Genomic DNA, 72,089 nt, shown 5'->3' on the forward strand with positions numbered 1-72,089 from the left:
AGACAAGAATGATGAAGGAAAATGAATGTGATTCACATTTCAGCTATATTGCAGAAAAAAAGTTAGATTTTCATTGATATAGAAGAAGCACAGAAATCTAATTCAAAAAGAGATGTAAGTTATATATGTTTTATATAATTCCAGGATAGCAATACAAGATAGATATTGATTTGGACTCACTTGCCACGGATGCTAGTGACGTTGGATATCAAGTCCTACTTACCTCTGTTAATTAAGCTAACCAAGTTTTCATGACATCACACCACATTTGTTTGCCTCATGAATAATGAACGTGTTTTTTTTATCATCTTGATTGTGCAAAAGTAGGGTGTCATTTCACTTTTTGCCTCAACACTCAAGTTTCTCGCATAATGTGCAGTTTAGCACAAGAACACAGAAGCAGCTACTGATAAAAGGCACAAAAGTTTTGGCATTAAAAAAAATAAATAAGTAAAGCCTTTGGATTTTAGAATTTTTTCAATAAAGGTCACGGCCAACGACAACGGGGCGGCCCACCGTTCCGTTATAGAGGCAGGAAAAACCTTGCTCTTCTGTAGAGCCTCAATACTTTAAACCGTGAAAGGCCTCTTGCGATTATCTTCACACAAATACTGAATAAAATATTAAAGAAACATATCAAGAAAATCAGTAAAGGTGTCTCACTATACACTGACAACATACTTTAACCCTGGCAGTTAGTACAATTCAACAGGAAAGTACAGCGTGGACATCTGTTGTGAATTGAGCCGCATCTCCCAAAATTTCCAAATTTTACGCAAACGTAAAGATACATGTTGCTTTAGCTTCGTACATCTGGGAAGAAACATTATAATGCAAGATTTCATTTTTCATATCAACACACATAGAAAATGTTCAATGCCAGACAGTCTCACCGCCTGACAGGTACAGTAGCTTCGCGTTGTTCTTTTTCAGGCTCTTGAGGTGAAGTTACACCATAAGCGCTTCCCTAACAATGTTATGAAAGATTAACATGATCTTAGTATGTAAGCCCTTTATTTGCAAAGCATTACTTCACATTAGCACCACAGGGCACGCCACTGCTCCGAGCCTCTAACAATGCCATATTTCATAGCTGAATGAGACATTTTCAGCCTTATAAATACTCCTTTTAATGTCCCACCTGAGACTGTTGTCTCTGCCTCCCCCCAGGCTGTGTTTCCACACGTGCTGCCGGATAAAATGATAAATTGATACGCGCCGTTTATTAGTCCTGTGTTGACTCATTAATACCGCAGGCCTATATACCGGATCGTCCCTTTCATGTACAGCTGCGTCCTTCCTCACACTCGTGTGCGGTTGTAAAACGGGGAAAACTTTCCTGAATATACTATCAAGCTGTCAAAAAACACCATAGTTCTTCTAAAAATTTCTCATGGGTCATGTCCATTATTGATTTAGCTGCCACTCCGCTCACAACTGTGGTAGCCTGTGTTCTGGGACCTGTCAGACAGAACATACAGTACATGCATAGGAGCTTCTAGACACATGCATTAAAGGTGGAGGCAAATGTGCAGTAGCTCTACAGTTCTAGTTAACAAAATCATTCCAGCCATTAAGGTTTGTCCATTTACATTTTTACGAGATCTCTCGTCAAATATTTATGATGAATGGCATGACCGGCAAGGTCTGTGAGTTTTCTGACACAGCTCAGTTCTCTGGCAATGTGTGGCTGTGAGATTTGGAGCACGGATGCCTCCACCACAATTTTTTGGGAGAAGAGTGTGCTAAGAAGACAGCGTGACACAAAAAAAAAATGTTGTACACAGGGAAAGAAATACTCTCACGGAGCATCTCACCGAAAATATCAAACTCCGATCTACAGTACGTGCTTGCAGTATCAACTGCCGACTCAAACATACATGCATACACATCGTTCTGTCAGAGATTATATACGGAAAATCTGAAGCAATGTAAAACTTCTGTGCAGAATCTGTCACATTTGTCTTTATTTGACTCTGCTGAATTCTGTTTTTGTGCCATATTTCATTGAAAAATTGTCTTTTTTTAAAAATCAGAATTCACATCCATTCATTTTTCCACTACTGAAGACGCCTCGCCCGAACATATTTAACGCACATTCTCCTCCAATTAATACCCAGCAAAGCTGCAGTCTTTTTCATATCTGATGAAAACTTGGGGTGGTTACCAATTAGTCTGCTGTTAATTATCTCCTTCTCCTTTGATCCTGACTATGACTACTCTGTCAGATGCACTCATTTATTCATCTCCTTTGCTTGCTGAGATGGACTTTTTGGAGATTGCACAGATTGATGCACATTAAAAAAAAAAAAAGAAAAAAATTCTTCAAGAGGCAAGCTGGAGTCTTGAGAGAGTGCACACATGGCTGTTGCATTTTCTTTGTATGTCTGTAAGTCTTGCATCTCCAGCACCCCCGCTGTGTTAAGCCCAAAGTATTTGGGTATCATGTACACTCTTTTTTTTTCGATCTTTGGATGTCTTTGAAGCAAAAAAAACAAAAAAAACCAAACCAAAAAAAAAAAAACAGTATGCGTACAGTGTCTTTTAAACTGCCATCAATATGCTCATAATCAATACTGCCTATTATTACGCTCTACCTACAGCCTACCTTTCCTCTGATACTCCACTCATGACATGAAATCTCTCCTGTAAACATCAAACGATCCTCACCGTGTGCCGGGAAGGAACTGAATATTTAAGCAGGGGCTCACACTGATGAACGCCGTGGCACCTCCGTTTGTGTCGAGAGATAATGTTCTTAGTTCTCCCTCTGTACAGTGGACGGTAAGTTGAATTTGTTTGACGCCCAGGATTAGCATTAGCGTCAGCACAGGAGACAACCTCGACAACCACCGTCAGGCGACGAGAACTGTGAACGCGGAGTGAAGAAGGCGCGATGCTTTGTAGTATGGCGTGGCATTACTAAGACACTGTGGCGGTTTTTAACTTGCCAGTAGTTTGAGGGCTTATTTTGAAAAGCTGAAGCATATCTCGCTGCTCATATTGTTACCCTTGCTTTCACTCACACCTTTATTCTCAGTAAAACAGATTTCCGCTCGCTGTGATTTGGCAGACGGCCTGGATTTCTCAATGGCACTGACCCAAACGAGTATGTTAATCAGGCACGCATTAAGAGCTGATTTAAGCAAGATTCTATACATACAGTACAATTCTATCCTGTGCTGTTTTTCAATGAGCTGTTGATGTGCATTTTTGTATTTATTTTTTCTTAAGAAGTACCTGTTTAAGCATTCACACGCTGGGGACTGAGTGAGCAAGATCCGTGTTTTACAGTCAACATTAGGAGGGAGTGAGACGGAATTGAGAGAAGGCAGGGGAGAGAAGGCGCCGAAGTGAGCTGGAAACGAGATGGAAATCTGTGTCCCTCAAGCCTCGTCTTTGAATCCCTCCAGTGAAGAATCCCACTCAAGGGTAAAGGATAATCTCCAACTGAGAGATGCTTCCCTAGCTTGGCCAAAGCCTCAGCTGTAAGAAAGAAACAGTCGTCTGATCACAGTACAACAGGTTAAAGAGATTACAGAATAGCTAAGTGAGCACTGAGACACACTCGCAAATTAAAATAACTCTTCTCCATGACTACTTTGAAAATGGACTCACTTTGGAAAACGCATAACATACAATTCAATAAACAAGATTGTTTTTTTGTGTATTTTTTTTTATTTTTTTTTTAGAAAGGCTGATTGGCAAAGAAAGCCAGTTGTATTAATTAAGCAGATAGTTTTATGAAAGAAAATTAATGAAAACGTAATCATTGTTGCTGCCACGCTAATCTGCACTCCCTTTTTTTTTTGCTATGTGTTCATGGAGTGGAACAATTAAGGATTGATTGCTTTTAGAATGAGCCATATCTCTGAGGTAAGCTTGCTGTCAAACCTGTGGCAATGATTTAATTTCACTCAGTTAATCAATCTGTTATGCTCTTCACATTTTTTGGGGGGGTATGTGCAGACACCATTTTCCACTTGACGACGGAGCGCCACGGAAAGGAGAAATCAAACAAAGCCATTCGTATCAACTTTGCTCAGTTTCATGGCTCTAAGAACTGAATTTCATGCTAATGTGTGCTAATTATTTTATATTTTCTTCACCCTTCTGTTAAAGGAATGTTCATTTTTGCCCTGTCTGCTCGGAGAAGGATGTCATTGCTAATGTATGGTCTGGAATAAGCAGACTCACCGCACATCCTCCTGGGACGGGGCTAATTACGTGTTCGGAATCTGCAGCATGGCTCTCTGGGCTTTTATGCCTCTGTCACTTCTCATCCACTCAATTGGATTGGATATATCCCAAGAACAACCTACAGCCTTGATTCCCACTGCAAAAACAGGTCACCGTGAGTTCGCCGGGTGTGGAATGAGTCTAATTATCGGGGTACAGATGGGCGCAGAATACCTAATGGCAGAACAAGCTTTGACCCCGACCAGACCCCGAACAAGTGAGGCACTGGTTTTTCCCACAAGGCAGCTCTGTTTCAGCCCCGGATGTAGGCTAGACTACTTCCGAGAAGATTGGGGGTGTTAGAAACCGAGCATTCTCGGGCTTTGGGATTAGGATTTCTGGATCAACTTGGATCAGCTGCATAATGTAATCTTATTGACATGAGGAATTATTATGACAGCCTAAACCAGAAATACAATAATCTGCATTAGAAGAAGAGAGGGAAGTACCGTAGTTTCACTCTGTGAGATCGCGTCATGGCTTATCTTGTTAAAGCAGTCTCACCCCGCACGAGAGAAACTGATCATTGCTTCAACTTCCCAGTTAAGCTGTGGCACACCGGAGTTATGATAGTTATCATCAGCCCCTCGTCAGGGTTCAAAGTCAAAAACAAGGATTCTCTCGGTTTTATTTTTGGAAAAAAGAAAGGGAGAATCAAACTGTGAGAAACTGCAGTCAGCGCCTTAGAAAACCCGACTCAAAAAAATACAACTTTCTTTCTCCGTGCACACCATTTTATTCCCCTCTAATCTTGAAAAGTAAACTGAAGTCCTGAAGGGTGGAAAACAAGCCCATTGACAACCTCCAAGCCCAAGGGATGCAGTTGAACGCATGCTTGGTTTGTTGTATTCGCATGTAGACCCTCCCAATTCCCTTGTCTGCGTGTGTCTCTGTCTTCTGTCTGAGGGGCAGTGGATCAGAACCCCCTATACATGCAGTACACAGTTAGCAGGTCATTCTTCTGGAGCCCCACATAGCTGTCAGCGAGCCGGGCCTGCCAGATTTATCATAGTCTCTGAATTTTGTATTTCAGGCTTGTGAGGGCAAAAGTTGATGCTGACGTTCTGAGTGACAAGCTGCTTTACCGTACGGAAATTCCAACTGGACCGTTCCATATTCATGAACTGATTTAAATTCTGGCACTGTACATGGGTTCCTACAAGATATCGAGGAAGACAGTCAGTGTACCCTATTCAAATCTCACACAGCTGTCTTTGTGGAACATCGCAAGCTGCAGAAGCAAGGGCGTAGTGCGCTGAGCGGCGGGGATGTTAGTTTGCTTAAGTTGAAAAGGTTGTTTCTCGAGTAATAGCAAATGGGTTTCTTTGTTTGGAGGCGCATACATGTGCTGCAGGCGGTGATAGAAAAATTCAACTGTTTTGACATGTTGCTTTGATAAAAATGCCTTCTTAGATAGTCAGTATGCCCTCATGCCTCTTCGACAGAAACCTGGTGCCGTTAAGAGTTTGAATTTAAAAGATATTATAGCCTTGAACATACTACAGTATATGTTCTACAAAGCACTATGATAATATATTTTCATTATCTCATCTTTGATAATAAATATCTAGGTTGGTCAAGTTGAGGGCGGTCCTTTGACTAGTGGCCTTGGTCTCTGGACTCCTCAGCTATCTGTCCACATGACTGGGGGATCCCCCTAACTAAATCCCCAACCATGCCCCATCTCTATACCCTAACACAAACCAGACCCCTACCCCCTGTGCCTCACCCCAACCTCACCCTTACTCCACCCATACATTCCTGTCCCTTGGGACCAGTACCTCACAGTCACTGAAACATGGCTTGTTTGAAAATCTGATCACCGTCCAGATTGGAGCCATACCCCAAGGCTTAACCAGTATCTTTTAAATATTTTCACCCAATCCCAATACAGCCCTTGCCCCTATCACGCAGCCATACCTCTGATTTGCACATTCACAAGTTGTTGTAGAGTGTCCCCATTTTTGTTGGGAAAGGTGTGTTAGGGCTACATGGCCCTCCAAACTGAGGTATTTCAGAGGCAGTCTGAGGGTTAATCTCTTTCATTTCAATGTGTTATGGTCCTTTATGCCTCTATTTTTTGAGAAATGTCTGGTTGTGTCTATATTACCAGACTTTTCAAAGGCAAAGATATCAACTACCAACCCTTTTACATTCTGAGTGGCAAGGGTTCACTGGAAAATCAGGGGTTCTGGGCAGTTCTTTTCAAAACATGGAGTTGCATATCATTTTATTTTCATCACTAATACTCTGAGCACTCTGATGTATTTGGTATTTGGTGTTTGTTATTTTCAGCCTGACAGCAGTCAAATTTAAATGCACAGAATCAAATGATACCCACATGATACCTGGTTGATATATTTGGCCTTGTATAAAAACACTCAACAATCCATGCCCTGGTAGCCATGGTCAAATTCACGTAACACATTTGATCCTACTGCTAAACTCCATTTTCAAGTAGAAAATTAAAAAAAAAAAAATGTTGGTGTAGTTCTTTACAAAAAGCTGTGACCCCAGTTTTGACATTTGGGCCTTGGATGTTTACCAAAACATTTGTCCAGCATCTTGTACTGTATGCCACTAAAGCCATGGGGGGTGATAACCAGAGCAGAGACCTGTTGTTTGTATGTGTTATTGACTTGCTCCAAGGTCTTCAGCTGGGTCTCACATTCCTGCGTCCACAAGACTAAATGCAGGTTGGTCCCGGGCTTGTGAGGCTAGGAGCACAGGAGGCAACATAATAAACAAGTTCAAAGCACAACTCTCGCTGAAAGACATGCATGAGTCACTTCCTTCGGATATGATGTGTGTGCTGCCACAAGTATTACATTACGGAAATCTATGGGAAAGTGTGACTGCCTGAGTGCTGGGTAAACTTCTACATTATGTTCCCAGGGACAGTGAGATTTTTATTGAGCAGCCGTACCTGGGAGCTCTCTATTCTCAGACGACACAGCTAATCAAAACCAGTCAGTTCAGGCCAGGTTGGATTTTAGAATTTCTCTCCAGAACGAAGCAAAGCAACCCATGTCCGCACAGCGAGAGGATATGTTATTTCAAATCTAATATTTCCAGGTCACTGCGTGAGCACACTGCCAATGACCAGGTGGGATTTGCAAGTTTCAGCTGTTCTATATTTGATGCATTTACTGTACACGGGCTGCCTGAGCAATGATGCAAGAACACAGATTATTAAGACAGGTTTAATGTGCACCTCTAGGTGCTACAGCAAGTAGAACCTTTTGGATTCCTGGCTCTTATCAGCTCAAGTACTGATGCGGCTTACATTCGGCACGCTACCCAACAGCAACAAAGGAGGAGGCTGAGAGCACCTGTTTGGTTTTTTTTATTGATGCTGTCACTGCAACGCTATGCTGTTGTTTATGCTGTATACGGCACCAAACAAGCACCATGCGCCAGGGAAAAAAACCTCACTATGAATCCAATCACAGTGAGAATGGGTAACATAAATGACATTTGTATACCATTTCCCAGTCAGGTGTGGACGGGGCTCACATCTGATTTGGAGAAATTGATTCGAGTATAAAAAGGCCATACACAAATGTAGAAACATGCAACAGTTCGGAAGATAACAAGTACCAAGATAGTCCACACTGGGAACCCCTCAAAAACACTGTTTACCCACTGATCATCAATGTCCCTTATCACAATTCGACTTAACTTACTTTAAGTAAATAAATTAATTGCCTTCCTGAAGGAGGATACATTTTTCACCTGTGTCGGTTTGTTTGTTGGCTGGTTGGCTCATTGGTTTGTCAGGAGGATTCCATTAAAGCTGCTGAATGGATTTCCATGAAACCTGAATGGAGGATGGGTCTCAGAATAAAGCCCAAAAACTTTTGATGTAGGGGACGGATCCTTGCAGTCTTTAACATTTTGGAGATTGGGATTCTCAGGTTATAATGAAATAATTCTTGACAAAAAAACAAATAAACAAAGAAAAGAAAAGAAAAATCAGGTGTATGTAGGCGGCTGGTATCTATGAGTGAGTACAATATACTGCAGATCCAAATAATACGTTGGATATAGCAGATCTTGATATGTTTTATTTGATATTGAATTGCAGGGGACTGTTTGGCCTTGGTGGCGGTAGAGTGCTATTCAAGATTAACATGCTTTGGATTGACTTTCAAAGCAACCCACTTGGTTGAGGAACTGATAAGAAATGCAGGATGGTTGCAGTATTCTGAGTTTACATGCGGTAAAGTGTTGATTTAAAGGGAACAATATAAAACTGTGCTTCTCAGTGAAACCAAGGTTTCTCGGCATCAACCTTTGGGCAGTGGTGTTTGGCTCCATGGACAATGATGGTTGTACATGGTTCGAGTTTGGGGACTTCATGAAAAAACGAATGTTTTCAGTTTCTTACTTTTGCGCTCATGGATGTTTAAAGAGATACAGGGTTGAGAGAGGCAAACAGAGGACAGGATGAAGTGAGCAGTTTGGCCACAATCGCACGAAATGTGCAGGGTTGCATAGAGGTGTGGGGCCGTGTTCATTTACGATTTAGAACATAACTGCCCCAAAACTATCATAAAATAACGTTTGATTCCTCTGAGCCACGGGGCCTACCTGAAATCCTGTATAGAATGCCTTTAAAGCAAATCAGCATGATCACCTGAGGTGTGAATGTACATCCTACTTTAATGCTGACGAGCAGGAGAGGAATGTTTGTCAGGAAGTAAACAGTTACGATGGATAATCTCAGCTCCTGTCAGAAAACAATTGGTAATTCTCCTTTTGTATAAAAAACTGAATTTAAGGTATCAAGTGCAGAATGAGCATGACATCTCTGAGAGAATATAAAATGGAATCAGTATTCCTGGTGTCAAACTGACTTATATTGAATCCACTGTATACTAACTGAGCATGCCACTCTCAGACACCAAGGCAATTTACAACATGTTTTGTACACGTTTTGCACGTATGTGTTACTACATGCAGGTGTAAGGTTTCACTCATTTGTTTAATATTCACGTGTAAAATTCCCCTCGAACTTTCTAATGGTTTGACAAAGATAATCCTATTATAATAAACTACAGGTCCTTTTGGTTTGAATTTCTCCAAAAATAATTGTTTTAGGGTCACTTGGGATTGGTGATTAATTCCTTGAAGCCTTCCCCAATTTACAGAGAGATTATTTAATTTCCTCTCATGAATAAAAAGCACAAAACGAGATGATGCACCGTCCCTCTTACGGGGCACCCTTTATGTGTCGCGTTTTGTAGCTCTCGGCCCGTTAGATGTTGTCTCCAGTCAGACTAATCATTGACACACTCAGGGACAAACAGGTTAGAGCGTGGTTGGACAGCGTTACTAAATCATTCCCTTTAACATATGTGTGTGAGCTTGCATAATATCTCTCCCACGGACCATTTACAATCTGACAAGCAATAATGAATGCCAGTAGACTTATTGCCCCAAAAGATAAACTTTAATCAGGCTCCTTTGCCTTCCTTGTGTTTGAGCATGCCTCGGCATATTCTGTGTTGTGTGCTCCGCAGTGAAGGCAAATAGCAAATGGGAAGTTATTTGAGATTTTTCATTTAAATGTGAAGGCCCCCGATAATATAATCACCTACGAAATTGCCAGGAGTGACCCTCCAATCAGTCTCTGTTTGATTCATTTTAACCACAGACTGTTGTTCCATTAACTGAAGCGCACAGGCTGCACTTTTAAACTAGTAGAATATCTGGGGATTTTTTTTTTTCTATTTTTTCTTTTTTTTTTTTTTTTTTATCTGTGAATGTCAAGATTCATTCAAGGTCCTATCTCAGCTGCACAATGTAATTTGTGCACAGAAGTTTCTAAATCCAAGGAAGAATATGTCATTCTTATCAGGTTTATAGTTTTATATATATTATTGTGTTGATTTTATTTTATTTTCTTTGTTAAATTACCACATAAACATAGCATAATATCAAATCAAGTTAACAAATGTATAACAAATGAGGTAACCTTTGCAGAAAAAATGAGGTGTGGCCTGACGCACTGTTATCTTGAGGCAGCAGGAAGCGACGGTGATGTAGGCTGTCAAAAACCTTGTTTAAAGTTAATAGTAGAGTATAGAGTAAATAGAGTAAATGGAGCATTTTTTATAGAGAGTTCACAAAGCATGCACGCTCTGCTTTAACGATCAGAGAGGTTACTCTCTGTCAGTCAAATTGTTTCCACGCGCACAGTGATGTCACTGCATCAAATATTGGGGCACATTTTGGCAGCAAAGAGTATGAGCTGCTGTTATTAACTCAATAGGAAAGAGGAAACTCTCCAATGCAGAATTAAAGTTTTAGTATCTACTGAGTAAACAAAAATAAAGAGATCAATAGATCTTGCTGAGGAACACAGTCCAAGAGTCTGGCAAAGTCTGAGTTTTTGAGATGAGAAGGGAGTCTGGTTTGAGGAGAAAAAGTTTTGTTTTTTTTCCCAAAGTTTTTGTTCCTTTTGGGAACAGAACTGATGGTAAACATCGGTTGGAGCTTTCGTACGCGGTAATGTGAGGGCGGTAAAAAGGATGAAATTAATGATGAAATCTTTGAAGTTTGGATTTCTGTGAGAGGTATTTTTGTAGGTTTCATGATTTACACGGGTTTTAGTGTTAACTGTGAAATTTGCTGCAAGAATGCTGCACCTGCGAGACCTTCAGTCTCGGTTTGGACCTATCACAATCCTAAACTCCTAAATCTCCTCAGGAACTATGCACACGTTAATTTATGTCAGTTAAATCCACTTGCATTGAGAAAACACACAGGCTTTGTCATAACAAACATGGGCAATGTGTTGATTTTTTTTTTTTTTTAAATGAATTGCTGTAATTTACCACAGTAAATAATAAACAGTGGGGATTATCTTCTATTTCAAGCTCTTAGATTGCTAATCATTCTGTCAGTCTGCAGGAAGATGATATATGCATCTGCATGTTGATGATTACTTTTTTTTTTCCAAATTGATTTCACAAATTCTTTTGAGAACTCAATTCATTTGTCTTTTTAATAATGTGAAATTTAATAATGAATCCAATTTGCTCCTCCTCAGTGGCCTCCTGGATTATCCTAGGATGCAGAATACCGTCCTGGCATCTAAATGTCTTCAATACAAGATTAACAATTGACAAAGGGTTGCGGGTTGCAGGGTGATTATTGGCTGCAGGCGGAGATTAAAGCAAAGCAGCAGCACAGCTGACAGTTTGGTTATCTCTTTTGGACTAAATGAAAATCATGGCCTGAATCCATCAAAGGAGATTAGGAAAATGTGAGCCCATTACTGATGTCCTCTCACAGGTTGGTGTGTCTGTGTGTACGCCCGTCTTTTTTTCAGTCTTCGATTAGGAGCCAAATCTGTTGATTCACCTCTGCCGCTCAGTGAAGTAGACATCCCCCTTCAACCGATGTCAGCAACCTCATTTGTGTATGCACTCGAGAGCTGTTGCTTTAATTTTTCTTCGGCACGCAGCTGTTTGTAGCTAAAAAAGAGAAAACTCACTGTAGCGCAGAAAAAAAAAAAAAGAAGAAAATAATGAGCCGGTTAAGATTCAGCGTAACACTCTGTGTAGCCTGTAACAGGTAATATAATGAGAGCTGGATGTACAGAAGACATTTTTCCACCTCAGATACTGTGGGGGTTTCTTTGTTAAAGTTGTTAAAGGGCTGCTAACTCTCACTAGACTCTGGAGTTATATCAGGAGGGTGGACTGCCCCCCCCTCTAGTTATTAGCATCCAAGAGGTTCCACGGCACCACAATGTATTTCGCCCACTGAGTGACAAAATCACAGCTGACGTTAGGACTGTCAAGGGCACATTTCCCTCAACTAGAGGGGAGATCCGCAGGGAGAGGCGAGCGAGTGTATGTGTCAGGGAAAACGACAGTGTTTTATGAATTTCTTGGCCACTCACATCTTTCAGGAATAGTTAGCCCCCCCCCCCCCATCACCCCGCTCGCCCCCACCCGCCCACCCCTCCTCCACTCCTACCAGGGGGAGAGGAGCTTGTGTGATGTGTGTTATATGTTAAATCTGTGGTCTTAGGGGCAGTGTGAATGGAAAAAAAAGCTAGCCTGTTGTCAGAAGCAATTTGGTACATCACAGAGGGGTGCCATGCATTATCATAACACCAGCTCAGCAGCCGAGGCTTTGAATTTATAATCAAACAAAGGTGGGCAGGACAAAGTGTTTCGGAGGGATGTGTTATATGAATGAATGGAAAGTGACACTTGAAAGTTAGACTTCATTATTGTGCAAAGAAAAAAAGAATTGGTCAAAAACTAAAAAAGCACGTCTCTGACTTTCGACAGAATATCCTGCTGTGTAATAAACAGTGTTCGACCTTACCGCATGAATAAAGTTTATTATCAATTAGAATTCTCTGTTGATAGAAACTACATTTTGTTGATTGATTAATCAAGTAATTTAACAAAATGCGTAAGCTGTTTGCCGCTCATTCGAGTTTATATTGTCGCATAATTATAAAAAAGAAAACTAAAAAACAATGTGATTATGTTTTGGCTGTGCGCTGCTGATTGCACCAAAAGGACATTTTGTGACATTGTCTTTTCGCTGTGAAATTATTGCTGACCCTTTTTCATTATTTTGTGATTTCATTTCATGGACCACATAATTAATTGAATCGGTAGTGAAAGGAAAGGAACCGTCAGTTGCAGCCCAAATATTTAACATTTTGTCACCTCATAGTCGGAATAAAGGGATTTTGTGACTGAGGCAGAACCGTGTTCTTAAAATGCCAGAACATAAACTTCGGGCTCACAAGAGGACAATTTGTACTTTTAATTTATGATTTTGTAATAACAGTTAATTACATGCATTTGCAACATTTTTTTTTTCATCCCTATCAGACATAGATTAGTTTGTGTGCACATTAATACAGAGCAGTAACGAATAAAAAACAAAACATAGGAGATCATGAGGTCCTCTTTGGTCCTCTATCACGGACACAAGTGTGCTTAAGATGGATTTCAAACTAAAAGCCAGCTTTAGTCGTTGCTCTTTTTCTCATGGTCATGAATTAAACACAGTATAATATCCCTGCATAACGCTTTAAATATAAGAAAATAAACATGGTGTTTTACTTGCATACACGAATGCAACTCCAAACCTCTACTGAAAACAGATCAAGTTGCATTTTTATGACGTTAATGTCTGATGTTTTCCGCACAAAACATTTTCATTCCGTCTGAACGGCGAGTTAATCGCATCAGAACCCCACATGAGACCAGACAAAACATGCACCTGCAAAGTGGTTTTGACAATGATGAGTCAGACATGGTTTCAGGAAGCATATGGGCTTGTAGAAGCACTTACTGGCGTCTCAGTAGCGTGCTGAGATTCTCCATCAACCTCCACCAGGAAGTTGTATCTTCCCAACCTGCAATGGTGACACTTCCACCCAACCTCAGATCCGACTAATTAACAACAGCGAGAATTGGTTTGTTATAATTATTCTCCGCCTTGGAGCCTGCATTTTAGAGACATGCGTGTCTAATGATAAAACAGTGCCAAATGCCAGTTGTTGGTTAAGTATCCTCTCTTAGGCCAGGCATGTCATTAGTAACATGAAGAAGTCGCTGGTGTGAGACAAGGTGAGGTGGGAATCATGTACTGCGCTGGGGTAAACAAAGACTGGGTCAAAGCTTCTGTAGCAGCAAACGAGATCGTACCATTTGCTGCAGCTTAGGCTGTGCTCATTAGCACACCCACTCTTCATAATGTGTTTGACGTCAGGTCGACAAAATATATTTGCAATTAACTTGGAAAGTTGCCCTCATAATGAATACTGGGAACAATCTCAGGTTGAATCGATGTTCAAGGAGGCATTACGACTTGTCAAGATTATATCTAGAGCTGTCATTACTGTCATACCACCACTACAGTGAATCCATGAGCAGTTGACAAAGATTTTTCAACCCTTACTAGGAGCAGAGTATGATAGAAAGAAGAGACCAAAAATAGATGAGATTTTGAGTTTTATTCTGAAACCCAGCAGATACACAGACAGTGATTTTTGATATCAGCCCCACTGTTGATATCAGTGGGGCTTCACTCACATACTACATTAATTTAAGTTTTACACCCTGACACTCTTTTTTTTGCACATTGCAATATCAATATCTACTGCGACCTTGGACAATTAGGTCAAACTTTGTGCACTACTGGACAAATCAGGACACCCACTTTAAATTCTGTATTAATAGTCACACTCTATTTATATTTCTATAATGTCTTATGAAGTACTTTTAGTATCGTTGCTGTTTTTCACCTACAGACCACAGCAAGTTCCTTGTATGTGTAAACTTGCTTGGCATTAAAAGCGATTCTGATGGAACATTTTGCCATCATGTATTTGTTGTGGCGTATGATGATGTGCTATGAATTATTGACTTTCCATTCTCTGTATAATACATTCAAGATATTGCTTCCCCTTATAAAAACCATAAGTCAGTGATGATGATTTACATACACAAGTTACCTTACTTAATGTATTTTACTTGCTTCATAAGGTGACTTATGGATTCACATTGACGTGTTTGTTTTAACCCAAACTAAGAACTTTTCCTAAACCTAGTTGTTCAAAGCAGTATCCAAACCGCAACACATTTCACAACATTAACCACATGTTTGTTGGCCACATCTGTTGCTCTCCAGTTGTCATAAATCACCATGAGAGTCATTTACAACCAGCCTATTCTGCCATTTAGGTATAAGGACTCGCTGCATTATACAGCTACGTGTTGCATAATACAGCTTGTGCTGGAGACCTGGGCAAAGAGGTTTAAATGTCAGAAAGAAGTGGGCACTTCGAGTAGATCTGCAAAGTGTTCAAAATGTTCCCAAAGACACGAACGGGAGAGAAGACAGCTCAAATGTCTTGTTTAGGTTTGCACTCCAAAGATGATTTCCAGCGAGGGTGAATTGGTAACACTGAGAACAAACCGAGTTTTTAAGGACTCCGCATCAGAGCATTTGTTGTCATGAGAGAGAGCTCCAGCACCAGCCAATACAGTATACTAAATAATGGATGTACTATATCGGCACACGTAAATGGAGATGTTCGCTGAAAAATATAGATATTTTTTTTTAAATAAGGAATTCACACATCAAATGATAAATACATGAAAGGCTATGCTGGGAAAGGAATGGTACCACATATCATTGAGCATGTTTACATACGTGAAATCTCGTCAGATGGCGTGCGAGTACAAATGGGTTAAAGCACACATTTTATGATAATGCGGCCGACGACAATGTGCTGAGGTATGTGGAGAGGCACCTTCGCAATTCCCTGAAACCGTGGGGGTCTGAAATAATGGCTCCTTGGCGGCGCCTGCACTCCATCTCTGCACTCCAGCAGATCGACACATAAATGCCATTGGACAGCTCATACTTATTATGCTCAGATGGTTCTGGAAATGAGACCCTGGCTGTTTTCTCAATTTGGAGCCTTAAGGTAGTGATTTAAGGAGATAAAGGGGCTAAGTTCAGGTGCAAGAGCACCGTCCGATCTGTCATTGACACGACCTTGACTCACAAAGAAAACTCAGACGTGAGTCTAAAGAAGTCAACCGTGCTGACGACCCAAAGAGCGGAGCGCGCGGTCCTACATCCCTTACGAGGCAATCCTTCTGATAACTAGCGAAAGCTGCGCCGCTAATGAGGTCACTGGAGTATACTTGTCAATGTTAAACCATAACCAGATACATAGATAAATAGATATCCATATAGACACATACTCAATCCTTTTTTTCTTTTTTTTTTTTTTCTTTAGTCAGTGACAAAGTAGCTACAGGCCAAAGCAAGCAAAAAAAAAAAAAAGATCCTTTGAACTGCTCTGATAGATAGAATTAAGATCAGCCCTTTCCCAGGGTTAATATCTAATAAACCCCATCCATGATATGACCAACTTGGGCTCCACAGACCCACACACACCAACACACACACACACACACCCGTGCAGAGGAAAAGAGAGAGAGAGAGAGAGAGAGAGAGAGAGAGAGAGAGAGAGAGAGAGTATACGGAGAGTTTAACCTCCACAAGAAAGAACCTTGGACAGAGAGGCATGCTGAATATTATGCACCATTAATTTGGCTTAATGATTCAGATGATAGTAATACGGTCTGCTGATGTGATAGAACCGCAGGATTTCAGGTGAGAGGCGGCCTCAAGTTCAGACTGCGAAATGTTCAACACGCCGTCACCTTTTCATCGTCGAATGTTAAAAAAAAAGAGAGAGAGAGAAAAAAACAGAATGTCCATTTGCACACGTGCTACTGCTGGCATTCAGGATGCACGTTGAAAGCCCTCGACACAGACGCAGGGAAAAACGCTGAGAGCTGTAAATAATCAAATCAGAGTGTTTAAAGAGTACAGCGTCGTTACATCTCATCTAATAATCACACTGAGGAACTATTAAAACCAAGACGTAATGTGTTTCTTTATTGGTTGAGCATCTACAGAGCATAACGACGATCCCACAAATGACTAACAGAATTACAGCGATGAACTAACTCGCACGGAAGTATTCAGCTCTATATAACCTCCAGACTGCATCGTGTGATTGTTGGCGATTGATTTTCCTTTTGCACAGTTATTGCTCAAAAGCCTCCGATATTCACTCACTACCTGCGATTGTCTGTCAACCTCCGCGTCCCCGTCAGCCGTCCTTTCCTCTGACATCAGCGACAGCCATCTTCCCACACGGTGATCTGATTAGACAGTCTGTGCCAAATTAAAGAGCAACAACCTTGGGCAGGCTGTCAGGCAGGCGTGTTACAGGACATTTTCGATAAATATTATAATGTGCCACAAAGCGGGTCAAGACAGAAGGAAATGCTCCCGCTCCGGCTTAGCTTGTGTCGAGGGTGCGAACGTAACCCACGGAGGAGAATTCAGATTATTAATGTGTAACATAAAAAAATACATATATGAGGAAATAAAAACAACAATGTATAATCATGCATGTGGATGAAAAAAAAATAAAAATAAAGGTGAGTGCTTTGAGTGTTTGAGTGAGTGGTTAAACTACAGTATTGTACTTATAGGCTGGAAAACTTGCACTGCCCCTTTATGCTCTGCAACATTACCATGAAATTAACATTATGTGGTGATTTCAGCGCAAATAAATACACATTACAAGTCTAATTTTAATATTGTCTCAACCTGGTTTAACAGTGTGTGACAAAAGAGGGAAACTACGCACATTCTGTAAATAGTGCAAAAGGTCTTAATCAAGCTAAATAAAATGAGGAGTATAATTATGCCAGTCGATCAGTTTGCACGCAACGTCGGTGTGGGTGTATGTAGGTGAAACCCAAACTCAAAAGGCCGACAGAGTGAGTGGATCCGGCGGGTCTGATTTATTAGCCGCCTGAGCCCAGTCTGCTCAGGTATGTTGCACCGCCGGTGAGGACCCAGCTTCACCCATCAGCTTCGCCAAACCCAAAGGAAAGACCCAGTCAACAAAGGACATAGTAGGACCATCACAATAAGACATTCTGGAGGGGCCCTGATATAAATAACACGTTTTCATTATGCAAAGCCAACTTGCCAGATTAAAGAAATACATACGAGAAAAGTTGCAATATTCGTCTGGTCAGTCCGCCAAAAAAAAAAAAAAAGGAATCTGTGAAATAAAGTTAACAAGAGCCTGTGCAGGTTTCTGATGAGACGTCTAATCTTGTGCGTACTGTATGAAGAATAAGAGTCACTTGAGCCAGTGAATGGCTTTTTCTCATTAATATGCAAATGTCTTCGGTGAGATGCTTCAAAAAAATCAGATCTCAACCATTCTATAGAAGATGTGCTCGTGTTCTCCCAAGATCAATCAGCTCTCCTACACATCCATTACAATGCATGCGTGTTAACGACACAAACATTTGATGAGGACGTACATTACAGGCAGGAACCGACTGACACATGTCAATTGAGTTGTTATGTTCGCAAAATAAAAATAAAATACGATCCACGCAGAGGCAGACGCGTAGAATCCTCCACAGTGATATAATGTGCTGCAAACCCTGTATCATGCTGACAGGATATAAAAGATGACAGTATGTCATGTGTCTGGCTGCCGCACACGAGGAAAACAGACATCACACTGAAGAACACAGAACTTCAAAATAAATCTCTTGTTAGTGTCAGTTAACCTCGTGACCTGTGAGACGTCTCCCACTCTCGGGTGACCCGGCGCTCCGAACTGTACGCACAGAGGCTTTCATTTTTTTTTTTCTTTTTAAAGCTGGAGCAACGGCTTGTTCATGTATATCCCCAGAAGAGCTGTCGAAAAATAAACAAAAACCACTTGATTTTTTTTTCTGATTTCTTTTGCTATAACACACTTGACAGAATCCCCAAAATCGGAAAGATAGAAGAGGAGGCTCAAGCCAGCTGCCGCCTTGTACCCAAATGTGGCCTCTCCGTATCTGGTACAAAACGTCATTTGTTTTTTTCGACGCCATATCAGCTCTCAAAATAGTGATTATCATTCTACCATTCCTTTGCACCCTCCATGCTGTCATTTAAATGCTGAACAGTTATGGTGACAGTGAATGAACGTGTAGGGGTGTAAAAATGTGCGATCAAGCGCTCTCCTTTTAAAGACATGAGCTGAAAAAGGCTGAGAAAATTGGCGCAAATGTTGAAGTTAAGCAATCATAAATATTAACAAACCCGGTCGTTATCTATGCTAAAACTGTAGAAAACCAATGACCTCAGGAATCACCTGGAAATCTAACACGCATAGTCTGAGCCTCGCAGGTGCTGAGTTTTTCATGGGGAGACGTGCTTCTCTCCAGGTAACCTCACATCGACTAGATCACTATAAATCATCTCTGAGGTTGTTTGATTGTTTTGTTTGTTTTGGTTTACCACAAATTTGAATCGTGACTACAGCGAACATTTCGACGGGGTCACTGGCAAAATGCATGGGGGGAGCTGTGCATGCTGAATCCCAATCAGATCGTGCATAATGAGATGGGAACATGTGCACAGGAATCTGCAAATGTCTATTTCTAACTCGTCACGATGCTGTGCTCATGCTCTGGTTGAGTTTACACACAAAAAAAAACACTTAACAAAAAAAAAAAAATCACTGTTGAAGACGATGAAGCAAAGCAAAGCAAAAGTTAGCAAAATAAGTTGAAGTTAGTAGGAATTGCCTTTATCAGACAATAACATGAGCAGGTGAATAAAAAGCGCAGACTATAAAAAAAAAAGGGTCAACACAGTGTCTCACTTATTGGAAAGACGCGGGCAACTATGACGTTTTTTAGCCCCAGTTTGAGCGAGCAGACCGCTGCAGCAGACCTCAGGTGTTCAGCATGTTTTAGCGTAGCAACTGAAAAGCTGATTCGATTTCCCGCGGTTAGTGCATTAAGCGATAAACACTCAATATATACTTCCACAAAGGTCGTGTTTTGATGCAGGGGCTGATTAAAAAAAACACAAGAAATGTAAATGTGAGGTAAATGCTAATTGCTTCTATGACGTCTACAGAGGACGCTGAAAAAGCAGCTGGGGTACGCTGGTGTAGTATCGCAGTGTCTTTCGTCTCCGTCTTAAGTTATTGTTCTTTTTTTTTTTAAAAATACATGTACAGTTACATTCCTAACTACCAGAATTGTCTCCACATTGACACATTTTAATACACTTGCAAGTCAGAAAACAGGTTATGCCAACAGGAACTGTGCAACACATTATTCTCTGTACATATTTGCACATAGTTTTGCTATGATAATAACTCCATCCCTGTCCCCATTAGTATTTAATAGCACGTGCACCTCATACAGTAGTATGCTATATGAGGTGCACCCCATGTACAAGAGTAGCATTCTGCCTGGCACTCATCTCCTCGGCTGTAATTCTTCAGACCTGAGCAGTTCACAGTCTGTATTCCTAACTTGAAAATGCAATCTGTTGCCATTCCCCCTTCTTTAACATCTGGCTGAGGACAGGTGGCTCCCACACTTGCCTTCTCCATAAAAAAATAAATAAATAAATAAACACGACACTGACAAATGGTTATGGTGACCGAAGCTGTCGGAGGTTATTCAAACTGTGATAACTAATCATTCGGACAGTAAAAGCCATCAAGAACGAGGTCCAGAGATTCTGCAACAGCACTCTGAAGGAGTCCGGAGAGGACGTTGAAGAGAGAGAGAGCTACACGGGAGGCGTCTGCCTTTTTTGCCGCCGCTGCAGATATGTGCTCCGGTGTAAACATAACTCCCGACATGAGTCTGTCCACTACATTACAAGGAACTGGTCCCTGAAGTGCCGGTGTTTGAAAAACTTCCTGCATGCAGGATATCCGCACAGCAGCTCACTTGGCTGAAAGCCTGCACTCATTGTTGTCTGACTGGGACATGGGCGAAGGAGAACTGGTCTGCTGCACGGCAGATAACGGTACAAATATTGTGGCTGCAGAGAGGGGACTGGGATGGCCTTGGCTCAGCTGTTTTGGCCATAATATTCACCTCTCCATTACATTACAAGCGGCCCATGACATGGGGAAATGTAAAAAGTTTAGCAGACATGCTCTCATGCAGCTGGTGCAAGACGGCGGTTTTGGTGGGAAACCTTACTCTCCACAGATGTTAGTAATAACTTGAGAAGCGAAAGAACAAAAGAAAAGCAGGGTCGTTTGTAAGATATTAGAAATGAGAACAGATCTGGTCAGAGGACATTATATAAAGCTGCTGCAATACGATAATGCGGTTGAATTGTTGGATCAGAGCATCGTGTCGAAGCAAAATGAAATGCTGTAACCCTAGCAACAAAAAAACAACCACACGGGTATCAGTGAACCGACAGAGGGTTGTTATGGCACACCAAGCACCCATAGGAGCCGGTTTGAGCGCTCCAACATAAAACATGAACGCTCCACTTCCACTTGCCACTGAGGCAGAATGGCCCAGAAACCATTACGTCATCCTTTATTCAAAATCTTTTTTTTTTTTTTTTTTTTTTTTTTTCCTCCAGCCCACAATTCCGACATTAAAAAAGCAACTATGGTTACCTGGAATCGCTTTCAAATGGAGGATTTATTCATGCTAGACCGGCCGCACGTAGGTGCACTCTCTCTCTCCCTCTGAAATCACTTTGCCCTGCTTTGCATGAAGGTGGAATAAGCTGCTTTTATTTATTTTTCTATTTTTTTTTTTTCTGCGTGTGAATGAGAGCAGAAGAGCAGCAGAATGAAAGTTGAGCACAGCTGTGCAAATATGTTTTTGATGAATAGCATTATTGACAACCTCTCTGTGGTGAGGTTTCTTTTCAGTACATTTTTCAAGTAATGTGATTTTCAAGAACATATGTTAGATGGCACGATGCCGCTTGGAAGAGGGGCTGAGATCTGCACCGTTCAACGCTGTATTTCTTTAAATACTGTGACTGGATTGACACAAAGGCACACATCTGAGTGCCAGAGGGCACAAACGAAACCAGATATTTAGTGAAGATTGGTCACAGTAATGAAAAACACTGAATAAAAAGCAGAGAACAAGTTGTCCACAGGTGTTGTGTTTTTCAATAGACCACCTGTATTCTATTGAATCACATTGTTTTTGAATGTACCCGCTGCTATGATCGATCTATCTATCTATCTATCTATCTATCTATCTATCTATCTATCTATCTATCTATCTATCTATCTATCTATCTATCGTGAGCCAGTCATATGACAGCACCTGTATCAGGTGGTATTTGTGTTTTGTCAAGCGATTGAGAGTCTTGGTATCATTGGAAAGAGTTGGAAAGAGTTGTACTGTCCTAACATTAGCTAGCGAGCTTTAGCAATACTACGTTAGCTGGCGTTAACAACCTTAACTGGGATCTTTTTTTTTTTTTTTTTTTTACCACATTCTTTATGTTTGCCTTATTTTTCCAAATAGTTTTCGCAGCGGCACGGAGAACAGTTCAGAATTCATCATGCAGATTGCGATCACATGCATGCACAGTGGTCACATATTAACTACTTTTCAATATAGATTAATTGCCTTCAGGGAGGCTGTAGGAAAGCTCTCAGCTCTAACTCTTTATTGGATACGCGATTCAAAAATGCCTCGTAGGTCACACGAGCAAGCACCCCGAATGTTAAATATGACATGAAGCTATGCAAATAAAGTACGGAGATACCTAGAAATAATAAAATCAGTGATCTGCAGGTTTCTTTGGGTGTAATAGTCCATCACTTGGCCGCAACTTGCAAAGCAGTGACAGCGAATCTGTCACATCTGCATGGTCAGACAGTTAAGCGACCTCGTCGGCAACAAGCTTTATTAAAACCGCCGCTAATTTCCCCCGAAATGAACTTCAGACCACGTGTGCTGATGCGAGCCGATGGCTTGAGACTCCAGCGTACAAAGGGTTGCGAACTGCAAGCTGCACCCCGCCGTCACACTTTAAATCACCATGGTAATGTTCTGAGACTGAAGCTAATGTGAAAGATGTGTAAGTCAGTTAATTTTTAATGCCAGTTTTAGCTCAGTTCTGAAGTTATCATCATCATCATCAAGCACTGGCACTTTGCTCCATTAGGCTCTTTGCACTCAGGGTCATTTGAGATTTGCTGACATTAATAATGATCTCTTACAACAGGCTAGTATTTCCATTTGATAGTCCCTCTAATTTTTGTCTGGATCCGAAACGTGACATCTGAGAGCACATTCTATCCGACACATATGGTACAGTCATTTTTCATCACATGATACATTATGAATATACAGTATAAACAGCATGTTTGGGCGGGGGAGAAAAAGAAAACAAACTTTTTTTGTTATTTAAATGACTTTGCTGTCAGAATGACAATCCTCATTAAAATAACTAGCAGTCGACATGTCAGCTCATGACAGTAAACAAGCTGCGGCCCCACAGCAAACAGGAAGACATGAGTGACAACGCAACATGTCCTTTTGTCCACATGAGAGCCACTCAACAAGTTTAATGCTTTTTTTCTTTCTTTTTTTTTTTTTCTACCTCCCCTCAGATAAATATCGTGGCATTTGAGACGTCAGCATGGAATAATACACGCGCCGCAAGCAGTTTGCATTGGATGTTTCTTTAGGCTTTAAAGACTTATCCCTCCATCTCCATGTTGCTGTCTCCCTCCATCACTCTCTCCGTCTTCGTACTGTTTTTTTTTCTTGTCAAATCCCTATTTGAGGACCACAAGCTGGATGTCGCAAGCCTTTTGTTGCTGCCGCTGTTCCAGGCATTTGATATGTGTGACTGAAACCATAGCTTATCCTCGCCTACTGGAGCATTCAAAGCAAAGGCATGCTTTATTTTTATTTTTCTTTCCTTTTTTTTATGCGTGTGCGAGCGTGTTGTGTGCGTGTTTGCATGAAGGAAAGCGGCGAGAGATAAGGAAGTGTTAAGCCAATGCCACAAGGGGCGGCGATGTGACCGTCAAAACCAGTAATCACCTCCACAAACACTGCAGAATTTGCTTTGCAGGAATACAGTAATTTCCATTTAATCATCTAATGGATGCTTTCAGAAATTCGATGATCACATGAGTGAGACGCTTTTTTTTTTTTTTTCCCAGTGTCAACTTTCTCACTTTGTGTCTCACTTTATCCATAGACCCTCCTGTGAGGTCTGAGGGGAACAACCCTTGGGCCGCTTCCATACCGAGCACACTGTATACTGTGCCGCTTTGATTCATATGCTCAATAACCAGAGAAGAACAGAGGACATACCATGTGCTCGATGCACTGTTTCACGAACGGGCACAGATGGCGTCGGGGATCATTTGCCCGATTTCTCCCCGATTCAAGTGCAGCGGTTTGCGCGTTCGCAGATTAAATGATTTTTTGGGAAATGAATATGCAAACGCGCCGCATTCATTTTCCATTCACTGTTTGTTGTGCTATTAATTTACAGCGTAAGTGATTTGTGATGCCCAAAGAAGGAAAAAAAAAAAAAAAAAAAGAAACATTTACAATCATCCCTAAGGTGATAACTGTGCAAGCGCGAGCGTGCGGGAGAATTAGGCAAAACTCCAAGTCAGCTCTCTGGGGCAGGACTAATCATGTTTCTTTATTACTCCCCAAAAAGCAGTGGTGTAATATAAGTTAGAATACAGCGTGATGCCTCTCTGCATGCATCCACTTAACATTCAGAAATAATAATAATACAATTTTATGAATTACTGCTGACTTATTTTCCGGTCCTTAATGGTCTCCCTAATGTCAGCAGGACTGTGTTGCACGGGCATTTTTCCCTCAAATGCAGAAAACATACACATGAGATACTGTGCCATAAATGTTTAAGATAGTGTGATGAAGCCGACGCCGATCCAAACGCTCGGCGCCTTTATTTCAATTAATGAATAATTCAGCCAGATGAATTTGCACAATGTTGCATCAGAAATATATTTTTTTTTCTTCTTCTTCTTTTTTTTTTTTTTTTTTTTTAAAAAAAGGAAAGAATTCCTTGAAGTAGAAATAACCCACCATAAATGTTTCAGTGCATTCTGGGCGCTGGTTCTGCAGGGCCACCACTGACATATTGAGGGGAGGGGGGGTGGTTTGGTGGGGGAGGGGGGTGTCCGGGTCTCACTCTAATATCAAACTCTGAAATGTTTGAATAATGGAAGAAACAGAGTCTTCCTTTCAAATCGTCAAAGTGAGTTTCTGCCAAGAGGGAGACGGAGAGAGGCAGCCAGTGAGAGACGGAGGGAGAACTTTTGGTCAGCATCCACTCTGACAGGAGTGACATTTCTATTCTGGTACGCCTGACAGAAACCTATTGTTAGCGGCCTTTCACACTGGTTAATGCACATCACTCCTCTCAAATAACATAAGCTTGATATTTATAACAGTCAAAACGGTAGCTGTGCTGAAGGCAAGCGTCCATTGTTACGCTCGCTGGATGTACAAAAAAAAAGATAAAATGGCAGCAGTGTCTTTTAAAGGACTGACTAATTCTCTTTGAAAACTGCCTTATTACGCTGATACCGATCAAAGCACTTCCAACAGCAAACAGTGATTCATAGCTGAAAGTTGAAAAAAGTCTTTTCATTCTTTGACTTCCTGAACTCCTCCGAAGATCCACACACACTCCCACAGATTTCTGCATGCGGCACTTTTTTTTTTTTTTTTTTCCCCGATTGCACCCAACACTTAGCTTGAGTGCACGGGGCTGGAGAACAAGGTGCGATGGGAGCTGCAAAAGCATGGCTAATGGCACCCCCCCTGTTCTTTAACATATTCAATTTTTAAAGAGATAGATTGCCAGTGCAGCTGCAGGATCACAGCCAGGGCCCACCTGAAAGCCATTACAATAAGGCTACATTTTCACAGATTATTTATTAATTCCCACAATGCGAGGTGCGAGAAGCCACCTTGGGGGGGGAGACAACACACCTTCAGTCTGTCTTGCTGGGAGGAAGATGGAGTGAAGGTATAAACCTGCAAAGACTCTTTTCACCCCGCACCCATTCCCGTGTTGGATTTCATTGTTGCCGCTGTCAAAACTTGACAGGCCTGAAACGCTCGAGACAACAGTATCCTCTAGATGTGCGCCCTTTCTGGTCTTCAGCGAGGGCTTGGAGGGACTATTAGAGAAGCGAAATAAAGTTGTGTGTCCTTGAAGGGTGACTTTAATTGAACACCCTTCGGTCTCCAGGAGGCTTTGTTTCAAGGGGGGGGCGAGTGAGTGACTGAGCAGGTACAGTCCATGAGTTATCACTGAGCTTAGTCAAACTAACAGTCTGAAGCATAATCACTTGCGCTGAGAGACACCCTCATTCCCCACAACAAGCTCGGCAACAAACAACATTTTACAAGAAAAAGAGCACTCGCGGGGCAGGAAATACTGTACATACAATACATGCATCATCATGAGAAAAAAATGTCTCCAAATGGTCCTCAGTCAACAGCATCTACTAGAAAAAGTATGATCTTTTTCCTTTGTTATTCCAGTCTGGTGCATATCCATCAGGAGAAAATGACACGCAGTGAATCAATACACTCAGTGAACTGCCGCAAAAGAGGGGACTGAAATAAATACCATAACAACTAAACAAATTAGCAGTAGTTTGTAAGTCAGGAAATGTCAACGCATGAGCCGTATTTTTCTAAGACTGTATTCAGAGGACGGGAGGAGGATTGGAGCTTTATTTAAAGGGAAAATTTAAACCTGCAAAGTGTGGTTTGGAGATTGGCTTACTTTTTACTGGCCATTCACTGACTTGACCCAACGCCTGACCACGTCTAATTGGTTAAGATGCCTTTGTATGGTGTAATGAATAAATGTGTCATTTGGAGTGCAGGCTGTTAGATAGCATAGCAACGGAAAGAGCAAACTTCCAATTCAGTACATCCCCCTTATCCTTGTTTCCTGCATAGACAACATGTACATATACATATATGTTTCAGATGCAGGAGTTGTTGAAAAGGTGTGACATTTATCTGGTAATCCAGGAAATGGCACATGAAGGCACCCTTAGAAATAAAAGTACCAACTTGACCCATACAGGGTTCTTTGGCTTGTTCCCATTGGAGAAAGTTTGGAATCTTCTATGTGAAAAATGGGTAAACATTTGAATATTTGAGAGTGACGATGTTTGAACATCCGTGCTTCCAACCATCATCGAGAAGCTCTTTCCCAAAAGGGTTCTTAGGTTGAAAACGGTTCTTAGTGGAACCCTTGGATCCCTGGAACCCCCTCAGGGTTAAAGGTTCATTTTTGAGTCTCATCCCAACTCGTCTTCCAAATATTGATACTACCAACCCCAATGTATGAGTATGAGATTCTCTTCAGAGAGAACCTTTTTGGAACCCTTCAATGTTTTTTTTTATTTTTATTTTTTTTATTTTATTTTTGACAGATATTTACAATCCTCATGCATTTTGTTTTGTTGTGTTTTTTGACAACAAGAAACACAAGTCAGGTGATGAGTTCACATAACAAGGCAATAATTTGGACCCTTGACCAATATAAAATATCTGAAATCAACCACGGTGATTCGTACAAGTACCGAAAATAGATCACAAGCAACAACTTTCGAGCAATAAAAAAAAAGAAATGAAGATAGAAAAGGGAGGCATACAATAACCAATAAGACATAAGATATCCTTATGACATAATCAGAATGTAGGATAGATAGATAGATAGATAGATAGATAGATAGATAGATAGATAGATAGATAGATAGATAGATAGATAGATAGATAGATAGTTTCCTTTATTAATCCCTGTGGGGAAATTAGGTTATTGCATAGGTTTAGAGATCCCGGTCACATGTGTGGCTCAGGTAGAACCCTTGTTTCTGAGAGTATCCTGCTTCATAAAGACATTATTAAAGATACTGTTGGTCAATGCAGAGTTATTAGTTCTCCGTACACAAGTGGACCTTTGCTGCTGAGTGAAATCAAATCACATGGCGAGCACAAAACACACACACACACACACACACACACACACACACACACACACACACACACACACACACACACACACACAGTACAGTATAGATAAAGAGGCTGCTGCCATGGGGGAAAGCATCTCTAATCCTTGATATTCTGAAACACATTCCACACAATTTACATCCCCCCCCCCCCCCCCCCACCTCTAAGCTAAGACAAATATTACACAGGACGAGCAGCTACGGCGGTTGAGGAATTAATCGAGTTCTGCTGTTGTCAGTCCCGTTGCATTTTTACCGGCCCTTGCCGCCGCGGCTCGCGAGGGAAGCTGAGACTGATTGAATTTGATAGAGGGTGAAGGAAAGGGAAAGGAAAAAAAAAATGTACACAGAGGCACACGGGGAAATTATCTGCAGGGGGAGTTGTCAGCATAGAGAATCACTGTAGGCTGCTCGGAGTGATTTCGTATAAAGTAATCTGAGAAATGCAAAAAAAGGCTTGGCCCGGCTCTGACATGTTTGGATATATTCACAGGGAGAGGGGAGGAGCGGGGTGGGGGGATACGAAAGCAACAGTGGACGCGATGAATTTTTATCCGATTGCGTTGTGTAGGATGTGAACCCGAACCTGACCCATCACCTTGCTTTCACCACATTATGTGTTTTGTCTATGTACACTGAATGCTTGATCTCCTCCCCCCCTCACCATTCGTCATCGGAGCCAGATTCTCGGTGCCATCCAATAAATAACGCCGGTCCGCCATTGAGCAGATTAGGTGTCAGCTAACTTCCGCTCCGCCCCCCCCACGTGCCGTGTAGAAAAGCCCCGGGGGGGGCCTGTGTCCCGGGAATGATGGGTAATAAAAATGAATCATAGATGAAGGCCAGAGACAGGGTGCTACAGGAGGAGTCTTGATGCATTAAACAGGAACAGTCGATATGTCCTCTTGTGATAATAGAGCATATAGGAGCTGCCGCCAAGCTATTTAACGCTTGTCAATCTAGACCACAGAGGGGTATCAGGGCCGCAACAGCAGCGCCTGAAAGTGTTCTGTGCCGAAGGTTGGGAAAGATGAACTTTGGCACAGTTTAAGTCAGCATTTTATGTTTTGTTTTTGTTTGTTTTTTTTGGTTCCAGAGTTACTTTCCCACCTCTGCAAAAAAAACGAAATCAGAAGAAGAAGAGAAAAAAAAAAAACAACAGCGTCGCCTCTTCTCCCACGTAAAGCGCACCGGCCCTGACAAACAAACAACAACAACAACAAAAAAAACAATTCAGTGAGAGGAACGCTGATTTTCTCTCGTTTGTCTGGGCTACTTTAGTAATTAACAACAACACAAACCCTAAGTGCTGCGTAGCAATAAGATTTAGAGCCCTGTGACTTTCCTCCCTCAGTAGTTAATTGCTTCTGATCTCACTTCCTCCGGTCATCATTCTGAGGGAATGCCTTTCTGCGAGCGTAAAAAGCCACTTCCTTGTTCCACCTCTCAGTAATAATTACGTCCCCTGCACACTGATGGATATATTAAGAAAAGAGGCAGAGGAAAGAAAACCCCACTAATCCTGTGCTTTCTCTGAACCACGCTGGCTTTAGCTTGTGTGTGTGTGTGTGTGTGTGTGTATATTCTTTGCAGCGTGTCAGTCTCTGCATACATGCTCTCTCTCGCCGCTGCAAAAATTGGAAGTGTATCAAATTGGCCCACAGCGATGGAATCTGTCGTCGAGAAACGAGTGTCACTTCCTGGGAAGTAAGTACATCGGTTACATCAGCGCACCCTCTAATTGAATGGGACGTGTCAACTCGGTCCAGCTTTTTTTTTTTGCACCCGATGTTTTTTTCTTTTGCATAATTACATTAATATGGTGCATATTTACACGACCTTATGCAAAAAGAATCCGAGGCTGCCACGGCGAGGAGACAGGCCGCGCTAATCACTGTCAAATGCAGTCAGCTGACCTATAAACCAGGCGGTGACGTGTGACGCGTGAACTCGAGGTGCCCTCTCGCCGCGGCCGCGTGTGGTAACAGTTATTGACACTTTCACATTAAAAATGTATTGAGGAGATAAGCACATGCGGGATGAAAGCAGGAGAAGGGTGAGTGTGATGGAGATCAGGAGAGCTCGGGGGCTTCGTGTTCAGCAGGTGTGTGAGTGTAAATACCTATAGAGCCAGATGTGTCAAGCTTTTTCGGGGGAAAAAAAAAAAAAAAAGATTTCTATTTAGAGGAGAAATTCCCCAACGAGACGCCATCAGCATCTCCGACAAGATGTGTTTTTTTTTTTTTTTTTTTTTCAGTTGCAGGTGTTGTTTTTCCGATGATCTGTTGCAATTTACAACCGTCTCTTCCTCAATCTGTCTCCTACGTCTTGCGTTAAGATAGCTGTCATACTGTTTTTTTTTTTATTTATTTGTTTAGTGAAACAAAAACTAGACAGATGGAAGAGAGAACAATGATGCGTTGTTTCACAGCCATTAAATAACCCCTAAAAAAAAAAAAAAACAGTCGAAACAAACAGTAGCAGTCTCGGTTTCCTGACGCAACCTTTTGCACAACGCAGAGGGAGAAAGGGAAAACACGAGTGGACAGGTGCAGACATTAGCATGTCTGTGATGTTACTGTTAATACAAACTTAAGACTTCCTGTAGCTCCTACACAGACAGACAATAACAACAACAACAACAACAACAACAACAAAACCTTCAGGCAAAGCCTTCCCGAGTGAATCAGTCAGCTTTAACTGTGAAGACAGATGCAGACCCTCATGAATGTAATTATCTGAGCAAATGTTTGTGAGTCAAAGTAGTCGGAGAGTTTGGTTTATATATCTTCACTTTTGTTAAACCTTGACCACTTTTCTAGTCAGTGACGGATTTGCAAATGACACAGCCCGGCAACTGTGGGCAGAACATTTCTACATAATGTTACTTTAAGTTTTTTATGTGTCATTTGTTTGCCATCCCTATTTGTTGAGTGTTGGATGAGCAGGAAAGGATGAAGTCAGGCGATGACGGAAGCAACAACCAATACATGGTTGATATAAGAGGTCGCAATTAAAGGGATATTCCGGTTTAAGTTTAATCCATGGTCTAACACATGGTGACACCGAGTAAGACTCCCCCTTTGTTTGCAGACCGCTAGCTTACGTAGTTTTAGCAACCTCAGAAATGACTGCATGATAACAGTACACTGCAGTATACGCCAGCAAGAAACTGCCATCAAAAAGCCACAAATAATGCTCAGAACAGCACCAAACTTCAGCAACAATACAAATAGTCCCAGCACATAGTTTGAGGCATTAAACCTCTGCTAGCCTAGCTGGATTGTTATTGTAAAGTGAACACAACTCACCATTCTCCTGCAGCATCTTCCTGTTGTGGGGAAGCCCTAACGAGCCGATTACCGAGTGCAGCAGAGTTCCACAACTCAAGGATGAAAATGTATGGTTATTACTCCATGGAAATGAACACAAAGTTCATATGTGTCTTGCCTACCAGCTTATAACAGTTGTTATTGACAGCGGAGATTGAAAAGAATGGAACTGAGCATTTCTAACTGCACTTGGTAATCAATTCGCAGGGCAAAAGTAGTTAGATGGGAAAAGAAATCTTGTTTGAGTACGCTAAGGTAAATCAAGTTATGTTACATACATGACTTAAGTTAAACACATTATGTATGTTTATTTAGGGAAAAAAACAAAAATAAGCTCAGAAATCAATTTTGGTTTCACAAACACTCTTTTTCCACTGCAAATAGCCTCCTCAAAGAAATGTTAACTAACCGCTAATTATGCATATGCAATTATTTAGCTATTTTTCCCAGCATAATTATCTTCTCTCACATCATTTGTCTCCCTCATTACATTGCCTAAAATCGTGCATGCTGAACACAATTAAAAAAAAAAAAAAAAAAAAAAAAGTGCTATCTTCATATCTGAGCTTTTTATGTTCACACCATTTTCAAAACCCAGAGTGAGGTCACTGCTTATGCCACGTGGTGATAACAGGCTGGATTATCTCCTGGTAATGTTCTCACTGTGTCTGTCTGACTGAGAGTGTGTGTGTGTCCATGTGTTTGTGTGTCATCATGGTCAAATTTAGGCTGATTGGAACATCATTGGGAACAGTCCGACCCATGTGTACCAATGCAATAACGTAACAATGACTACTGAGTACTCATGGGGTCGTGACGTGAACATGTTGATGGGCTGGTGTGATCCCATCGTTAACACTGAGTCTAACTGGATCTGTGTGTAATGAGGAAGGCCAGGTTCACTGCATGGAAGGCTGAAGGCTATTTTTTCTTAATTTTAGTACAAATATTGGAATGTGGAGTTGCTGCTGAGACCCAATAAACTCCCCCACAAGAGAACAAAAAAGTTACAATTGTTATGAGGCGGGAGTTTGAGTTTTTATTAGGGGTCGTGCGCACCGACTTATTTTGCCTAAGATCCCCGCGAATGACCAGATGAGAGGTCTGAGGGTTTTTTGTTTTGTTTTTTTTTGGAGCGAGCGCTTTATGAACTGCTGCTGTTCATATTCACTCCTGTTGATATTTTCTGAGGCCTTCACACTGTTGTCAGTGAAGAGAAAAATCAATTTCTAAAGAAAAATCAATGCCAATTCCCTTCCCTCTGGGCTTGTCTCTGGCTTACAGTATATGGAACAAGTGCAATGGAAATAATGATCTTGTTCTCCTGGCTACACTACCCACAGTGCTATATAGTTTTTTTTTTTTTTTTTGACCGTCTGAGAGTGCTCTTCTCTTGAGGTCTCCCATGGAATAGGCTCTGAGATTTGAGTTGGCTCAAATTAGTGTAAATTATCCAAACTCTTCCCTCTCGCCCTGCTAAGTCCCTCTTGTGTCTCTCTGACTTGTGCAAAGTGCAGCATTGGGGGGGGAATGAGAGAATAACATCACACAGCCATTTTATATTCAAACATTTCAGCTTCCTTATGCTGATTGCATTGTTTTTCACTCGACAAAAATAACATTTTCAAGGCGTTTTCCTAACTGCAGGTACTTTTCTTTTTTTAACTTCCAGTGACACGGAAGGCACCATTAAATCTTAAGCCTTCCGTAGTTTCGCTATGCAAATTACGGGGGAAAAGGGCGATCAAGCCTGTCCTAATTAGACGGTATGGATTTAGCGAGACAATAACAATAACATCAGCCGATATAAATATTCAAAAAATAGGATTTGTTGTGTGGCGTGAGCAGTAAAGGAGGTTGTCTCCAGTATGAAAATGACTCTCTGATGTATCACAATGAGAGCATAGGAGACTCAATATGAGCCCAATACTATTGATTTCAACTTATTTTATTATTTTTTTATCTTTTTTTTTTTTTTTTCCTTTTTTGCGGAAGCCCATACAAATTAGTGTAGCATGTGCATATGTTTGTAACAACGACTCCTGGCTGTGTCAAGCAGTGTTGATAAAAACACAATCTTTCTTTAGAGGGCAGCTGCGAAAGCCACGGGGAGCAAATAAACAGATTCATGAATACAATGCATACTCAAACAAATAGCACCATCTTCTGAATACCAAAAACAGTAGCAGCTACCTCCCGCTTTGATTTAGTGCCACTACATTTATTTTCATCTATTTAAATTCCACTCCTGCTTTGTAATCACTGCGGAGATGCCTTTTTTTGTTTTGTTTTGTTTTTTTTTTTTTTCCATCCCTCCGTTCTCATCTCAAAAATGTGAGAAAAAATATTACACAACATATGCAACCCAAACAGAGCATTGTTTACAGAAGCAATTTCCTTTCTTTCCTTTTTTTTTCATCGTCTTTTTTTGGCTTCATGATATTATTTTTTTTTTTTGTGCTTTTAAGCTCGCGGCGATGTTTCAATCTCTTGATACGTTTATAGTTTATTGGGGGGGAGATAAGGCGTAATTTTTGATTTAATTGAGCAGAAGACCTGATGAATGTAAGGCCGCACTTATCTGTCCTCTTTTTGAAGCAACAGTTGATGGTATCTTTGGCTCTCCCATCCTCCCTCCCTCTCTCTCTGTTTCTATCTCCCATTCTTCCTCTCCCCTCTGTCCCCTCTTTTTTTCTGCCTCTCACAGCTTTAATCACAAGGGGGCCACGGGCGCCTTCTGATGGGCCGTGGCTTCACCGCTGTCACAGCGTTCCCCTCCCACCCTCGGCTCGTGTGGCGCCTCAGCCGGAGCTGGCGCAAAGGACACAACCCCTTCAGGCGACCACCTCCCCAAATCTGAAGGGATGAAGCACATGTTGCCACAGATAAACCACTGTGATCAATCTCATGGATGCACAGCGAATCAGTGGAGCGAAAGGCTTTGAAAATCAAGCCCTGTCCCTGATGTGCCCAGCAATGATTATGTGGTCAGTGGTGCCAAAGGCAACCAGCAAACATCAAGGAACTCGGAGCAGCGGGCCTGTCAGTTCTCAACACTAATTAAACATACACAAGTAGCCCAGTGATACGGCGCCAACAGGGCAAAGGCTGACATCCTTTGGTGTTTAATAAGTTCAAAAGCCGGATTGCCAGCAAAATTATTTTATTATTACGTGCTTATAAATTTATCTTAAACATCAAGGTAAGGATGTGGGCGTGTAGGTGAGGAGACGTGTTAATTTTTTTATTTTTTTATTTTTTTTTTCCGGTGTATCACTTTTCGCAGCTGCTGTTGGTCAAAACGCTAGCTGACCAGCCTTCTATTCTACAGGAGCCACGGAAGTGCAATTCGAAATGTTCTATTTTTTCCTTGGGGGGCAATTAAAGGCACACAGAGTAGCTGTACAGAGACACAAACAAGTCAGCACGTTAAGTACATAAGTCAGCATGTTAAGTACACAAGTCAGCACACTAGTTACAGAGACACAAAACAAGTCTGATGGTAAAAAAAAAAAAAAAATATTCATAGTATTTACATGAGGTAATGCTACATGAAGTAGCATTGAGGTAGGTCGGGTTGTGCATGAAGAGGCAGCATCAAGTTAGTGCGGATGTGCAAAATGCAATAGAATGGGAGGGGAAGTGGGAAATGCAGCGACCATCAACGGGTCACTTGTCGTCTGGGTTACTTAAAGTGACTTATTTACCTTGTTTTCATTTTCAGCTCAAACTCATTTTCAATGGGAGTGCATGGGGCACTTTTACACTTTAAAAATAGCAATTTTGATGCTAGCCTAAAAGTGCCCCATGCACTCCCACTGAAAATGAGTTTGAGCTGAAAACGAATATACGGTCAATCTTACAAGTGCCTCTTTCGCTGTAATTATGCTTTTACATGAAAATTTGATATACATAGTCATATACATTCACAAACAAAAGCCCACATTGCATTTTGGCGAGAGTTTCACTTTAGCGTGCGAACGGACGAATTGCTTTGCCTGTTGTGACACAGGCCTGTTGGGGTTCACCAGCGTCAGGGATAACCCCGACCCCTTTCTCCACGCGGTCCAGACCTGAGACTTATGGTTAGTTGTTGAGTCGCAACTCAGTGAGAATGACACAAAGACAACTCTTTAGACTACTGTAACTCTACAGCAAGGAATTTCTGTCTGTCAGCTCTTGTTTATCTGGCATAACGAAATTAAGTTACTATGCCGTTGGTGTAATAAAATATATTTTTCAATCACAGGAAACAGTTTGAAAAAAATTCAGCAGCCTGAATCAGCTTTAGCTAAGACTTTTTAGTTGTCTTTTTTTCTTTTTGCATTTTAACTATTTCAACACCTCATGAGACTGTTAACTACGATGTTTCTGCATTTCAGTTTTTGACAGCCATTATTCCAGCTGACACTTCCAGCACACTGTCTCTCTCCTCCCCCACCCCCCCTCCCCTGCAGAGGTGAAAGATGATTTGCAATGATGTTAGGACGGCAGTAAAGCTTAGATTCTAGTGGAGGGCTACCTTGAAGTCTTTATTCTGTTTGCGTCCGCCATTACTCAGAAGTGTAAAGGGCAAGGCTGGGCTCCTGCCGATGATTTTGACGTGTGACAATATGAAAAAAAACAGTGTGAAACTCGCCACTGCCAGTTTGCTGGCTGTGCAGACAGAAAAGTAGAGGTGCAACTTGGTAAGTTGATTAACGGCACTATTAGCCGGCCACATCCAGTCTCCAGCCATTGTGGACGTTTTCACAAATTGAACGAAACATCACAAATTCAGGGCTGTTTCAAAACAAACAGCGACTAACTCTGGAAGGATTTCCAGTATTTGCAGTGACTTTATCACCAATTTGGCAAGAACACCCTCAATTCTTAACACTTCATCCGACACAAACAAAGATGAATTAAACATCTCTGCCGGGGCGTTATCAGCGCCATCTTTCCCCAAAACATGTATCATAATAATTCTATCACATCACAAGATATAAAGTGCATTCTCCTTAGTGTAACACACACCTCTCTTTTTTTTGTTTTTAACTTGCAACAAAAAATCCTCTTCTCCCAGAGCATATACTTCTTGCTCACATTTTCTTTTAAGTGAAAAATTGAAGGAGAGATGTTGCATCTATATGCTACATATCGCTCTGAATGTCAAAATCCAAACTATGAAATGATTCCTAGTCAGCGCCAGTTATCACATAACATATTCTGGGGAGTGCGCGAAGCTCTGAAAACACTTCAAATGATCCTCGACATAATCTTGGAAAAGCAGCAGAATCTGAAACTGATGTCTGCCAGACTCCTAAGACTTCGCAACAGAAATACCCAAGGGCTCTCTGAGCTTTTGACATTTTGAAATTTGTAAATTTCAGGTTTTGTGTATTTCACTTAATATCAAATGGCAGTTTTAGTGCTCGCGGTTCAATCAAATTGGACTCCCCGATAAGCTGCCTACGGCTCCTGAGATGAGGGCCACTTTTAAAACTCACATGTCTTTAAAGGGGCACTATGTAGTTTTTGAGGACACTCAGAATTTTAATATTTACGGTGTCACTGAGGTAATAACACAAACTTGTTGTTCTCAGAGGACAATAAGGTTCCCGGTTTGCTGATAATGAAGTGGTCAATGAAGTTCTTTCTCTTCTGATCGAAATTTCTTCCCCCAAAACTACAAAGTGCACCTTTAAGCAATTGCTCTCCTCTTCAGAAGCCACCTGTAACTTGTGGTTTTCTTTGGGTTTAATGTGCAAACTATACGATAGTTATCCCAAATCGGACATTGTTTGCACTGCTTTGGTCAGGTTAGGGTTATAAGGGAAATAAAATAATAATGACGACGAACCAAATACTGAAGCAGTCGTCGCTGTAACTCCACCAGTCTAACCTTTCCAGCTGATGAGAGAGGCACTTTTTCAAGTCAGTTTTATCATCCTATCACGTCTTACTGTGTAACATTTGTCTAACAGGTAATGAATGCCCCAGATTTCCCCTCGAGGGACGAATAAGATATTTGGAATTGAATTGAAGCGCTCTTTACTTGAAAGGTAACCGCTTGCATCATCGGATCACTGGCAGCTACGACTTGTCACTCGCGATCATTTACTGCATGCGGGTGAGCCGAGGACCTGTGGATTTCGCGGCAGGGGCAGGCGGCAGGATGAAGCAAAGTGCTGCAATATCATCTATCATCCTCATTCACACTCTGTCAGAGACCCACCTGCACCGTGAGCGCGGTGTTGTCCTGTGATGATGCTGACCCCGTGGTTAAGTAAGGCTAACATCGTGTGATGTGTTTTGGGATTTTTCTTCCCTTTTTCCTTCCTTGATCTGGCGATGCTGCATGCATAAAATTAGCGCTGTGTTCCGTGGCTGCACAAGAAGAAGCCGGCACTGGCATCCCTCCAGCTCAATCACATTGATTTTCCATAACAATATGAAGAACACTGCTCACTGCCGAGGATTAATGAATTGCATCTTCAGAGTCACTTTGGCATTCCTAATGAAGGTAGATGAATTTCCCTGAGCAGGCCAGCTGTGTTTGAATTGGTGCTGACTGTGCCAGGGCACATCCATGGCGGAGCCGATGGAAAAAAAACAAAAAACAAATATTCCACCGACTCATAAATCTTCCTTTGGTCTGTCAGATAATTTTAGTAAAAACATATGATTCAAAGTGTGACATTTATCATAATCAGGCCCGGGGCCCTTCATCCTGTTTCTCCCCCCCTCCTTCCTCCTTCCTTTGTCTGAGATGAACATGTTTGTTGTTGGTGGAATCAATTCAGAGAACATTTCTGACATTTGTCTGTAGCTGCTCTGTCAGTAGCATTATGGGATCTGACAATGAGATATTGTGCTGTGTGATTATCTTGTGAAGTCACTGTAAAGTCATCTCATCATGTGCTTGCTTTGTGTGCAGTATTTAAAGGCAATGGAGTTGAAAAAAAAACAAAAAAAACAAGGTGTTGTGGAGATGGTAGCTTTGTAAAGTGGTTTACTTTTTGTTTGATATCAATAAAAATGAGTTATATTTGCAATTGTGTGAGAGCAAGAGACAGATATCGCATATTCTTCAACAAGACAAAAAGGCTACAGCATATGCTAGTGGTTTTATAGGGCTGTAGAGGCAACACAGAAGATTTTACTTGTATGTTCAACATCGTAACTGATGTTGCTGGATTTTGGACAACAAGTGCAAAGACCATCCAATTGGAATGTTATAAGGTTTAAAGGACTATGGTCATAAAACGTTTTGGGCGCACTGAAAATTTGGCTTGATGATGGCAAAGGATGAAAAATGAAAGGTCCAGTGTGTGGGATTTCAGAGCATCTGTTGGCAGAAATTGGATGATAACATCTTTTATTGTATTTTCCATGTTTTATAATCACTGAAACTAAGAATTGTTGGGGCCTCATCCCTTTTAAATTGTATCTTTAAAGAGAGCTATTCCTCTTTCACAGAGTCTCCCACCGCTCCCACCGCTATGTTTCTACAGCCCAAAAACTGGCTCCATAGATGACCATTTGCTTAGCTTTGGTTTTGTTTTTTTTGTTTTTTTTGCTGTTTTAGCAGCCACCTTACTGCAATCTGCAACCTCACCATTAGATGCCACTAAATCTTACACGCTTGACCTTCACAGGTGCAGCAGACGGCACCGGAGGAACATGCAGCAGTTGATTGCCGAGTCGTTAAATACAGACCTAATACTGACCTATGAATGTCGAATCGCCTGCTGCAAGTTTAAGAAATGTTGAAAGATTTTTTTCAGTTTCATCTTCTGGGGAACATGAACGTCTGACAGTTCACAGAAATCCATCTAATAGTAGCTGAACTATTTCAAAAAAGATGTCTGATAAGAAATGTCAACCTCATAAAGCCAAAAAAATGAATAAATAAAAAATACCTGGGAATAACTGAAGTCATTAAGATACATCTGGGGACCATGAATATGTGTACTTTATCTAAATGGAAATCTATTCAGCATTTGACACAATATTTATTTTTGAACTATACATTCCCACCTCGTGGTAGTGCTGGAGGAAAAGCCAGGAGAATGCCCCAGTCACTAGGATTCATCTTCTGGGCACCATGAATGGCACCAATCATCCAATAGTTGCTGTGATATTTCAGTCTGGATCAACTGCCGACTGACCAGACCAGCACTGCACTGGCATCCACAACGCTACGGTATAAAAGTGGAACTGACCTGATGCAATAACCTGCACCGTTTAAAATATGTAATTGTAACATTAGCTCTGCAGCGTATGTCTCTTGATTCCCACAGCAGCTGTTTCCAGACATTTAGCAGAACAGCGTATTACCAAGGGGTTCATGCATTTTTCTTTGTGATGAATAGATTAATGAAATGGAAATGAGAAAAAAAAAAAAAAAAAAAAAAACTTGCTCTGATACAACTCCCTAATAGACTGGGCAAGAAACTGGAAGGGAACTATTTTCTGTCTCGATATGAAAGCACGCGCTCACCCAACATGTCAGATTGAACTGCCTCTGCGGAATACTCAACGGCGGCTTTTTCATCTCCCTTCCCGATGAAACTGTTCCGCTCAATGCGTTTTTTTTTTCCATATTTAAGACGTTGTGTGTGCGTATAAAGCGATACACCAATTTGCTTGCATGAGGCAAACCTGGAAGGGAATAGTTTCCACCATCAACCCCCAGTCCCACACTGATTCTGTTTGTGTTGTCACATATGAAGGTCCTGTGGGGCGACTGCTGTGGCGCCGGCGGGCCTTCCAGCTCTCCGTCCTCCTCCCCGGCTGACTCCGATAACAATTAATTCACTGAATCAGAATCTCTGCCTGACATCCATTCCCATTTTCAGGCCACCAGTTATGTGAACATTGACTCAGGAATAATCATTTGTTGAACTTTCACACCAGCTTTCTTGATAAGCAAGCCTTTGAATTATTTTTCTGCTTGGCTGTCCCTGTGAAATAGCTCTTGGCTAATGTAAGCCTGTTTTCAGATACAGTGAGCTGGATCTGTGGCCACGGGAGCGGGACCGCTTTGCCCACAAACACTGATCTGTCGGGGCGAGGAAGGGGCTGTACAAGATGCATTTTAATCGACACACACTGAAGTTAAAAAATTGGAACGCTTAAATTGCTGTCTGAATGGCGAGAGCCGGCAAATTTTTAAGCCAGTCTAGTTTTTTTTTTTGTTCCTCTGGATGTTTCCCCCGTGTAGCTGAAATGACTCTGAACCTCTCACAAACAAATCTCTCTGAGGTGAGAGCGTGCTTCAGTCCAGAGAGATGGGAAAACGTGGGAGGTGGGGGGGGGGGGGAACAGCAACGCAGTGCAACAATCATGTTTTCCTGAATGGAGCTTGACCGCGTCAGCTTTTTTCCTGTGGGTTAAGGAGATACACGGGACACTAATCCAAGTGCCATAGTAACACACATAACAGGCGCAGATAAAACTCCTCTCTTACAATAGCCGCTCTAATCTCTGTGTGCTCCTGTCCCGAGAGGAATCAGATGACACGAGCAACGGGCAGGCTGTATATCACACACGGCGACAAGTTGCATGAATCCATCTTTATTCACAAGACACAGGCCTCCATGTCTCCACCTCTCTCTCTCTCTCTCTCTCTCTCTCTCTCTCTCTTACACACACACACACACACACACACACACATATACCCTTCCCCTCACACACCCTCTTATTTTTTCCAATATTTACAGCAAACACAGTAAAAGCATTTGATAAGGAATCAAAATGCAACTCTAAATCCAATGTAAGAAATGATTTATAAAAAAAAAAGAAAAAAGAAAAAAAAAAACGTAGAGCAGGCAAAGATGGACCCGGGTGGCCCGTTTGAGTATGTATGTAATTCGATTCCTAACAGGCGTGACATCACTCGCAAGTGGCTAAAATAAAAGGGGAGAAAAAAACACGGAGGAGACCCGCACGGAGGCTTCACCCCCCCAGTCACCCAAAAACCGGGCTGGAACCAGCATGAAACGTTGCCTCACAGGCAAACGAGATGAGGCACGGTCGGAATTGGAGGCAAACAAATCGACTCGCCACACTTGCATATGCTGTGTGTTCTCTGGCGCGGACGTGGCCGTGCACGCGTGCACAACAAGGGCGAGGGATTCGGCGGGTGGGGGTGCTGCTTCGCCCGAGGCCACCTACACGATACCCTGAACCATGTGTGGCTCTTTGTGCCAGCTTTGAATTGTCTAACATTCAGGTCAGAACAGGGAAGTACATCTATCTTCCCCGTGTCAGGGCCCAGCGTTGATGGATGACCTGGCCCGTTGAGTTGTGGTGGCCAGGTGACAGAGCTCCATTAATAAACAGATTGCAGGGCCTCACTCCTTTGTGTGTCATCAACAAGAGGTGCTCTTCTTTATTATTTCCGTGCCACAGATAATAAATACTCATAAACCTAATGACGCCTGATTACTGCTGCAATCTTTGGCTCATTAGGCTGATTAGCCGCAATTGTGCAACACTGTGGATGCCGGATGTTTAAAAATACACTCCTGTGTGTGTGTGTGTGTGTGTGTGTGTTTTGGGCTAAGTGACAGACATACCGACTGAACGGAACGGAACTGAACACATTTGTTTGTTAATGGTTAATACAGGACAGATGCTGCTGTCTTAAGACATGTTTTTGGTGACGCTACACTTTCGACCTTAAACTCTCACAGGGTCGCGTTTGTGTGTTTTAGCGTCGGCGTTCGGTGGCAAAACACTTCAATCACGTCGCCTCACATAAGCTGCTCTGGCGCAGGCATGTCTCTTAATTTACAGTCCTTGGTGGTGGAAAAAATGTCCTTCAATGTCAGTGTGAGCCTTCTGTGTCCACAGACAAATCAACAGAGCGGGCGGAGTCACTGACCCCAATAATTTAGTGCATTACTCCAGACGTTTTCAGATGCCGCGGAAAGTGCCCATTTTTCCCAAATCGAGCCTCGGCCCCTCCTGTTTATTACAGGTTTGTGACCCACGCTGGGCCCCGCTGAGCAGGGGTGGAGGAAGGGGGGGGCGGTGTTACAGCAAACAGGGGTCGTAGCAATGACACCATGCATCTCCACATCAAACAAAACAGGCTGAAAGCCGTTTAAAGGAAGTAAAACTTCCTGAAGCCCCTGAAGCAATAGATTCGGAGTCAGCAAGTTGAGTTTGGAATTGCCGGATGTAATGAAAAAAAAACAAAATCACTGTGATATTTTACAGCAGCTCCTGCAAAGAAATGTAAGATCTATTCTTTGTTGTTTGTTTTTGTTTTGTTTTTTTTCTCTCTCTGCATGCTTTGGCCTAAGTGCACTGTAGAGGAAATCACCATGAACAAATAGTAAGCCGAATACTTTTTCCAGCAACACAACAAACTTTGTAATCATCAGTTGTTCCGGAGTGATCACAACAAATCATACGTTCTGTGTTACCTCGGCCCCTACCGAAAAAAAACAAACAAAAAAAAAGAAAAGAAAAAGGAGCAGGAAATGAGAGTTTAACAGTTTGACACGCAGCATATCAGGCTGTCAACCATGTGCCAAAAATGTGTTGATGCAGATGACACTGTGTACAGTCTCCTATAATTGCTGCTATTTTCTGAAGCATTGACTGTGTGATGTGTATCTTGGCAACTTAGGCTGAAGAATATAGATTGACTATGTGTTAGAGCTTACTTACAAATACTGTAAATGTATGCATTCCTTTCCATTTAATCCAGATGCAGGTGTGATACAAAGACTTCTACTTTGTTTCCACATCAGTGGGTGTTAGACTTTTTTCAGTCAGGCGTCATCGCCGACAGTGGACGCTGCCGTGTGTGAGCACACTCTGGAACAAAGTCAGATGGCTGTCTAAAAAAAGAAAAAAAAGGCGCATCATCTTCCAGTCGCTCCGTTGTATATTACCCAAAGTACGCCGTTAAGTCCTCGGTTTTATTGCTCTCTCCTCCGATACTCAAGATGCTAACAACAAAAAAAAAACAATTCCCCCATTGCAACTGTCTCAACTTCAGTGAAAGCAAGGGGGGAAAAAAGAGAGAGAGAGAGAAAACGAAAAAAAAAAAAAAAAAAAACAGAAAACATTGAGCTGCTTCGGTCAGTCCTGTGTGTATATCCATGTGTGTGTTTCGATGTTAGCAGCATTGGTGTAGTAAACAAATCATTAGCTGGAAAAAAAAAAAAAAAAAAAACTGATAAAGTAGTAATCTGGTCCACTCAATTTAAAATCACATCTGTAGCAATGCAGAAAATTGACATGAGTGCACCAGTGAGGAGAGATGCAAGTGTCTAATTCTGCCGCGTATCTAAACATCTCTTTGCGCTAACGGAGTAACAACATGATGACAGTTCCTCACTGAGGGTAATAAAACCATTTCAGTGACAACAATGGCTCTTTATTGTATCTTTCAGCGAGGGGGGCTCGGAGCGGTTTTTTGTTTATGCACGGCGGAGGAGGAGAGTGAATAAGGGACGGCAACATTGATCTAGGACCCCAAGGCTTCATTTTCCCATGGAGACAGCATGGCTAATTAGGCTAGCATGTTGCCTGTTCCAGCACAGCTGCAGTGAGAGATTAGACAGACAGAAGCTGCCAGCTGTTACTCAGATGCAGTATCACTGACTAATTGAGACCGGCGAATGTTCACGGAGCAGGGCCCACGCCAGTCGTTCGCATCCCCGTTGTTCGTAATGCGTCCAAAGTATATCATCCAGTGATAAGGTTAATCAATGGGACTGTTGTGGAACAGAGGGCCTGATTAAAATGTAAATACCCCAAATGTAAATGACTCAATTGAATCATGGGAAATTACAAAGTTCCCTCTCGAGATCTCTCAGACTTTGTAAACGGTTCCAGGGGTTGTGAATATCAGAACGCAATTTCACTGTAGTGAAGGATGTGGATGCGGACCTGCATGTATTGATTGCTGCGGACAGACATCGATGATGCTTGATCAAGTGAGCTCACACATACAAGGTGAACATGGTCTGTTTCTCACTCTCGGTGTACTTGAATGCAGTTCCAATAACCATGCTCAGAGAGAAGTAAGCGAACCGTAACAGGTCTGTGTGAAATGCTTCCTCTCGCTGTGCATTCTGTTCTCATCACACCCGTAACAAAGCCTTTTTCATGTGACCTTGAAATATTATGTTGTTTACAGTCCCCGCACATCCCACCTGTGTTCTGTAACCAACTCTGGCATTCTGGAACTTAGAGATGTCACTGTGTCATTTTTTTTTTTTTTTTCTTATCTCAGGCTTCACTTTTTTGATTCCTGATTGTATGTTCCTCCTCTGTAAACTTTAGAACATCGCTGAACTGAACTCTTTTCAAACCCCCCTGAGCTTGTGTTGCTTCAATAAACCTCCATAGGTTCAAACCAATGACTGATGACATAACCGCTCACAACACTTAGATTCTTATTCAGACGGCCTTGTTCATTTAGGGCTTGTCCGAGTCCATTTTGCTAGTTAGGCGGCGGAGAGTCTGGGTGAATGCACGGCACAAAGGGGCGGTGCTTAGACTCTGAATTAATGAGGAAACTTAATTTAATGAATCAATTTAATGAGGAAACGATTCATGACATTACCACCGTCAATTGTGTTGAGCCTAAGACAGAGCCCATCAGTGCGCCACATTAATGTTTTCGGTGTTATGTGAATGGCCAGGATAACTTAAAGCAACTATTTGCAACAACCCAGACTCTCTTATACAATTTCTAATAGTTTTGCGTCAGTTGGAGAATCTTAACGAACTTTGTGAAGCATTGACTATGCATCTGCTCAGTATTTGGACTTGGATTTGGAATTTCTTGTACATTTAGCATCAGTTATACATAATTTAGTTATTTGTTTGTGTAAAAATGGACCACATAGAGCAGGCAAGTGAGATCCAATCAGGCATCAGACTTCTAGTTTATCTGCCGATGGTTTTTATACAACTAGTTTTCGGGGGTTGCCGCAGCCCAACTCTACACTTACAAAATTGTATTGGTGTTCATTTTATTGTGATCTTCAGGGTGTTTAAGGAACTAAATCAATCTTGATGTTTTTATTCAGATTCTTCTGAAAGGTTTTTAGCTTTCGTCTGGCTTCCTGTGCAGGTTTCATCATCTCTTGTTTTATCCCTCAGGAATTGAGTGCTGAAAAACCATTACCAACCGAGTCTGTTGAGAGCGCCGCGCTGGGTGTCCTGCGAGGCATATGTAAGTCAAGGATTGGATTGCATCTGGATTTGATATTGAGTTTTTAAAGCAAAAGGAATTCTGTGTTCAAATATCATAAAACAACAATTTTGACAAAGATCTGAAGAAGCTCAGGAGTCACCTCGCTGACTGATGGTGACGTCAGTGCTTGGTGTCGTTGAATTATGGCTTTAAAAGTGAAACTCATGAGTCTTTTATCAACAACAAAAAATATATATTTGAAATAGATTGATGGTAGTATACAGTATGGAAGCAAATACGGGTAAATCATATTTCAAGCTTCTGAAATGATTTTCTCAAATTATGACACGGTCTCCAATTGTTCCTCGCCTTCCGTGTGCATGTGCAAGAAAATACATTTGCAAATTCTGTTCTTGAAAGTTCAATGTCAAATACACACACGGGGAATTTGCGTGTCCGCCTCTCAGACTTGGCAGACTTGGAAACTTTTGCTGTCGAAAATATTCCTGCACAAAAACTATTACAGCTGGGGAAAATGTTTTCTCACAAAATACCTGCGAGCACAAAACATGCACAAAATATTTCTACAGCCGCAAAACTTGATTGTTTTTTTTTTTTTTTCAAGTTTCACAACAAAAATCAAATGTTTGTGTTTTGTTTTTGTTTTTTTCACGGTCAGACACCTGCGAGCAATCTTTTTCCCATGCACTCCAAAATCTAGAAATGATGGCTGTGGAGTTACTTGTGAACATCATTTTTATGAGCTTAGACTATCGAGGGCCCTGATTTGCTTCCATGCAATTGTCGTGTTTTTCTTTTTCTTTTTTTTTCTTTTTTTGGCATAACTGTGCCCTGTGATGAGCCTGAGTGCTGCCTGTTGTTTCTTTATCGGTTATCGGGACTGAGGGAGTAGAAGGATGACGGAGAAGGCAGCTCATCGGATAACCTATCCTCTATGTAGCCACATATGCTCGACAAACTAGTAGATAAGATGCAGACGCACATGCACAGCCAGCTCCAACCACTTGCGCTCTGCTCCCCATCTCTTGACAAACCATCATGTGCGATCCTGCCACTGTGTAGCTCTGTCAGAAACCCACCAAAATAATCTCTTCTGCAGGGGAATTTAACTCCATACCTTCTGGCATAGTGCGGCGATGCAATTTAATGCCTCCTGTGATAACTAATGGAGGAAACTCTTAAAACTTCAGAGCTTATAATAAGCTTGTCAGCTTATCATATTAGCCATGTGAGCTTATAACATTAGCATTTAAATGTTCCCGGGTATACAGTAATGTGATTGGAGGGCTTTGCCATTTTGACTTTGCCATTGAGGAGGGAGTGAGATGCGGGGACACACACACACACACTCACAGGGAGAGAGAGAAAGAGGGAGAGTCGATGATGCTGTCGAAAGGCGGCATCGAGAATCACGCCTCGCGATTGTTTACAACAGTTGTGCTCTGAGCTATTTGGACTCAGAGGTATTGAAACGCACCGGAATTAGTAAACTGGAACCAATAACTCCATGCTTCAGCTTTTCCTCCGCATGCAAGTCAGGTGCGACTGGAAACTCTGAGTGCTTATACGAATATGAATTTGAGTGCGGGTGACAGACTGACAATCACTCTAGGGTGTTCTCATAAAAGTCTTATCTCAACTAATATAATAAATTTAACTATTAATATTAAATTGAAGTGTTCTCCGCCGTCTGCCCAAAGCATGTTGGAAAGAGCGCCTCGCTCTTTTTTAATGAATGAGCCAACTGCAGTGGAATTACAAGCAGAGAAATGACTTAATAAATGTGGCTCTGGAATGTAATCAATAATGATGGAGAGGCAGTTTTGTTACAACACTATGTACATCCTTTTTTTAAATTTTTTTTATTTTATTTATTTATTTTTTAAACCAGATTCCCCACCCCCGGCTCCGGCCGTAACAACAACAAGAAAAAAAAGTTGATCTCGCGAACTCGACTAATTTGAATAACTTCTCCACATATGTGCAGGTCAGAGACATCCCGGCCTTTGGTTTCTCATTCAGATGCTTATAAACTCGACATGCACTGCTTGTTAGGGACAAGCATACACAGTATATCACGCCTGAGGGGAAATATTACAGCACAGATGAAGATACACAGACTCACAAAGGTTTTACCCTGAGGGGAAGAAAATGCCAATTAAAATTGTAAGTCATGAAATCGTCTGTATCTTGACCTAAACTGAAGGCCTCATCCACTGTAAAACATTTCATAGAGAACTCTGTTGTCTTGGCATGAGCGGATGTGGAAGTACTCGTTAGAATTTTCCTAAATGTTTTTTTTTTGTTTTTTTTTTTAATTATTTGTTTACTCCACCGGCTATATCAACTTGGAGCATTTTTCAGATGTACTCTCAGTTTTTGCCTTGAGGGAAGGTCATTTGCGGGTCGTGATCCGCTTTCTGCCGCACCGTATATATGACCTATGTAAAATAACAAAGTATTTAACATCTGTATGAGCGATGTAACTTTACAAAGAAAAAAAACAAAACATTTGATTGCATGTGGAGAATCTGCTTTCGTGTGTGTGTGCGTGTGCGTGTGTGCAGTTAACCTCCCTGCTACTTATCTCGCGCCGGAAACATAACTCGCAGTTCACCGTTTCCACCTAATCACGGGCGATCTTCATCACACCGTGCTATAAAGACTCCAAAATTAATGATTGTCCTCGCAAGATGTGGAACCCAGCAAGTGAGCAATTTTAGGATTGACAGAGATTATTAAACAAAACTAATTATAGTCATTGGTACAGAACAATAATATCCTGCATACTAAAGTATTAATGCAGGAGATTAAAATAGGCCTATCCATTAAAAGACATGATATTTCATTCTATCTACAAGGAGGAAATAAGTCTAATAGGCCTTTTTTATCTGTGAGGAAATGGGCACCAGCGGAGGTAGATCAATTAATAATTGAATATGCTTTTCCCATCAGATACAGCACCGGCTGTGTACTTAGCATTGGGCAAATACAACTGATAATACACCATGGTGATTTGGCATCAAACGAAAGAGAGAGTGTATAAACAGTGTGCTTGGCCGGTTGCTACGCAGAGCCGGTGTCACCTGGCGAATGAGTGTAGCTCAGACGTCAAGACGTCCTGTATAATCACGTGTAAAAACGTGCAGATTTTTAAATAGTTATTCAACTATTATGACTAATTGCACTTCACAGGAAACCCAGTATGCTTTTTCTTCCAAGCAGCAGAGTTTGTGATGTTATTCCTACATCAGGAAACACGGAGCATCTGCCTGGTACCTCGAAAAATAAAACTACATTCGCCAATTGCCTCAAAATCGAGAAGGAACGTCCTATTTTGGATTGAATACTCAATTGTATTATTACAGGGACTATCCTCATTATCTCAATTAAAGACCCCCCCCTCCAAAAAAAAGAAACTTAAAAAAACTACTGTTCTCTATGTAGGTCATCCATCGCACTCATTAATGAGATGAGTGCACAATTAAGATGAAAAAATCGCTTCTTAATATAACTCTAAATGCACTGTTGTCGAACTGCACTAATTCCCCATGTTGCTTTAAAGTGTTAATTTAATGCCCCTGTTCAATCCAAAAGTAATTTTCTGGCACTATTGTGCAGTAAGTACCAATTAGGTCACAAATTACTTGAACTTAATGAGTATTCAATAGCAGACCATCTTTAATATATCTCTCTGACTGAGAAGTCTCAGGTAAAAACTCCGCTGGCATCGCTCTCTATATTATCCAGGTTTTTTTCTTCTTTTTTTTTAGATTCTGCAGCGATAGAGCAGCTCCTGTCCGGCAGTTAGAGCTTAAAAACCGTCACATATTGCCAGGCTTCTTGAATTTGTACCTCTGATTGAAAGCCACTGAGGCACGTAGACGGTGACGGATTTGACCGTGCGGTCTCTATTCTGCTGTCCCACGGTCTCTGTTCAAACTGTGACCTCGGGCTGCTCGCAGGAAAGCCACACAGCGGTGCCGCATCTGCTGTTAACTAAAGTCAAGCCAGCAAGTGTGGGATCAAACAGAGACGGCACAGGTTCAGCAGGGCTTTTTGTTTTCACTTTTTTTTTTTTTTTGGCAACCGTTAGGGTCCTGTCCTTAAATATCTTGCGAAAAAAAGGCAAAAAAAATTGCTCCTCTTGAACAGATATCATGATACTCCCATGGCGCGGGCAGCAGGAAAACATACATTTACATGATCAGTTTGAAAAACAGCAATCTGCCACAAAACTTGTCACCTTTCAAGACTTTCTGTATATATATATGACATGATATATAAATATTAATCGGAGTGGCGCTGATTGAATTATACATGCATGAATGGCGTTCGTGAGGGAGTCATCAATAGTTAAAGGACCATACATACCTCTTCCTGCAGAATGTCTGTATCCATCCTAAATGGAGTCTCATCACATAATGAGCTACTTAACCGCTCAGGACCACTCCTGTCTCCTGCATGTCTTATGATCCACTAACATGCCGTATGAAAACAACAAATATCTCATTAATTAGTAAGGAGGCTGATCCACCTGCTATTAGACATCAGCACTCAGCACAGCACTTCTTGCACAATGACGCACGAACTGATGCGGACGTGTGCTGCTTGTGGCTTGTCTGAAGGGTTTCAGCTCGTGGTTCCAATCGCGGAACGTGAAAAAAATAGCTCATCAGAGTCGTACTCAAGCCTCTTATTGAGGAAAATGGTCTACATGCTTCGAACACTTCTCCCCAGACATACTGCTACACGCTTCAGGGGAGGTCAGTCCGACCAACAATGGTTTATAATATTGTCCAACTGCACTGGACTTAAAATAACTCATCAGTTAGCAAGTAATGTTATCAATTGCATGTATTGGAAATGTTTTTTGAATGGTACCTCACCATACAAAACCTCTTTCTGCCCACTTCAGGAGCAGAGCTCATGCAGGGCTGAAGTGTCTCTGCAACAGGAGACCCTGTACTCGTGCTTGAATGCTTTATCTGTGCGCAGCAATCAGGTGTGTATTCAAATCAAAATGACAGACAAGGATATTAAAGCTCAATGACATTTTTACAAACCTTTGATATTGCTGTGGGCTGTTATGCATTCAGGGTTTTAAACTTAAAACCTCCAGGGATTTTTCACGATTTTCTGAGTCATCGCCGGTATCTGCTGGAAGTAGCCTCACTGTGGGGAACACAGCTTATCCTGCCACCTTTTATTTTATGCCATCACATCCTCACTTATGGGATAATTGGGGTAATTACGACTGTGTCCATTGAAAAATGAATAAGCAGCGTCTGCTCTCCTTCGCTACACCTATTTAGAAAAAAAATTCAAGCAGACATATTACACCCATTTTCAAGTTCTTAATTCTATTTTCGGTCGCGAATAGAATTAATGCTTTAATGCTCAAAAAAACCCACACGACATTTCTTCTTCTGTCCGGTGCTGCAGCCGTGTACTCTCCACGCTGTCAGAAACGCTCTGTTTTTGCTCCTGTCTCTTTAAATCCTTGCAACTGCAATCCGCTCTGATTGGTCAGCTCATGCACACATGAGCCAGCGCCTCTAACAACAACAGAGCAGCTGTGCCGAATTGAGTCTTGCCTGCCCAAATAGCCACTGTGCATAAGTTATCAATAAGTTACAAATGAGTGACACGGTGGCATAGTGTGATGTCACAAAGTCATGGAGTGACAGGTAAGACTGCTTTCCCGGCACTTAGGGTGCAGCCTTTTCTGTGTGTGAGATGATTTCCGAGTGTTGACCTATTTAACTTTCAAGACCTTATACATGCAGGAAAATAACAAAATGACAAAAAACAAACAAACAAAAAAAAACCATAATAGGTGTCCTTTAATGTTTAAAGTTTAGAAACTTAAGTTTAGACAGCTTGAAACTTGTGACACTGTGTCTTTAACCAAGCAATCAAAAGTATTCCTGAGTGTTTACACGCTGTCAATATTGAATGGGTGCATAAGCGTCTTGGCCCGACCTCTAGAGCTGTTAGTGGAGTCCCTTCACATTTGGCTTGAAGCATTCAAGCACGGTGTAGGTTTAATTAAAAATAAAATCCATAGGTATTAATACAGTAATTCCTGCCCTGTTATATAACCTCAGACATCAGAGGCAGAGCCAGGGAGGAAAAAAAAAAAGAAAGAGAGAGGGAGAGAAGGCGGAGCAAGAAAAAGGAAAGATAAAGAATGAGAGACATTTTTTTTTTTTTTTTTAAGAATTAAGAAAAGTGCTCTTTGTTTAGTCAGGTGTGGAGCCCTGTGGTGATTAGGCACTCATATGGCAGCCATGGCTGCTGGAAGCCATGCAGAACTAACAATAAGCTTGATCTCCGTGGGCCAATTAGCCTTTGGAGTTCCCATGTAAAACCTTTCATGAAGAGCCTGTGAATGGAGGCCATTACGGACAGAGAGCCGTGCCAGAAGAGCCTCTGTGTCTCCAGTGGATATCTTCTTCCCTGTCCAGTCAAGCCTGCACTTGTGACAAGCAGCCATGTCCTTAAACTGTACATGTGGGCTACTGGGGAATAGAAAACTGACATTGTGCCCTACTGGAAACCAATTACAGCTCTTGAATCAAAGTCTCATCGGCCATTACCGCAGGCAGATAGGGTTGATTGAACCCATCTCAAATCATCATTACGACAGAATTTGGCTATGGGGCAGCGATAGCGGTGGTCATCATGAACTGTAGCTTTGGTTGTCTGGCTCGCCGAAGACCGAAAAGTGTCCGGGGGTTCCTCTGTGGTAAATGTACAAACTGCCGCGCACGCATGGTCCTTCAGGGGGATGAGAAAAATCCAAACCGACTTGAAACGCTTTGAATGACATCCCGAGGAAGGGCCGTGAAGCATCCCTGAGCGCGCTGGAATAATCCCTGCAGTCAGTGTAACACTTAAAAGAGCACAGCCTCCAAAAGTGCTCATACAGTATGCAGAAAAACCCAGTCTGTCATGTATTGTTCGGCGGTAAATAAGGCTGCTGTTGTTGAGTGAATGCTGCATATCTGCTTTTTTTTTTTTTTTTTTTCTCAAGAGGCGACGCGGACAGGACTGTGGAGAAACCTCCTTGTCTGTTTGCTGTTTTGTCGGGCTGCCATGCTTTGTTAATGTGCATGAGTTGACATTTGCCTGCATGCACGCCGGTTCTCCTGGCACAAGCGGACGGCCCTCTATGAATGCGTAGGAGTATGAATGTGTGTGACGGCTGTGCGCGGATATGTTTACGCCTTTTTCCCCCGACTGCACAGCTCCCTAATCACAGCAGAGGCTGAGGGGTCCTTCCTCATTCTGCATTCTCCTCACACCACAGCATCGGGGTTTTTCGAGTCACGTTCACACCGAGAGGTGAGCATAAGCCCCAGCCGCCAACTTTTGAAAAAAAAAAAAAAAAAAAAAAAAAAAAGAGCTGAACCTAAAACAACAAGAAGGAAATAATTTCTAACGCTTTGTTTTTCATATTTGCTCGGCTCTCCTGAGGCACCCAACTCTGAAGAACAGTTGGGGTAACATCCTCAAAGCTTGGCATTTCCAGCGAGGATTAAATACCTGGAATTTGAAGCCGGCGGAAAATGAAAAACTGTCTCGCCTGCATCAAAGAGCAACCTTGTCATTATTAGCTGTAGAGAGGGAAATGTGCAACTTGACAGAAGTGAATATCATCCTCTCCTTTCTTCTTTCAAGGTGTCCTCCTTTTTCTGTCAAGATACTTACATTGTGCCAGCCTTGAAGTGCATTAATTTTGCCGTTTTAATTGGGATTTTTGTTAGATGCGGTGTGCCATTAGCGCTGCGGGAGTTAGCGCCCCGTGATCAACATTGTCACATTGCTCTGAGACATTTTTACTTGAAAGCAGCCCCCTAATGGCAGTCCCATTATACTAGCCTTTTAGCAAAGGTTAGACAGATATTGTGTGGCGTGGCCCGATCACTCTGTTGACACTGGGGCTGTGTGTGATCTCTCATCTTATCACCACAGAATGGACCATAGCTCACTGTCCAAATGAAAGAACTGTACCCGGCAGAACGGCGACGGTAACACACGAGCCCGCGATGTGAAAAAAAAGGCACATTTAAATCATTTTTGTCACCCATACATCTTGCGCTAACCACAGTTGAGAGAGAACTTGCTTTTTCAACATCAATCTGCTGTGCGTGTGCTCCAACGTGCTGCTCGGGTTATCTTCACTGAGACATAGCAGAGTGGAAGCACAGCTTTAGCTGCGGCGCATATCGAAATCTCTGCAGAGTATGACTTTTATTTGACTAAATTGAGAGCCTAGTCTCCCGACATATTGCAGAATGAGTACAATGCCACTTAAAATAGCAGCACCGCGCATGAAGAGTGCGAGAAATAAATTTCCCCCAGCATGTAAGGATTACCTGAGTGTAGATGTACCGTTCCCGACAGCAGAGCTGTGCAGCAGGAAGCGGCGGTTGAGGGTGTTGGATGGCTGGATACGTCCGCCTTCACCTCTGACAGCCCAGTTTCTCACACTGAGTGAATTCTACTTTTTCTTTGTGAAATTGTTTCTCGCTTAACCATGACCAAGCTTTAAACCATTTAACATTTTTGAGGCCACCCTCGACTCAAAAAAATGTCTGCCGCTTACTGTTACTTCACGCGGATGTGGGAGCTTCAGCGCGCAGGATCGTGCGCGTGTTCAGAGTTTGACACTACGAGACCGTCTGAGAAAGTTTTTTGGTTTGAGGCGTTGGGCCTCGGCTCCTCTTCACTAAAGTTGCTGCAGGTGCATCTCTTTGGTGCATTCTTCTCCCGTTGATCCCATGATTTCACAACGGATTGGGAGTGTGATGGAACTCCTCCCGTTAGCTTCTGGTTCAAAGAGACCTTTAGACTTTTAGCTAAGACGCCTCTGTGGTCCAGCATGGACTGAGATCTTGAAGTACCAGATGAGTACCAGAGTACCTGATTACACTGATTATTTCTTAACTGTGCAAACCTTCCTTTTTTTTTGTTTACCTTGTTGTTGTCCGTGTGGGGGATTGTGGTTGGGCTGAAAGGAGGGTTTCATTGTTCTCTATGCCCTGCTATTCAAATAACTGGTTCGAAGAGAGTCATGGTTTAACATGTAACTCACACGATTGTGACGTGATTATTAGCACCATGGAGCAATGTTTCCATGAGCGTGCCTCAGTTTTCTTTGGTGCATTAAGGAAAAAGTGGGTACAGGGTTGGAGGAGGAGGCCCCGTTCGCTCCTGTGGAAGTTGCTCCGTTGCTCATGAACCCATGAGAGTTCTACTTCCCGGGGATCAAATTAACTGACTCTTCCTCAGAACTTATGCGTTGTTGGGCCCATACAGACTGCCACCCAAAGACACCAACTTCCGGTTAATACTCCGAGTATGGATACAACGACGTTACTGCACCAAATTGGTCAAATTCTTAAAGTCTTTTGACCTCCGCCACATTGTAATTGCAAAGTTTGGCCACTAGGGAACGCTTGTTCCCTGAGGGCTTGGTGTTCCATCACAAAGACACAAATGCACACAGCGAGCACGCTGGCGACATGAACCACATCACTGCTCATGATTTCATACTACCTGAGGTGGCGCTGACACATCAACAAATTAGAGTACAGAGGCAGCGAAAGAAGTGAGGAAGAGGACGGTAGCGGGAAAAGTGTGGATGTAAACAATGTAGGAGTCACTCTGTAAGTGTTTAATGAGGAAACGAATGTATTCAACTCGTGTTTACAGAGAAGAATTAAGAATTCAAGAATTAAAATTTAAATTAACCGGGTAGATTGACTTCTCTGATACAAATAATCAGTCTTAAAACATGTGAGGGGGGATCTTCAAGTTGCTTTCCTTTCGAAAAGTTTAAAGCTTTTTAACTTTTTTCTTACCGACACAAACACGTTAAAAAATGGGAGGATCTGGTTTGTGGTAGAAAAAACAAACAAATAGGCCTAATGTTCCCAAAATATAGTTGACGCTGCTACCACTGCTGTTAATCAATGCTAAGTCGTGTCTCACTCCACTGCTTTGTTGCTTATACAAGTGTCCATGTCTTTCAAACTGAGCAGGTGGCTCCACAACGTCCGGAAGGCAAGATCCGCTATCGTGACATGATGGATTTTGGCAAGAACACCGATTTTCTTTCTGCTCAGATACACTTGTTCCCGCGATGGCTGCACACAAAGACAAATGTTTGCAACAGTCAGATTGGTCTTCAGAAGGTGTGTGTGTGTTGCTGTGTGAGCGTGTGTGTGTGTGTGTGTGTGCGTGCGTGCCGCCCACCTAACTGGAAATGAAGACAAGCAACCTGCACTGAGAAGCTATTCCCCCTTGTTCAGACACCTCTCAGAGAAAAATCGTCGGACTGCGTTTGATAGATCTCGCTGTAATATATTTGGTTTTAAATGAAAATTGCAGTCATCCAGCTCGAGCGATATCTGAGGGCTTATGATTTGCTGTGTGGATACACGGCACCCCCCTGCAATTCCATCAGTCCCCAGTAGCTGACAGGAATGGATAGGCTCTATTAACGTAGATATGGGGGGCCCACGGCTGTGTTGTAACTAGTGCTATTAATCCATATAGTTGGTCTATCAAGGTGCTACCCTGTCTGGCATCAAAAAGAAGTAGCCCGCTGTCACAGAAACACCTCGAGTTTAAAGGATCGCTGCAGATAAATGAAAAGGGATTTGAACCTGTTTCTGATGACGATGGTCCGCAGCTCTTCCCCGTCTTTGTTTTCTCATTTCTTTAACGACTTTGTGGCATCCTGGTTAATTGTGCCGCAGTTCGTCCGCCCGTAGAGCAGTTTATCCAAATTCAATTTCTTGTTTCCCTGTCCTTCTTGAAGGTTGAGTAATTACAAGCGTCGAGCCATTAGACAACATAAACATTCAACAGGGACATGTGCGTGTTCCGATGCATTTCAATGAATCCCCAGTCTCCAGGGAAGAGGCCCGACACGGCTGGGGCCCCTTTGATCAACACCAACACCATCAGGTCCATGTCTCCAAGATATCCAGCCTTGAAAGGGACACACTGGGTTTATACACTATGTACATTAGCAATTTAGATCCGACATGAAGAATATTGTTCGAGCATTTGCATCTCAAAGGCACAGTTTTAATTTTTGAAGTTGGTCTGGAGCTGAGGTGGGTTGATTTCTCTTTTTCCTTTTTCTCTCCCTTTTGTGCCTTCGATTACTTTTATGTTACGCGGAGCTGAGAGAGCACACTGTATTTTTACAACTGGAAATTAAATAAAGGTAAGAAGTTGAAAAATGCAATGATGTATCACCGAAAAGCGCTGCACCTTTTTTTTTTTTTTGGTATAATTTATTAAAAAGGTTACCCTGACATTCCTATTGATGTAAAACAAAAGGATGGTAATGCAATTTTCATTCTCATTGATGCTGCGGCCATTTGAATATAGATATACTGTCTTTTTTTGTTTGTGGAGCATATGAAAAACTAAATAACACGACTTAATAGCAAATGCAAAAGGACTTTTGGCTTTGTCGTCCCGGCGTGCAGGCACATCTAGTGTTCTTCATCTACAGTCATATGTATGTAAATCCAGCTAATGCTAGCCTGATTAAAAAACATGACAGGTCCATGAGAGGATCACATCCCCTTCCAAAAGCCCCACAAATCACAATGATCTTTACAGCATCCGTTAATGAATGACACCTCAGGCATCAGGCAAGTTTCTCTCCATCAGCCGGAAAATGTCTCTCGTAAAAATGTGCAACTTATATTGATTGTTCTAAATGTTAATGTCCTCTGAGCTTGGACATCTGATATTTCACTATTAAAGCGACGATAAAGCATGTAATATTGTAATGATATTTACCAACAGCTGTTCCTAGGCTACTCCCAGGGGGAGTTGGGGAGGAGGTTTAATGCTGCCCGGGTAGTTTTCTTTATTGATCCATGGGAGGAAAGGAACAAAAAAACAAAAAAAAAACAACCGCCAAAATGTCACAAGATATTGTCCCTAGCAATATTTCTGCACCTTTAAAGGCTACAGCGGTGCTAAAACGTGCCACCTTCAGTTGCAAGAAGCTGCGACGTTCACGAGATGGAATATATAACAATTACAGGTAATTAGTCATTCCTATTTGTCACCCTATTTGTCTCCAAATGGCTGAAAGAATGCCTTCCAGGAAAACTCGTCTGCCACTCAGTGTCAGAAGATTAGTGGTAAATATCAGTATTATTTATGAGACATTCATTATTAAGTTACTTTATTCCGTAAGAAATTGAGAATTAGGCCATATTCAAATGATGCGAGGTCTCGGGAGCCAAAACAAACCTTTGATTAAAGAAATACTCTGGATTTTTCTTTTTTTTTTTTTTCTGTCACTGCTTAAGACATGAAAAGCTTGATAACTTGTACCAAAAAAGTAAGCGCTTCATCACGGAAGGAGCTGGTGGGGAATGGAAGCTGTGGTGCAATGTAGTAGAAGCTGTTCCCATAATTGCTTCGTTAAAAACCAGTTGCTTTGTGTGTCCTAGAGTAATTAAGCAGTTGGAATTTTACATTACACTAGTGAAAATTAACAAAGAGCACATCTGGGTGTCCCATAGGTTTAGTCATTAAAAAGCCCATTATTTTTCAAATTACTTTTTCAATCTTTCAGCCCCCCTAATCCGGAGGTATTTCCCAATAGACAAGTTCCCGTTCTTGTTTTGAATGACTCCTTTAGGAAAGTTAAACATTTAGCGGATGGTGTGGCCTGCAATGGCTGCTCCTTTGCCGCTGAACTCTATTTCCAAGGCGAACGTGGTTGGGGAGCAGAAAGACACCATGAAAGATACCGGAGCCAAATCTGTTTTAAGCCGTGTAGCCTGGTCCAACAGCGTGAGAGAGAGGGAGAGAGAGGGGGGGAAAAAAAGGAAAAGAAGAACACAAAAACAAGATAATTCTAACTCTGCTGAAAAACGACAATAACCCACCACTGAATATGTTTTAGTTTGATTTGTATGTCATTTCGAGAGCCTCTCTTATTGACCACGGTCTCCTGTGAAAAAACGTTGCAATTATTGAAAAGCAATACTGTCACTTGAATGTGCTCCATTATTCTTTGGCATAATTGAAAATGGTCTCGTGGGGAGAGCTGACATCAAAAAGTGTCACTGAAACCATCATGTAATCATTAAGGGATGCGATGTTTTGATTTTCTCCACGGGGAATTTTGTCCATTCCCCTCAGAACATCCTCCTTTATTTAAGACACGCAATAAGGATGGCTGAGGTTTAAAGTTCATAAGTCTAAACAGAGGAGGAGGGCAAAACAAGAGGAATTCTTTCCTTCTGTAAAGGCTAGTAAAATGTCTTTCAATTAATTCATCAAAACATACATTTGCACATAGAATTCCTCAAATTGGCATGAAAGGTGTTAACAGTGCAATATGGAAGAATAACTAACACACTGTGAAGAAATAACAGGTTTGAATGACACCTGTTTGTTGTGTTGCGGAGATATCTACTGAAGTTAGCATGCTAACCGGTTAGCCCCTCAATCCCAGTCCAAAGCACCTATTCTGGTGGTGTAAAACCCCAAAAACCCCCCTGGTGCTACTAGCTCCCAGCCTGGATCACTAGATGAACAGCTAACTGAGCTAACGGCAGCTACATTTAGCAGCAATGTTGGGCAAGTTACTTTCAAAATGCAATATATTACATATATATTACTAGTTACCTTCATTTTTAAGTATATTACATCACGATATTACTGTCAATGTAGAGTGATATTATTACTTATTACAGTTCTTTTTGCAGTAAAATAGCCTAGATCTTTTCAAATTAAGGAATGGCCTTGGACAAAGGGATGAGCAAGCAGACAAAGGATCACAGTCTGATATATTATGAGATAGGAATAAATATTTTTGACTGAAGGCTCAGTCATATGAAACACAATAGACCTATATCTTCTATCACGCGTGCCCATAATGACACAACAAGCCAAACATCTCTGTTTCTATGCTGTTTTATTATAGCCCACAGAACAAGGAATGCATGGTGCGATTCAAGAATGTAAATTAAAGGGCACTCGGAGGCATAGGCTACATCATTAGGCTCATTTCAGTCACATAGAGACTGAACCAGAGACCTTATAGGGTCGGCTATATTAAACACAAGCGTATCATATATAATGTGGTGATGCTGGTGTGTGCGAATTCTTAAAAAAACAATAAATGTTAATTCACTTCGGTAGGTAGCGCGGATTGGATCGCGTTACGTAACATAGCTGTAGTAACAGTACTGAAATATTAGTATTCATAATGTATATAGTAGTATAGTATATATTAGTAACACACTATATTACTGTACGCGTTATGAATATATTACTGTAACGTGTTGCTTTTGTTACACATTACTCCCAACACTGGTTAGCAGTGACCCTGGTGATATGCCGCCCCCTGCTGGCTTTGAGTATGATTTTGAAAGGTGACAAATTGTTTCACACTGCATCATCTGAGTTGCAAGAATCTGAATGCATCATCACATGAAACCTGAAACCTTTTCATTTGCGCTACTAATACTGAAACCTCAACGTGGGAAATGGATTTTGGCCTCGTACGGGACACCTTTATCTCGGTGTAGGAAGTCCATAATGTAAATATGTCCGGTAAAAGCTTATGTAGGCAAGCAATTTTCAGTATGTAATCGCCGATAACGCAGCACAAAGATGATATAGATGTGCTTTGTCTCAGCTGTAGCTCAGTTGCACTACTGTTCTCCATTACTGTGCAGTAAATGCGGTAACGGTGTGGGTGGTTGGTCCCGGTCAAACTCATACATAATTCCAACATCTGGTCTAACCTTAAAACCACATGAGCAGGAAATATCTTAGTGCTCGAGGGCACTTCTGAACCCGGACTTTGAGTGTTGTCACCAATTAGCTGATTTGAAACATTTTAGATTCTTTTAATGTTTCCCCCTTTGAAAAAAAAAAAAAAAAAAAAAAAAAACCTCAAACCGAGGAGAACTTTCACTTAGGATCGAAGAAATTGCACATCTTACTCTGTGTTTCTTATTAACATGCGAGTCAATAGAGGAGAACACAAAGAAAAACACACTTGTATAAATCAAGGAAAAAGGCCACTACAATATTTACACGCTCCTGGGCTGAGTGTATTAGTTTTACATCAAATCATCCCCGATATACCAGCCCAGTTTATTCTCCCTGCGCTTGAAATTACAGTGAACCTGATGATTGCTGTTAGCGTTTTCTCTCCAAAGCAGCCTTCACAAAATTCTATCCATGAAAAGGCTTCTAACTGAAAAAATAAAAAAATAAAAATAGAAATGAAAAATAAAAACACACAGAAATCCATGGCAGGCATATCAACAATGTTTTTCTCTTCAGGGGCCACTGGTGTTCCAACATCACAGGGATCCTTTGGTGGAGACAAATACATATACATGACCTGCTGTATACATTTGAAGTTGGTTTCGCAGCACCGCCGTGTTATTGGTGCAGGTCCCCCCTGCTCGTACATTGATATGTCATAAACAACGTTTGTGTGTCGTGAAATAAATAACTTGCAGTGTTTATGTAAGACAGCAGTATGGAATGAGTTGGACACGCTTCATGTTTGAAACTTTTTTTTTTCTTTCTTTCTTTTTATTCAACCTCAGTGTTGTTTCATGTTCCCTTTCCCAAGTTTATTGTTTGTTTGTTTGTTTGTTTTCATGCTATGGTGCTAAATATGCATGCCACATATCTGGCATTCGCACTCTGGAATGCAGCTAAATAATGCAGTTTCAATTTGATGATGCACACTAGCAGAAAAGTTTGTATCATAGCAATGATTTTTATTCAAATATGTATAGCTGTAGATATAAATAAAGCCCAGGCAGATGGGAGTGAATATAAAAAAAAAAAAAAAAAAAAAACTCTTTCAATATGGTTCTGGCGTAATCTCGGGATGTGACTAGCTTTATATGTGCCACGTCCTTTTCAGGGGTCTCCTGGTGTACTGAGCACGGCATAATGTACTTGCACCTCCTCAAAAATTCTCAAAGAGTACAAAATATAGGAGATGAATTATTTACCGACGTCAGAATATTTCTGGAGGTTTGCAACAGTGGTGGATAGTAGCCAAGCCTTTCATCCATGCGAGACTCTTGACAGTGGTTGCTGCTGTAAAAAAAAAAAGGCAGAGCCAGAGATAAGAGAGCGCTTTGACCAGCCTTGCCTCCCCATGATAAATCTTTATCATTTTAGGTGATGGTCTGACCTCTAAGACGGGTGCTGGCCGAGGGGGTCCTCATTAATACAACTTGAAATCCTCTTGGCTCATTCCCTCTATTTTCTTGATGCCTGTGACCTTTCCAGGATTGCCGCTATCAAACGAAACCCCTTTCTGAGGCCAAAGAATTGAAGAGGAGTTTGAAGAGCAGATTGCATGATTCTGTTTGGTCAAAGACCAAAAAAAAAAAAAAGAAAAAGAAAAGAAAAATAGCTGAAGGAGAAAAAGCACAAAAAAAGGTATCTTTGTGTATTTCTCTGTGCCAGTATCTGATGTGTTGTTTGTGAAGGTCTGGAGACACAATGAGCTTGAATTCGTTACCAGCGTTTTGTCTGTTCTTTCCAGTCGGTGTGTGAAAATGACACTGCCACGCCTGAGAGACTATGCAGAACCAAGTAAACACGGGATGAAGCTAGTCGCGACTTTCACCCAAAAACAGCATCTTATCACAACTTCAGAATCACAGGACAGGTGGAGGAAGAAGCAGCTTTAAGTAACGTATGTAAACAAAAAAAAAAATGTTCGGTGGTCCGGTTATGATAACTGTCTTGATACACAGACAAAACAACAGGTAACACATGCTTTTTATTCCTCACTATTTCCAAAGTCCACTATTTCAAATTCCATCTGTTATACACCTGAACACATACAATACCCACAGGGCCATTTTCCCCATTAACAGTCCTTTTTTTTTTCTTTTTCCCTTGTAGCTTTTGTCCTTCAAAGACTTACAAAAGAGAAGAAATTAGATCAGGGCACAGTATGTATCTAGGCAACCGATGCATTGCAGCAACAAACCGCACTAAGACATACATACATAAATTAGCACTGCAAGAAGGAAAATGACCAGAGGCTTGAACCCCCGTCTTTACACTTTCAGAGAGAACGGACTTACTTTCTTTTTCCCTGGCTGTAAAATGACAGTGCTGTTATTAATTCCTTCAGGAAATAGAGGTTTTGTGTCACAATTAAGCCATTGACTCTAATTATAGTATGATTAATGGTATGGTAATTGCGACCCCTTTTTCGTGAAACACATTAGCTCGGTCAAAATAAATCAAATTGAATAAAAACTCTCAAATCCCGGTGATAGAATGTCCATTGTCAAGGGGTTAGGTAACAAATGATTTCTGAAATCCACCATTCATATATTCCGTACTGTATGTATGTGAATGCTAAGCTGGGCAGAACGATGCCTTTACACTTACACTTTGCTCAGTGGAACATGTTTAACTACTGTATACAGTTATGTTATAATATCCTTAATACAGTGTCCTCAAACAAAACTAGTTTTTCTTGGTCAGGCAGGGCTGTGCATAAGGGGGGAAAACAAGTTCAAGCTTTGGGGGGCCTAGTTGCTACGGGGGCCCTCGGAGGCCAGCAATAATCACATTCATCCTAAACATACGAGTTATCATTTATAAAGCTATACATTATTTATTTACTTATTTATATAACATCACTAAAAATGCTATTCCTTATTCTTTAAGAAAATTGTATAAAATGAAAAACTCCTCTTCTGTTTTAAACATCAAAAGTCCCCCGCAGACGGCCCGCCATGAGGCCTTCGTAAACCAACTACATGCTGATGCTGGCGTGAATTTCCTCGCTGTTTCATGACCTGCACATAAATCTAGATGAAAGAGAGAAGAAGATTACATAGGAAACTGGGCTTTACACCCAGATTTTAATGTATTGACCAACTGCTGTCAAAGACTTGTGAAATAAAGGCTTTGAAACTACTCGGCTACGTTTAGGACGAGATCGTGGCTTTGCTTAAAATAGTTCCCTCCTTAGATCAATCAGCAAAACTTGGTTAAGCGGCTGAAAGACCAGCGTTTGCCTCCTCACACGTAACTCAAACCATAACCAAGTCTTACTGTATGAATAAACTGGGCAACCACCCTGACACGTCTATATTGTGTTTGACCAGCGCTCCTCCCATTATCAACACCCCTGCCGGTACACCACCTTCAGTCTCATGTGTACTTTTCCTGACCAGCTGAGCCAAACCATCACTCTCACCGGCTGACCTCCAGTGTCAGGTGTCAGTGACAGGTCTGCTACACACTTCGGTGCGGAGCTGGGCTGGTGAGAAAGAGAATGATGTCGATGACAGCAAAGACGTTCGAGTGTGAATGTAGGAGAAGGAGAGCATGTGTTGAATTGAGTGAGGCCCAGTCGTGCCATCTCTGTGGGTCAGAGTTGAACAATAGCCTTACTGGCAAAACATTTTGAGCTTTTAGCAGAGTCTTTAACGCTGCAGTGCTTTGCTTTATCCATGCACATATTGTTAACTGGTCTGAGGGGGGGAAGAGCCAAGGCAAATTGATCTAAAAAGGCACAAACTGGTGCAGACTGCCCCTTAGACATTTGTTTAGTTGGAGTGTCTATCCCATCACACAGCACCTGTAATTTCTCCCATATGGTGCATAACTGATATGGATTAAACAATTAAGACTATTTTCTCTGCATGACTTCTGGCTGCTCTCGCTGCCTTGAAGAACTGCGTTTCAAATTAAATTGCCCCAAACGATGAGCCTGCTTTACTTCCCCCGAACAATTAAATATGGCAGGTCTTATTATCTGTAATTCAGGGAAAGCGGGAGGTGCGGCGACTCGAACTTCGGTTGAGACCCTTTTGTTTTTCCACCAGGAAGATAACTTTCCTCTCTGTCTAGGTCATGTTTTGCTTTCTGTGTTTGCCATTCTCTCTAATGAATCTGTGGAGACCATCGCTTGCTGCTGGATTGGATCGTTGAAAACACGCAGGTCAAAGTAAAGTTCAATTTACCGTCTCTCCGGTTGGAAGGAAAATCTAACCCACTTTAAATCGTAGATGTACATTTTATCATTTTATCATGAAATTAAGTCAAAATCACCTTTTTTCATTGCTAAGGATATGGAATGTAAAATGTGTTCAGTATCCACATATATATCTATATCTATCTATCTCTCTCTCTATATATATATATACATATACATATACATATATATATATATATATATATATATATATATATATATATATATAAATATATATATATATATATAGATATAGATATATATATATATATAGCTCCAACGCAGATCACAGCACCTGTGACACATGTTGCTGCTTCACATGAATAGTCACATTTGATATGTGTGCGACATAAAGCAGCAGAGCGTAGTCTTATTGTATGCCTCTGAGAACACTGACGAAGCGACGTGTTTGAAAAGTCAACCAGCGGTGCAAATTACAGGGAAGATTTCATGTGACAAATTTCAATCAACAACCCTGATCAACGGCTGTCTTATTCTTTCAACAGATAATGCCTTTCACGTTACACTGCCCTACCCTTGTCATCACATATATGTTAACACTCACATTTTCACGGCATCGCGGCGGAAGGGTAGGAGAAAAAAAAGAGAAGTGGGAAGAAAAAAAAAGACACTGTGTTTTGATTGAAGAAAGAGCGCAACCCAATTAAGCTTTATAAAGACAGTGAGGACAGGTGTACTATTTCTGTAGTGACTTAAAGATTTGTGACAATACCCCAAAGCAAAGGCTTCAAACTGCACAAAGGACACCCAAGTGTGTTAGGGTTAATTGGATGACCCAATCCATCTCAATTAAAGATTTTAAGGCACACATCCCCTAGTGTCTGTGTGTGTGTGTGTGTGTGTGTGTGTGTGTGTAAATTGAAATCAGCTACAGATGGCTCTTCCTGTGGGGTTGCTCCAAATAATTGCTGGCAGATACCACCATTTGGGTGGGGGGAGGGGGGAGGGGGGGTGCATTTGTTCATGGAGTCATAAAATACTTTTAAGTATTTGGGTCAAATTCGGTGTTGACTAGACACCGCATGTGCACGACGGTGCTGGTGAGGCTGTAGCCTAGCACAAACACCGTGAAGACTGTGCCGCTACAAGTGAGACTTAATGAGGCCATTTTTCAAAAAAAGCAACTTCGGGGGGCAAAAGTCCACGGGTGGGCGGTTGTGGGGAGTGTAAGTGTCTGTTTATTTCTTCACCAATCACAACATAGGGCAGACACTTGAGTTGAACAAGGAGTAAAACGAGTGGAAGATAAGTGATTGGTGGACTGTTCAAACATGCCTCCTACGGTTCCTCACAATGATGCACCTGATTGAATTTTTGAAGTTGTATGCAAATAACATTTACATAAGTGCAACTGTAATGCACTGATGGATCCTGACTTATAGTCTTATGCCAAGTTAAGCATTGAGGAAAACCTGTTGTGCAACCAAACCAATTGCACAAAATACAAACTATCACCAGAAAAAGCTGCTGAAGTAAAACAGATTGTGATAATTTGCTAATTCCTCTTGATATATATTCAACTGAAAACAACACTAGACAATATATTTAATGTTTTACCTCATTGCTTTTATTGATTTGAAGTATTTGCATGCTCTGAATTTGATGCCACCAGCATGTTTCAAACAAGTTGGGACAGGAGCTTGTTGCTTCTGGGAAAGCTTGTGAAAGTGGCGAAATGTTCAAATAACACCTGTTGGAAACATTCCACAGGTAAACAGGCGCTAGTATCATGGTTGGGTATAAAAGAGGCGTCCTCAAACTCATACACTCTCTTCGTTTCCCCTCCAGCTCCGGTCAGCAGTTAATATTAGAGCGAGGCTTCATGAACACCAGCTCATCAGCTCTGCTTATCGCTGCTAGAGTCGGGTTGACAAACAGGAGTGAAGATAGATCCTGCTTTTTTTTAATTCCAAAAGTTCAGAAGTAATCTCTGAGCCGTCCTCCTGTCGATAAACGGTGCTGGATCGGAGCAGACTCCAAAGTGTCTCCAGGTGTTTATTCCCTAGCGGATTTGGCTCTAATCTAGAATCTCTAGCCGGCTCTAAGCAGCTGAGCAGCGGCTCTTGCCTCCTTCTTCCACCTGGCTCTCCACACGACATCTGATGAACATCGTTTTGTCTAGCGGCAGAAGTTACATATTGTACGTTTGAATTAAAAATGTATAATTATATCATACTGCTAAGTTGATATAATGATTTACAAATATTTGCTGCTGGTGTTATTCTGTGTTATATTATCATAAAAAGCACATCATCTCTGGATGTTGCAAAGATAGACTTGTATGTCAGCGACAGATTAAACACTGGCGTGTATTTATTACTGTGAAAATCAACTACAGTGCCCACGCTTATGTTCATATATCACAGTGTGGCTGATTGATGTGTTTTTTAACTGTTTCAGGACAACGATGGTGGAGATCTTTGGCAAAGGTGACTGAGAACACCAGATTGACTATTCAAAACGTCATTATACAAGGTCTATGTGCCACTTATCTGCTTATGTTGTGTAAAGTATAAAGATAGATTTCATCACACTTCACACAAATGCATTTCATTCTAAAAAAAAAAGAAGCTTTTTTAATTTCTCAGCACTTTCAAGATATTCAAGGTTTATTTCATTCCATTCATATGCCCAAAGATGTCTACCATAAGGACTCAATGGGAAGCCATCAAAAGCCATTGAAATGCGATTAGTATAGACTGAGGTATTCAATTAATTCAGCTAAATGAACATTTTCACTCGCTGGAAGAGATTACAGCTGTAGGAACATCTGCTATCGATGTCTTAGTTGTATTTTTGAGTGTGTTTTTTTTTTTTTTTTTTGCCTTTCATCGAAGCAGTTCATGAAATTATGATTGATTGCTCGAATTCATTCACGCTACTTTGGTTAATTATCGTCATTATCACAGCGAGAAGATAAAAAGCCATTCTTTTTCTTTGTGAACCATACAGATTGTACTGATTACACACATTACCTGCATTTAATAAAGAAATTGCAGTTTAAAGACCAGTTCCACGCCGAGCCTCGTCCAATGGCAGTGTCAAGTGTCAAGCCCGTGACTCAAATATCCTCTGGTTATGGGTTGAAATTCAAGTCTTTCTGCACTCTTCCTTACCTCAGTGTTTTAAATATATTTCATTTCAAATACACTATTATAAAATGTACTAAAGGTATTGCAAATCACTAAGAATGTGCGCATTTAAAAAGATTTGCATACTTGAGTATACTTTTTCCTCTCTAGTCGCCGTCAACCATGTAACAAGATATTAATTAGTGACACAGAGAATTATGTTCAAATAAACAAAAAGTCCAATCACCACAATCAAATCCTCCCTCATTAAAAATTCCAGACCATAAGGCCACCCAAATGTCTCTTAAATGTCATTTCTGTGCACACTGCATTACTTTGATCGTCATTAGTCTAAATCGATCAGAAATATAGTATCTCTTCCCCAAGTGCTTTTAAAATAATGCAGAAATATGCAAAGACACACGTTAAAGATTCAGATGCATGTGTGTATGAACAGGCAACGCACGCTAACGCCCATTCTCACCCCAGCCCCCCCCCCCCCCCTTCACAGCGGCCATCTCAATCGTCTGTGTTGACACCTATGGAATTGATTTCCCATGGCAGCGCCGTCCATCTATTGCCACAAACATTGGGCTGCAGTCACATCATGTTGACACAGAACACAATCACTTCTGCTTGTCTGCATTGTTCCTGTGGTGCAATAAAAAAAAAAGAAAAGAAAGAGAGAGAAGAAGACAAGGACTGGAGGACGTCCGGTGGGATGTGACGCATCATCACCGAGATTCAATGTTAACCTCATTTTGTCATTAGCACTGAGACGCTCTCGTCTGAACAACAGACGGGGGGAGAGCAGTTCTGTAATCAAAGGCTTCTGCTCCCCCAAATCCACACACACAACACACAATCACCTATACACACACACACACACACACAGACACCCAAGCACCTATATCCAGAGAGATTAAATAAGAGTGAGGGGTACCATCTGAATCCCAGCGGAGAAGGCTTTAAATACTCAAGTTGGTGGATGTTATCGAACCTGTGACACAACACAAACACTAAGAGGGACGTATAGTCACCACTGACAAAAAGGAACATATTTTACAACAACAACTGACGAACCATGTCCACTCACACCAATCCCAATGTCATAATTTAATCTTTGCTCAGAATCCAATATTCGCTGGTTGAAATAAAACACTGGCAAGGTTGAAACATATTTACATCCAAAGCAGTGGGCGACAAGACAAATGCCTCATCGATGATGCTGCAACACGAAATCAATTGAACCCACTGGTAGGTGAGAAATTAATTCCAACAAGGGAAATGTATTAATGATGGTCAAACTTGTCCGATTCTAATGGTCCGACTGTGCAAATGCACACATGCATTTAGCAGCCCTTCAACACCTGGACACCCAGTGTTGATTTTGTAATTACAAGACGTTAAATCAGATTTTAATCACTGCCCACACAGGCGTGTTTACATAATTCTTTGTCTTTGCTCGAACACTACTCATATTTGTACAGCCGTCGGCGCTTTGCTTTGGGAGAATGTGAAGGGTATGGCATTTTCTAGTTCTTCGAGGAACATGTTGGCCCTCTGCCTTGTGTATAGAATAGATGTTATGTCAAAATGTGAGAAAATAAATATTGCCGGCATGAAACATTCAGCAGAAACCTTTCCATTTTTCTTTCTTTTTTTTTATTTTCTTATTTTTTTTTCTCTCTTTATCAAGCAGTGTACGCTGTGGCCATGAACTTCAATAGCTCCATAATCCTTTGTCTGTCCAGCATTGATGTTGCCCACCAATTGAATTTCACAGTCTAGACGCATTCTGTGCCGAACACTACATGGCAAAATCGCTGAACATTTTATCATTGTGATAGTACACAACTTGCTGTAAGTTAAGTCGGGTGAAATAATTTATGTTCCATCCACACGTGTCTAAAGCCTCCATTTAGTGATCTAATGAGTCTCCAGTTACCACAGGTGTTGTCTATTGATATTTTGTTGCAATTAAAAGATGCAGCAATTATTAATGAGGACATGTCCTGCAGGTAATTACAACACTAATTTGGTTATGGTAGAAGGGACAGGTATCTGATTTTTTCCATTGAACCGATTTGTTTGACCAAACATGAGCCTAATTACCCCTATGGATGGGGAGAGAGTCTGCTAACTGTTTTAGATCAGAAGGTCCCTACGACGGGCTCCCATTAACACTGGTAACAACCGCGCTGGCCTTATCATTAAACATGGTCCGGAAAAAGGTTTTGCTGTGGGCACGGATGCAAGGTTTCCTCTGATACGCAGCAATCCAGCGGCTAATGACAGAAGCTGGAGGTTAGATGGGTGTGCTGTGTACTGTATCTCTCAGGTCAACGTGCGGTGATGAATGGAGATGTTTGCAATCATCTGTGAATAAATGTATGAGCTGTAGGCAAAATGAGCTACGATCATCTGCGACTCGTGTTAATCTGGATAAATGACAAAACAACCAAGTTTGGCTGCGCACAATTTGTTCAGGAGTAACAAGCTAATCAACTGTTGTCTGCCAACACCAGACAAGGCTGTAATTGCTTCTGAGATTTTATTCGTTTTTCCAGCATCGGGCCACATATCTGGTTAAACCAGTTTGCATCTACACTTAAATGACGCTTCATGCCCTCAATCAATATTCTCTCAATGATTGTGTTGTTTAATTAATCTAATGCTCAAAGGCAAGATTGTTCTTAATTTAAATAATGTTATACGAGGCACAGATTGAGATTTAAAAATTGATTTGAATGCGACTCTACATTTGTTTTATGCAGAGGGATCTTTCTCCATATGTATATATGCATATAAAGCCTTGAGCGGGGGCAATTTAAGGCTCAGAATAAATGGCAGTGCATCAACATATGACAGCTGACATTTCTGCAAACCACAGCTACGCACCGTATTGACATGTCTACAAAGTGTTTCATATCACTTTGACAGTCCATGTTTATTACCTCACTCAGGAAGCGGAGGGTCAATAAGGCTGCCAAGCCAGTGACCGCAGTTCAAAACCGTGTTTCAGTATTTGTAACTGTGAAACCACTGGATCTTTTAAGGGAGACTTTGGGAGAATTTCCAGTTTGTGGTTTTTTGATAGGAAGTCAGGCTATGTGCAGGCATATTTGTGGCGACAAAGCCAGGTGTTTGAACAAAACCTTGGACAGTTTCCAGCTGTGTTTGTATCAACCTCAACCAAGTTTTTTTTTTTTTTTTTTTCTGTGCCTAAACCTAACACGAACATAAGGACAGCATTGTGACACTTTAAACTAAGACACATGGAGTCGCAAAATAAAATGATTTCCAATGAGAGTGATTTCCAATAAACACTCCAGCCACCACAATAGTCAACAGGAACATTCAGAGGGAGCTCATCAGCTGAAATGTAAGGCCCTCATTCTGAGCATGTAGGACATTGTGACAAACAGATGCGAGCCAAAATCAGACCACTTCTACTTTGTCTTTGTGGCATCGCTGCCATAATCTTTCAGTAATCAAACTGTGATTTATTATTGCTTCTTTTTCAAAGCAATTAGATGTGTCAACTGAAAATGAAAATGAAGCAGACAAGACAAAACATAAATAGAACAGAGTCTGTAATCTGGAGAGGTCTCCACCAAATTTGACTGACAGAGAAAAGAATGTGTCCAGTGTGACGTGGGATCGCCTGTGACGCCGCCCAGAGACCCCGAAAATACCACTTCACCGAAGCAAAGCTGCGCTGCTGGGAAGCAGAGCCATTTGTCTTCCTAAATATGCTTCATGTGTTAACTGCAATAATTCTGTTCGAACACAGAAACTGAACATGCAAATCTAAACAGACCGTTGATAGGTTACACAGGCAGCAGCGGCCAAAGCACTCTAAACAGTCTCTGCTCTGACAAACAGTACATATTGTTCACACTGAAGATTCATCGTGTCGTGTCAAGGGACAATAACCTCCTGGAACTGTGGAGGATATGAAATGTGCCCCTAAATAGGCACGATCACATTAGCTCTGACCTTTAACGGCCTTGATTAGCAGCGGCTAAGAATTGCAATAATAGTGGAAGTCTCGGTCTCTCACAACGCTGACATTAACGATTAGATTATGTCACATTTTTATATATTTTTTTACAAGAAGGCAAACGAGCTATTTAGAGTCAAGATCCAAGAAAGCTGTGCAATGCGGAAGCATGAGACGTAGAATAGTGGTGAAACTTGCATTGTCGTCTGTTTTTCTTCGGCTTGGGTGTGAAATATTATATAACGTCGGTCACCTATTCATCCCAATTGTGTCAATTGCCGAGCAGTTGGAAAGATGAGTGGGTGAGGGAAGATTGGAAGTGAGATGAAATTGTACAGCACAGAGTGCGATTTGTTTTGTTCCAAAAAAAACATCACAGAGGCCATACTTTCCCATGCCAGAAATGCCAGCTTACAGTGGTGTAATCATTAGGTCTGTGGCACTGATCAACAACCTTGTGAGCCCCGGCAGATGTACAACTGTCACAGGGCCAAGAGGAATTTTTTACTTATCACACCTGGCCAGTGGTTACCGAAGGTGAAGCCTCTCCTGACGGTTTTGACAGCGAGATAACACTTTGGAACGTTTGAGTAATAAGCCTCAGAGGCGGAGGACGGCACCGCACTGTCTCTTTTTTCCACACGCTCGCGCTCGCACACAAACTTCAACATGCCAGTTTCTCTATGCCTACCACCTAATTAAGGCCAGTCCTTGCAGTTTCAGCTCAAGAGAGAACTGTATTCCCCATCACCTTCAAGG

The sequence above is a fragment of the Acanthopagrus latus genome, chromosome 18, assembly GCF_904848185.1.
Source record: "Acanthopagrus latus isolate v.2019 chromosome 18, fAcaLat1.1, whole genome shotgun sequence".
NCBI classification, from domain to species: Eukaryota; Metazoa; Chordata; class Actinopteri; order Spariformes; family Sparidae; genus Acanthopagrus; species Acanthopagrus latus.